The 70006-nt window shown below is 47.5% G+C and overlaps 4 protein-coding genes, 1 long non-coding RNA gene and 1 other non-coding gene across 10 annotated transcripts; 4 read left to right on the top strand and 2 right to left on the bottom strand.

Annotated features, from left to right (window-relative positions):
• The first annotated feature begins 2967 nt into the window (after window positions 1-2967).
• Window positions 2968-3074, top strand: LOC132236209 (U6 spliceosomal RNA). Its single transcript, XR_009453176.1, has one exon. It is a non-coding gene; the product is annotated as a U6 spliceosomal RNA (small nuclear RNA).
• Window positions 3075-6902: 3828 nt separating this feature from the next.
• On the bottom strand, window positions 6903-10160 carry LOC132234109 (uncharacterized). Its single transcript, XR_009452873.1, has 3 exons — window positions 10034-10160; window positions 8242-8411; window positions 6903-7792 (listed from the first exon to the last, which is right to left on the bottom strand). It is a non-coding gene; the product is annotated as an uncharacterized LOC132234109 (long non-coding RNA).
• A 4720-nt stretch (window positions 10161-14880) lies between these two features.
• CASP14 (caspase 14) lies at window positions 14881-20670 on the top strand. 3 transcript variants are annotated; one of them, XM_059695154.1, is made up of 7 exons: window positions 14881-15105; window positions 16664-16735; window positions 18070-18219; window positions 18315-18540; window positions 18699-18815; window positions 18991-19094; window positions 19598-20670. In XM_059695154.1, the coding sequence occupies exons 2-7, from the start codon at window positions 16709-16711 to the stop codon at window positions 19700-19702; spliced, it is 729 nt and encodes a 242-aa protein (XP_059551137.1). In that variant the 5' UTR covers window positions 14881-15105; window positions 16664-16708; the 3' UTR covers window positions 19703-20670. The 3 variants fall into 3 exon arrangements, with proteins under 3 accessions (XP_059551137.1, XP_059551136.1, XP_059551138.1); XM_059695153.1 differs by having other exon boundaries at window positions 14881-15109; XM_059695155.1 differs by lacking the exon at window positions 16664-16735 and having other exon boundaries at window positions 14881-15109.
• Window positions 20671-41147: 20477 nt separating this feature from the next.
• LOC132234107 (olfactory receptor 1I1) lies at window positions 41148-42088 on the top strand. The gene is given in 2 exon segments (XM_059695152.1): window positions 41148-41811; window positions 41814-42088. Coding segments are annotated over 2 exon segments (939 nt in total).
• A 9003-nt stretch (window positions 42089-51091) lies between these two features.
• On the top strand, window positions 51092-57654 carry SYDE1 (synapse defective Rho GTPase homolog 1). The gene is made up of 8 exons (XM_059696476.1): window positions 51092-51258; window positions 52704-53045; window positions 53161-53811; window positions 53978-54192; window positions 54826-54952; window positions 55162-55322; window positions 55830-56055; window positions 56307-57654. Exons 1-8 carry the CDS (start codon window positions 51171-51173, stop codon window positions 56702-56704), a joined length of 2208 nt encoding a protein of 735 aa, XP_059552459.1. The 5' UTR covers window positions 51092-51170; the 3' UTR covers window positions 56705-57654.
• Window positions 57655-57659: 5 nt separating this feature from the next.
• ILVBL (ilvB acetolactate synthase like) lies at window positions 57660-68564 on the bottom strand. 3 transcript variants are annotated; one of them, XM_059696479.1, is made up of 16 exons: window positions 68278-68564; window positions 67608-67752; window positions 65736-65937; window positions 65485-65612; window positions 65260-65398; window positions 65058-65169; window positions 61743-61842; window positions 61511-61608; window positions 61259-61395; window positions 60145-60279; window positions 59026-59140; window positions 58770-58939; window positions 58623-58693; window positions 58472-58543; window positions 58210-58315; window positions 57660-58102 (listed from the first exon to the last, which is right to left on the bottom strand). In XM_059696479.1, the coding sequence occupies exons 2-16, from the start codon at window positions 67734-67736 to the stop codon at window positions 57924-57926; spliced, it is 1893 nt and encodes a 630-aa protein (XP_059552462.1). In that variant the 5' UTR covers window positions 67737-67752; window positions 68278-68564; the 3' UTR covers window positions 57660-57923. The 3 variants fall into 3 exon arrangements, with proteins under 3 accessions (XP_059552462.1, XP_059552460.1, XP_059552463.1); XM_059696477.1 differs by having other exon boundaries at window positions 68248-68375; XM_059696480.1 differs by lacking the exon at window positions 68278-68564 and adding an exon at window positions 68084-68238.
• Window positions 68565-70006: the final 1442 nt, after the last annotated feature.

Below are 70006 nucleotides of genomic sequence, written 5' to 3'. Positions count from 1 at the left end.
AGACCTAAAGAAGAAAGCACCCCGAGACGTAGGAGAGTGGATGTCTAGAACAGGCTGGTCTGACACCCATGCGTGGCTTTTTTCACTTGGGAGGTGTATCTCTGCTGCAGAGGACTCCCTTGAGGAGTAAGGGTCCCAGCCCCACACCAGACCTCCAGCCCACGGTTTCAGAGACGGAAAGAGAAGTCCCCGTAACTTCGGGCTGGGAAAGTGGCTGAGTGACACAGAGGCAGTTGAAGCCCCAATCAGTTCCTCTTAAAGAGCCAGCACACGAACTTCCATGGACTCACTCCCTCTGAGCTCCAGAGCTGGGACAACAGCTTGAGGGGATCCAGGGGCATACGGAGAGGAACTGGACAGTCTACCGTTGGAACAAGAACTAAAGGGTGGCTTTCTCCCAGACAGGGGTGCGTGCAGGGGTCATTGTTCCCATGCTGAGACCTCACCTATTGCAGAGCTGACACAGCCATATCTGAGTTTCCATCAGTCTAGCTCACAATGTTGGCCCCACCCTGGGGATTCCCTGAGACCCTGCCCCATTCCATTTGCAGCCGCACCCAAGCTGTTTGCAGCAGCTTTTCTGTATGAATGGCTTGTCCCGGTTCAGGCTTCATACTCTCCTAAAATTTCTCAAATAAGCAGCACTTATCTATCAGTAAGTGACCCAAGACAGCTTGGCCTTGCCTGGGCACTTCTAAGCCCAACACAAGTAACAACCATCTGCAAATATCTCTGTAGTTCCTGCTGGGTGGCCCCAAACAGTGGCTGACTTTTCACATCCTGGGAGGCCCCAGAGTCAGTGCTCCCAGTGGACAGCTTCAGACCACAGCAGATTACAGCTCTACACATCCACAAGCAACACACTCAAGGGGCAGACTCAGTGAGCACCAAAGCCCCACAGAAGCAAGTCCTGATCTATAGAGGTGTCTCCTGCACAGTAGCTCTCCCACTATAGTTATAGCTGGTCCTCACAGCCAATTGGCCTGGAGGTCATTAGCCCTCAGTGACGCCAACAGCAATCAAGGCTCAACTACAACAAGACTGTGCACACAGCCCACACAGGGGTGCACCTAGAGTACCCAGCTCAGGTGACTAGGGTGTCTGAGCCACTGGGCCCTACAAGACACCTACTATACAAGGCCAATTCCAGGAGACATAGCAGCTCTAATGTGTAGAAACAAACATAGGGAAGCAGCCAAAATGCAGAGACAAAGAAACATGAAATGAAAGAACAGAAAAAATCTCCAGAAAAAGAACTAAATGAAATGGAAACAAGCAAACTACCAGATCAGCGGTCACCAACCTTTCGGACCTCACTGACCACCAGTGGTCATTGGACCACCAGTTGGAGACACTGTACTAAATATAGAGTTCAAAACAATAGTTAATTAGGTTGCTCAAGGATCTTAATGAGAGCTTCAAGGGACTTAGTGAGACTTTCAAGGATCTTAGTGAGAATTTCAAAGACGTGAAAAAGGACCAGTCAGAAATGAAGGATGAACTGACTGAAATAAAGAAGAATTTATAGGGCTCCCATAAGAGAGTAGAGGATTTTGATAATCAAATAAATGATTTGGAATATGAGAAAGCAAAAACACCCAATCAGAAGAGCAAAAAGAAAAAAAAAAGAATCCCAAATATGAAGATAGTGTAAGGAGCCTCTGGGACAACTTCAAGTGTAATAATATTCACATTATGGAGGTGGCAGAAGGAGAACAGAGAGAGCAAGATATTGAAAATGTATTTGAAGAATTAATGACAGAAAACTTCCCATACCTGGTGAAAGAAATAAACTTACAACTTCAGGAAGTTCAGAGTCCCAAAAAAGAGGAACCCAAAGAGGACCACTCCAAGACACATAATTAAAATGTCAAAGGTTAAAGACTAAGAGAGAATTTTTAAAAGAGTAATAGAAAAGCAGTTAGTAAGAAGAAGAAGAAGAAAAAAGGTCAAGTATATGAACAATAAAATGGCAATAAGTACATATCTATCAACAATTGAATCTAAAAATCAAAATAAATGAACAAGGAATCTAATGAGTAAAATAAAATGCTGAATAAAAGAGAACCAGTGGCATAGAAACATGGAACAGGCTGATAAGTCTCAGAGGGAAGGGGGAGGAGAGGCAAGAAGAGATTAACCAAAGAACTTACATGTATATTTACCTATGACAACAGACAATAGGGTGGTGAAGGCCTGGGGTAGAATGGGAACTGGATGGAGGGGGGCAATGGGAGTAAAAAGAGGGGCATTTTAATACTCTCAACAATAAAGATTTTAAGAAAATAAAATACAAATAAATGAAAGCATGTAGCATGCTCATAAATAGAAAGAATTAACATCATTAAAATGTCCATACTACCCGAAGAAGTGTATCAATTCAACGCAATCCCTATCAAGGTACCATTGGCGTTTTTCATAGAACTGGAAGAAATATTCCAAAAATGTATGTGGAGCCACAAAAGACCCTGAATAGCCAAAGCAATATTGAGAAAGAAGAACAAAGTTGGAGGTATCATTCTACATAATATAAAACTATACTACACAACCATAGTAATCAAAACAGCATAGTATTGGCATAAAAAACAGACATATAGATCAATGGAAAAAAGAGAGATCCCAGAAATAAACCCATGCCTATATGGTCAATTAATATGTGACTGAAGATGCAAAAAAGATACAGTGGGTTAAAGAAAATCTATTCAATAAATGGTGTAGGGAAAACTGGACAGATACATGCAAAAAAAATGAAAGTAGACTACTTTCTTGCACCATATACAAGAATAAACTTGAAATGGATTTAAGATTTAAATGTAAGACACAAAACCATAAAACTCCTTATAAATAGGCTGTAAACTCTTTGATATTAATTGTAGCAATATTTTTTCTGATATATCTCCTCAGGCAAGGGAAACAAAGGAAAAAAGCAAACAAATGGGACTGCATCAAACTAAAAAGGGTTTTTCAGTGCTCGCTTCGGCAGCACATATACTAAAATTGGAACAATACGGAGAAGATTAGCATGGCCCCTGTGCAAGGATGACATACAAATTTGTGAAATGTCCCATGTTAAAAATTTTAAAAAAGGTTTTTCACAGTAAAGAAAACCATGAACACAATGAAAAGACAACCCACCAAATGAGAGAACATATTCAGCAATGATACATCTGATAAGGGGTTAATATCAAAAATTTCTTTAAAAAAAAAAACCATAAAACTCAACACTAGAAAATAAATAAATAAATAAATAAATAAATAAATAAATAAATAAATAAATAAATAATTTTTTAAAGGATCCAATTTAAAAATGAACAGAGGATCTGAATAGACACTTCTCCAAAGAGGTCATACTCCAAGACTACTCTCTTTGCTTCTTGGACTTGTAAATCTATTTCTTTCACCAGGTATAGGAAATACTCTCTCACTATTTCTTCAAATAGTTTTCAGTATCTTGCTTGCTCTCTCTCTTTCTCCATCTGGCATCCCCCGTAGTGTGAATGTTGTTACACTTGAAGTTGTCCCAGAGGCTCCTTACACTATCTTCATATTTGGGATTCTTTTTTTTTTTCTTTTTGCTCTTCTGATTGGGTGGTTTTTTCTTCCTCATATTTGAAATCATTGATTTGATTCTCAGAATCTTCTAATCTACTGTGGAATTCCTGTAAATTCTTCTTTATTTCAGTTAGTGTATGCTTAATTTCTGATTGGCCCTTTTTCATGTCTTTGAAATTCTCACTAAGATTCTTGAAAGTCTTACTAGTCCCTTGAAGCTCTTATGAATTCCCTTGAAGCTCTCATTAAGTCCCTGAAGCTCTCATTAAGATCCTTGAGCAACATTATAACCATTGTTTTGAACCCTGTATCCAGTAATTTGCCTGCTTCCATTTCTTTCATTTGAGACATGTTTCTTTGTCTCTGCATTTTGGCTGCTTCCCTATGTTTGTTTCTACACATTAGGTAGAGCTGCTATGTCTCCTTGAATTGGCCTTGTGTAGTAGGTGTCTTGTAGGGGCCAGTGGCTCAGACACCCCAGTCACCTGAGCTGGGCACTCTAGGTGCACCCCTGTGTGGGCTGTGTGCAGTCTTGTTGTAGTTGAGCCTTGATTACTATTGGAGTCACTGGGAGGAATTGGCCTCCAGGCCAATTGGCTGTGAGGACCAGCTGCGACTACAGTGGGAGAGCTACTGTGCAGGAGACACCCCTATAGATCAGGACTTGCTTTAGTGGAGCTTTGGTGCTCACTGAGTCTGCCCCTTGAGTGTGTTGCTTGTGGGTGTGTAGAGTTGTAATCTGCTGTGGTCTGAAGCTGTCCACTGGGAGCACTGACTCTGGGGCCTCCCAGGATGTGAAAAGTCAGCCACTGTCTGGGGCCACCCAGCAGAAGTTACAGAATGATCTTCAGATGTCTGCTACTTGTATTGGGCTTGGAAGCCCCCAGGCGAGGCCCAACTGTGAAGTAAGGTAGACTGGTGCTAGTGCCCGGTCTTGGACCTCTTATTGATACATATGGGGCATGCTGATGTCAGCTGCTGCTTGTTTAAGGGATTTTAGGAAATCTGAAGCCTGAACCGGGACAAGCCATTCATATGGAAAAGCCACTGCAAACAGCTTTGATGCAGCTGCAAATTGGATGGGATGGGGTCTCAGGGAATCACCAGGCAAACAGTGTAAGCCAGGCTGATAGAAACTCAGATATGGCTGCCAGTCAGCTCTGTGGCAGAGGAGGTTTCAGCACAGGAATAATGACCTCTGCAAGCACCCCCATCTGGGAGAAAGCTGCCCCTGAGTTTCTGTCCCCATGCCAGACAATCCAGTTCCTCTCTGAATGTCCTAAGTTCCTTTCAAGCCTCTGCCCCAGCATTGGAGCCCAGAAGTATCGAGTCCAAGTAATTCATGTGCCAGCCCTTTAAGAGGAACTCCGTGGGTCTCCAGTAGCCTCTGTGTCACTCAGCCACAATTCCTGCTGGTTTTTACAGCCCAAAGGTACCAGGACTTCTCTTCCCAGCACTGAAACCCTGTGTTATGGGATCTGGCGTGGGTCTGGGACTCCTTGCTCCTCACAAAAGCATCTGCAGTCACAATATCTCTCCCAGTTTAAAAAAACACCAACGCGATGTCGGGCTAGACATTCTTCACCTCTGCCCCTCCTACCAGTCTCTCTGTGCTTTCTTCTTTACTTTTCTAGTTGTAGAACTTCCATTCTGCTAGATTTCAGGTGTTTCTGAATGATGGTTGTTCTGTATTTTACTTGTAATTTTGATGTGGTTGTGGGAGGCAGCGAGGACTGGTGTTTACTTACTCTGCCATCTTGGTTCCTTCTAGTCATTTTTCTATTCAAAACCTATATAATTTTATTAACCAATGTCGCTCCAGTAAATTCAGCAAAATTTTAAATAAGTAAATAAGATGAGGTATTCCTGTATCCCTGAAACTGACACAATTTTATATGTCAATTGTAGCTCGATTTTTGTGATGGTTTTAAAAAAAAAATAAAGCACAGGAGTAAATTTGAAAGCTTAAAACGTATTTTGTTTTGTTAACTTGCAAGAGAGTCTCACCTTCAGAGAACTGCTCTCAAAAATAAGATTTGATGCATATGAGCATGACCAATGGACACAGACAATAACAGGGTGGGGACACGTGCTGGGGGGCAGGAGCGGGCAGGGAGAGGTCAATGGGGGTCAGTGAGGGAAAAAGGAGACATATATAATATTTTCAACAATAAAGAATTTAAATAATAATAATAATAATAATAATAATAATAATAATAATATTTGACATATATTTAAAAGCTAAACCCACAAAAGTTTGGTTATTATGTTCAACATTCTAATTGGTGGAGGAAAAATAGTAGTTCCTCACTGTGGTCCTGTGTAGGTGCCAGTACTGCAAAATATCAGCAAAACAGGTACATTGTTTTCTTTTAAGAAGTCAGCTACTTATGGGCCTGTATTCATTATCTATTGCTATGAAAAAATTATCCAAAAAGTCAGTGGCTTGAAACAACATTTATTATCTCTCAGTCCTCTTACAAAGCTGAAGTCAAGATAGCAGGTGGGGCTGTGGTCTCATTGGAAAGCTTGACTGGGGGAGCTGCTCTTCCAGCCTCACTCACAAGTTTGTGGCAGGATTCAGCTCCTCACAGGCTATTGGCCAGAGACTGCCCTCCATTCCTTTCACATGGGCCTCCCCAACATGCAGCTCATGTCCTCAACATGTTAAAACCAAGGCAAGTTAGGAGGTGATCTTTGAGACGAGAGTCTACTATTCTCCCAGGTTGTCACCTGAATAAACCTCTTTCCTTTTGCACCAGGGGGAAAAAAAAGGCAAGTGAGAGAAACCAGGGAGAGATCACAGCAAAAGTCATAGGCTTTTTGTAATCTAATCTCAGAAGAGACCTCCTATCACTGTTGTCATATTCTATTCATTAGAAGTGAGTCACTTCATTCACCAGATAAATAGAAGGGACACTTCTAATGAACGACTCAGTGAAATATAACCTGAAACAATGAAACAGACATCAATACATCAGTGGAGTGAGAAAAACAAGTAACAGAAGGCTTAGTGAGGATAAATACAAGATGGAGAGGCTCAGCTTGAACAAAGGGGTCACATTAATTGAAAGAGTGGTCCTTATATGGTGAGAGCCAGATTCTGTATGGAGCAGCTGCTCTCAGAAGGAAAGAGTGATGAGCCCTAGCCAGTTTTATTCACTGGTTAGAGCTTGAGCCTGTGGACTGAAAGGTCATGGGTTCAATTTCAGTCAAGGGCACTTACCTTGGTTGCAGGCTCGATCCCCCACCCCGATCAGGATGCATGTGGGAGACAACCAATCAGTGTGCCCTCTCGCATCAATGTTTCTCTTTCTTTCTGTCTCTTCCCCTTCCTTCCATTTTCTCTAAAAAAAAAAAAAAAATCAATGGTAAAAATTATCCTCTGGTGAGGATTAGCAAAACAAAAAAAATAAAGAATGAAAGACTAATTAATTCCTGTCAAGGTATTAGCCTTTCAGCCTCCAGGGACTTACTCAGTTAGCAGTTCTATTTTCAGAAGCAGAGGATAAACGCATGATTTAATCTCACCATTTAATATCTAGTAAGTGGATGAAAGAAGGTGAAGGGATCAGCCAAAGAACCTATATTCATAACTCATAGACACAGACAACAGTGTGGTGATGACCAGAGGGAAGGGGGTGAGGGCTAGGTGGAGGTGGGCAAAGGGTGGGGAGGGGGAGAAATGCGGACATCTATAAACATCAACAACAAAAATAAAGTTAAAAACAAAATCTAGTAAGTATATGTATCAAACAAAAACAGAAGTAAATCACTAGGTCCAGTCCACATTCAAGGTGAGCAGGTCACACAAAGGGAGTGAGAAACCCAGGAGATGGGACCATAGAGAGCAATGTTAGAAGCTGCCTATCACAGGGCCCAATATTTAATCTATTTAGAGTTTAGTGTTAAGCAAAACTATTGAGCAGTTTAAGAAAAGACCAGATGCACTTCTTTTGTGTAGTTTTCTCAGGATGCAAGAGGTTTTCTAAGTGTCATGTGTGATATTCATGTTCAGGCATGATGAGAAATTGGATAAGCTAAGGGTGGATTTAAAATTTTACTTTTCTACTTCATTGCTTCTCTTTTAGAGAAATGTCCTTGACACCATCCTCCATGACTTCTGGCTTTGCTTCTGGAGGGTCTTCCTTGTTCACCCCTCTCCAAAAATACATCTTGAGTGGGCATAAGAGATGAAACCTTGGGGAAGGAGGGTGCAGAGTTCAAAGTTCACTTCCTCCTAGGATAGATTTAGAGCCAGAGATGTTTCAGGGTTTGAACAATCACAGGCAATTCTATTGTCATCCATTTCCAGTGGCAATTTTCCACCCAGGCACCTTTTCATGCACTGGCTGGGATTCCATCTCACTCATTTGTTCCCATCTCTTTGCTCACCCATTTCTGGACATGAAAACTTGTTTTTGACTTCTTTTGAAGAGTAAGCACAATTGCCATTTCTGCTAGTTCATGTCATTAATACATGATCATTAGTCTTTTATCTTCATCTCATGCCTCATTAACAGCACAACAGCCATCATTAATTGCTATTAAATCATGGCATCCCTCAGCATTTTGAACCAGGTCCCTCCCGGGAGACTTGGCTCAGTCCATTGATAGTATCAGTTCGTGGCCACCTCCATCCTCTCTTTCCTTCACCCTCCTCATGAAGAAGACATGCAGTGCACTCACCACACAGCTTCCAAAACATCAGCCGGCTGACTAGAGCCAATCTTCCTGTGTGGAGTGAAGAGGCAGGTGTCCTGAGTGTGGTAGGGCCTTGTCCTGGTCACCAACCAGCTGGTGAAGATTAATTTAGAGTCTGCAGCTGCTGTCCAGGTCCTGGATGTTGGCCATCTCAACTAGGAAGTGATGTTGAAGAGAAAAGAATTAATCCAAGAGGCATTTAGGAAGTGATTTAGAGTTCTTTCTAAATAACAGACACTTTCCTAAGTATTTTGAACTCCTGACAACAATCAAATAAGGTGAGAATTGCTATCTCTTCTTTACAGAACAAGAACACTGAGCCACTAAGGTTTTATAATTCAAGTCACTGAGGTAAAGCATCCAACCCAAATATTCTGATTCTGAAGCCTATGTCTTTGACCATTATGCTGTCATGCCTTCTGCTCAATTATCTGCTTGCCATACAGTGAAGGTCGCCCACTTATTTGCATCCCTTCCACCTGTACCCACTTACACACATACACACAATCATATACAAATACACTCACATCTACAGAAAATTGGTAGATGGAAGCAACTGAGACATACATGCCCCAGAGTGGACCAGACCAGAAAATGCCAGAAGAAAGAAAGAAAGAAAGAAAGAAAGAAAGAAAGAAAGAAAGAAAGAAAGAAAGAAAGAAAGAAAGAAAGAAAGAAAGAAAGAAAGAAAGAAAGAAAGAAAGAAAGAAAGGGGCTTGGCTACTCTCTCTGGCCCAAATGGAAACCCCATACCCATTAAACAGTCCATTCTTTCCTACAGTCCTTGCAACCATGACTCTGGATTCATTCTGTCTCTATAGATCGGTCTATTCTTATTCACAATAATCAAAAGGTGGAAGCAGCACAAATGCCTATCAATGGATGAGTGCATAAACAAAACGTGTCTAGCTGTACAATGGGATATTTTTTTAAAATATATTTTATTGATTTTTTACAGAGAGGAAGGAAGAGGGATAGAGAGTTAGAAACATCGATGAGAGAGAAACATCAATCAGCTGCCTCCTGCACACCCCCTACTGGGAATGTGCCTGCAACCAAGGTACATGCCCTTGACCGGAATCGAACCTGGAACCCTTCAGTCCCCAGGCTGACGCTCTATCCACTGAGCCAAACCGGTTAGGGCTACAATGGGATATTATTTAAGACTGAAGCTCTGACATATGCTGCACTGTGGATGGTTCTGGAAAGCATGCTCAGCTAAAGGAGCCAGACACAAAAAGCCACATAGTATGTGTTGTCACAGGATTTTTTAAAGCCTCAGATGACTGCGATGTCATATAAGCAAAGCTTTCGGACCACTCTACAATAAAAGATTCATGCCCAGGCCTTGTAGAGAAGGTTAGAGAGAGAATGCTACTGTTTCAGCCTGAGCAACTTGGGCGGCTCACTTATTCTGCTAACCCGTGGTCGGCAAACTGCGGCTCGCGAGCCACCTGCGGCCCTTTGGCCCCTTGAGTGTGGCTCTTCCTAAGCCTTAGGAGTACCCTAATTAAGTTAATAACAATGTACCTACCTATATAGTTTAAGTTTAAAACATTTGGCTCTCAAAAGAAATTTCAATCATTGTACTGTTGATATTTCCTTCTGTTTGCCGACCACTGAGCCGCTAAGCTCATGTGACATTCTCAGGCTGGAGTTGAGAGAATAGCTAAGCCCTTTTTTAATTTATTTTTCTTTGATCTGAGTCTTTGGTCAGAGGAAGGAAAATAAGAGGACTCGGGAGTCTGAGAGAGCTGCCACTTTTGAGCCAACTTACTTAACTTTTCTAACCCTGTTTTCTCTGCGCAATCTCACAGTCATCAGGACAAAAGTTCCCATCCTTCAAATGCTCAGAGTGGAGGCCTGAGAAACGAACGCTGCTTGCCTATGCTCCCCCCTCTATTGCAAGCTCGGTGGTTTGCAAAATGTTAATATGTTCCAAAAGGGAAGGAACTCTTGGTAAACACGGGCGTCTTCCCTGACTGTGGCTGATAAAACCCTGTCGAACAAGATACCAACTAAGTCTTGTCTTGTCCGGTGCCCTGGGTTATTTACCCTTCGAGAGAGCCTGGAATGACAAGAAGTTTCTACATCTTTAAGCAACACCACCTCCTTTCATCACAATGAGTTCTCACTGCTGCAGCTCCACAGGCAAAGAGTGCCTCGGAGGTGAGGATGTGAGGTTCAAAGGGAACCCTGGGCTGGTGACAAATGAAAATAGAGGCATTGAGCAAGGAAAGGGATCGATTGCGGCAAAGATGAGTTCATGCATGTGTCCAGGGGGTGAGCATGAACTCTTGGGTACATGCCATTCTCTGGTAGTGTGTGAGAGCAGGACATGCCAACCATGCCTGTAAACTCACAGAAAAGTGGTGCCCAGGAAGCAAGTTCGTGTTCAATGAAACATCCCCCCTCACTTTTCTGCAGAACAGTCAGAGAGGCTGAGCAGCTTGGGGACAGGGCCCCCTCACCCACATCTGCCTGAGAAATAAGTTTGTCTCAGGTTTTGGATGTCATTGCTGAATGTAATTGTGAACAGTGTCACCCATACCTGGGCATCAATCTCTTACTGATTGAAACCCTATATAGTATAAGGCAGTGCTTCGAACGCTTTGGTGAACATCACAGTCATCTGAAGCTTCTAAAAATCCTATGACAACACATACTATGTGGCCTTTTGTGTCTGGCTTCTTTAGCTGAGCATAATGCTTTCAAGATCCATCAATAGTGTAGCATAGGGCCTACCCAGTTTGGCTCACTAGATAGGGCCTCAGCCTGCAGAACAAAGAGTCCCAGGTTTGATTACTGTCAAGAGCACATACCTCGGTTGCAGGGTCCTCCTCGGCCCAGACCCTAGTCAGGGCCCATGCAGGAGGCAACCAATCGATGTGTTTCTCTCACATCGATGTTTCTCTTTGTCTTTCCCTTTCTCTTCCACTCTCTAAAATTAGTGGGAAAATATCCTTGGGTGAGGATTTTTAAAAAAAAATAGTGTAGCATATATCAGAGCTTCATACTTTTTTATATTTTGAACTAGGGACCCAGTGCACAAATTTGTGCACCTTGTAAGGAACTGTGGGCTGCAAGGCTGCGGTAGGCACAGGGGCAGGTCTCGGCCCATCCTCCGCACCCCCGCCCAGTCCCTCCCGCCTCGACCCCCAGCCCCCTGTCTGCCAGCAGCCCTGCTCCCACCGCTGCTCCCATGTGCTGATGGCGCTGGCCCCACTCGCACCCGCTGAAGGTGCAGAGCCTTGGTCTGGCACCCTTGCTCACCTGCTCCACCATCCCGCCACGGCCAACACCGCCATGTTCCGCACATGCCCCTGGTGGTCAGCTGACGTCATAGCGGCCGGTTGCTTGGATGTTCTGCCATTTGGTCTATTGCATATTAGCTTTTTATTATATAAGATAATATCCCATTATATGGATAGACCACATTTTGTTTATGCACTTACCCATTGGTGCACACCTGAGTGCTTCCACATTTGGTTATTGTGAATAAGAATAGGCCAACCTATAGACAGAATGAACCTAGAGTAATGGTTTCAAGGGTAAATATATGTTATGCATGGCCTCAGCCCCAACAAAATCAGGTCTCTAGTGATGGGAGCCAGGCATTAATTTTTTAAAACTCCCTCAGTGATTCCAATGTGCAGCCAAGTTGGAGAGCCAGTAGTATAAGGGAAAGAAGAAGCAGCCCTGGAAAGTAAGCACCTACACTTCCCAAGACTTAGTTTGAGTGCAATCTCCCCCAAGACCCACCCCAACCATCCTAGTCATTCTCCATCACCTCATCTTGTCTATTTCCATTGTAAACATGTGTCACCATCTGAATTATCTTATTTATTCAGTTTCTCTCTGTCCCTTCTCACAAAACCAGTGGTATTCTACCTTGCAACACATTCAATTCGCCTGGGTTCCTTTTTTAAAATACCACTGTCAGGACCCCACCTTGATAACTTAAATCAGAATCTTCTGGAGGAGGAACCAGGCATCTGTATTTTTAAGAACCACCCCCGCCAAGCAATTGCATCATGCAACCATGGAAGAGAAACACTGCCCTGATACCTGTTTTCATGAAGACCATGTGTCCACAGCTCCAAAAACATGGTCTCACCCAGAGCCTGTCCAGTGGTCTGATGATGCGAGGTCACCTCACAGTAATCGTTTTGTTTTATCCTCAGAACAGTTCTCAAAATGGGTTTTAACAGGTAAGGCAATTTTGGCTTAGAACAGTTCATGATCAGCCTGCAGCCAAGCCACAATGGGAACATAGTCCATTCTGCTTTCTGTGCTGAGCCAGGTCAAGGGTAACCCCTAGGCTCCCAGAGCCCCCTGTACCCTTACCTCAGCACTGGTCACCTTAACCTCTAAGGGCTATCTGGATCCCCCATGAGAGCTCCATGAAGATAGTTCACTATAAGAAAATAAAACTCAAATTTCATCAAGTAATAAAAGTAGGCATCTATTAAATTAGTAAAAATCTATATAATTTATCAATTTAATTAGTTGATTAATTAACTTACAGTTGTTCCCATCCATGGTGAATCATTCTTTTCTCCTTACCATTCTGGTTCATGCCCCACTAAGATTTCTTGGGCATCTATTCTTGAGCCCCCTTCCACACCCAAAACTTATGGTAGATGTTTCCATACGATAGTTGTAATGGCAGAGGTAGTATTATTCCCAGTTTATACTCGTAGGGTTAGGGAACACAAGTATCAATTCTGACAACACCAGGCATTTATGAGCCATACCAGGTGCCAAGTAACCAACAGCTATACATGTGTAAGTCGATGCAGAGATGCAGATTTGGGGAGAAACTGCCCCGTCTGGTGCCTGAGTTACCTTGAAACAAAAGGAAGACTTGAGGGCATGACAATGTCCCAGATTTTTCTGTTTGTTTGTTATTGTGGTAAAATAGACATAATATAAAAGTTACCATTTTTAAGTTTACAGTTCAGTGGCATGAAGTACGTTCACATTATTGTATAACCATCACCACTGTCCTCCTACAGAACTTTTTTATCTTGCAAAACTGAAACTCTGTCCCCATGGAACAGTAACTCCCCATCCCCATCCCCCAGTCCCTAGCACTCACCATTCTACCTTCTCTCTCTATGAATTTGACTTGTCTAGAGACCTCATATAAGTGGAATCAGGCAATATATGTCCTTACGTGTCTGGCTTCTTTCACTTAGCATAATGTCCTCAAGGTTTATCTGTTTTGTATTAAGTGTCAGAATGTCCTTTCTTTCTAAGGCTGAGTAATATTCATGGATGGTCCACATTTTTCTGTCCACTCATCTGTCAGTGGACACTTGGGTTGCTTCTACTTTTTGACCATCGTGAATAATGAGCTGCCATGAATATGAGTGCACAAAAATATTTTCAATATTTGCTTTCAATGTTGGGGGGTATAATATAAACCCAGAAATGGAATTGTTTTATCAAATAGTAATTCTGTGTTTAATTTTTTGAAGGATCATCTTGACTGTTTTTCACAGTAGCTGCAGCATTTTATGGGAATGTTCCGGTTTTGCTGAATATTTCACTTCTACATAGAAGCCCAAGAAAAATGAAAAGATACAGCCACACAAAGACTTATATGCTAATGTTTATAACAACATCACTCACAATAGCCAAAAGTTGGAAACAATCCAAATATCTATATAAGGATGGATAAATAAACAAAATAAGGTATATCTATACAGAATATTATTTACCCATAAAGGGATGACATACTGATAACAGGCTACAACATGGATGAACCTTAAAAATATGCTGAAAGAAGTAAAACACTTAAGACCACGATTATATGATTCTATTCATGTGAAATGTCTATAACAGGGAAATCTATAGAGACAGAATATAGATTAGTGGTTGCCAGGGGCTGAGAGATTTGGATGACGATTGGGGGACACTTTTAAAGGGCACAGGGTTTCTTTTTGTAGTAATGAAAAGGTTCTAAAATTGACCGTGGTGGTAGTTGCACAACTGTGATTATAGTAAACACACACACACACACACACACATTGAATTGTACACTTCAAATAAGTGAGTTGTAATATACGTGAATTTTTTTAAAGCTATTAAATAAAATGAAGTGAAATAAAATAAAGGCTGAAAAAGAATAGAGGAGGAAGGTCATGAGAAAGAGAAGAGAGAAGCTGAATCAGCTGTGAGGTATCAGTTGAGGCCATTGGACCTTCCTGGGTTTGAATGCCAACTGTGCTAATTACTGGTCTAGTGACCTTAGGCAGCCATTTTACCTCTATGAGTCTCAGTTATCGTTTCTGAAAAATGGGAGCAAACAATGCTGGTCTCTTCAGGTTGTTGAATACTCGATGAGTGAAGTTGGAATTATCTGCACTGTTGAATGTGGAAGAGATGAAAGTGGGCATGATGATGGAAATGATGGGTTGATAATAGCCAGATGAGCTGGACCAGGGTGGGGGTGGGGGAGGGAGCCGTTCTTGAGAGGGACGGGACTGATGTAAAAGCCCTAGCTGCTGTGGATGCTCTACCCCAGCCTCCTTAGCCAGGGGGTGTTGGCTGAGCTTTGCCATCACTCAATCTGTGGGCGTTTGTGACCATTTCTTCATCAAGGGTGTGTCCCTAGTGTCATGCTGTTTCTTGAGTGACAGAAAACTTAGGGGCAATAAAGACCCAGATAGCATGCTGCTCAATTCACAGACAGGCCCCTCCAGAGAAACCTGGGAAGATTCTGCACTATCAGCTCCCTCTCTGAGGTCAGCACGTGGACCTGACCCCTCTTTGGTGCCCAGTCTTGTTGGCAACTAAGAGAGTGGTGAGACAACCTGGCTTAAAGGAGCAGCTACTTCTAGAGTCAGTAAGTGATTTGGCAGATATTGCTCGCTCTCTCTCTCTTCCCCTCTCACTGAATGAATGCATATTCTGGCCAGTTCTTCACCTATTCATCCATCCATCATTTCTTTCATTTGTTTATTTGTTTATTATTTGTTTGCTCAACAAATTCCCCCCAGCACCTCCTCTGTGACTATTCCTGCACCAGTGACTCTGATGGAGATGGAGATAAAGAAGTCAGGCTTTCAAGTGCTAAAGGCTGAGCTGTCAGCTCAGCCACGAAAATAAAAATCAAAAGCACTGCTGTAATGCAAGTCTAAACAGGCAGAGCTATGGAGTCCGGAAAAGGCAGAGGCAACTTTCAGTGGCTTAACAGGGACCAATAAACCTACCTTGCTTGCTCTGACTGTAAAGCATCTAGTGCTCATTCAAGGTTCTTTCCGATGGGAAAACTGAGTCTCAGAGAGGAGAGTGAGATACTCAAGGTCACACAGCTGGGCAGGAGCCAAGGCAGAGCTTGATTTTGGTTTATCTGGCTCCAGAATCCATGCTCCTTCTGTTCTTCTACTTTCTCTCCCTTGTAGTATTTGGCTTCTCTTTCCTTACAGCACTGGTTCCATTGTGTGTGTGTGTGTGTGTGTGTGTGTGTGTGTGTGTGTGTGTGTAAGAGAGAAAGAGTGAGAAAGATTTAATGTTCATTTATGTCATAGACTAGAGCTACATGCGGGCAGGGGCATGTCTGTCTTATATAGTGTGTTCCGTGTAGTTCATAATAGATACCCAGGAAACATTTGCTGGATAGATGGATATATGGGTGATTGGGTGGATAAGTGAGTGGATGGACGAGTCAATCAACTGATCAAATAATAGATAAATGGGTGGATAAGCAGATAGATGAGTAGGTGGTGGAGAAAGACACAACAGACATGATACCTACCCAAACTGGCAGAGAAGGCCTTGACTAGTAATGACACATTCCAGGCTGAGGAAGAAGTGTAAGAAAGGGCAAGGAGATGGGGAAACACCAATAATATGACAAAAGTCATTCTATTCGGCCAGAAAACAGAACTGGAGTCAGATGAGAATGAAGATCTTAAGGTTCAGGCTCAAGGCAGAGGGAGGGAGTGTTTCAAAGTAGTATTCCCCACTTTGATGATTTTCTCATTTTAAACCCAACCCATCTCCTTGTTGATGCCTCTTCAACCAGTCGGCTCCTGGTTGACAAAAGGGAATACATAGGCCACTTGTCCTGCTCATCAGTCCAGTAATGGGTGCACTCTGTCACAGGCTTGTGAGTGTCCTGGGGGAGAGATAGGAAAATTTCCTGCTAAGTGGCATTATGGGTGGGCCTAGCAAGAGTTCTGAAATATCCAGGGGTGGAAAACACCACTGGAGTGTCCCAGTAGAGAGGACATACTTCATGGACTGTCATCTCCTGCTCAGATTTGACCATGAAACAAGTCCCCACCACTGGGGGTCCTATTCAGTCTCAGAAATCCAGATGTCCAAACTAGCCTGTGCCCTGATTCCATCTGCCTTCCTTTGAAGACCTTCAAACTCTCTTCTCTTGAACCCCCAGGATCAGTCAAGGGTGCTGAGAACCGGACTCAGAATCAGAGGAGACATGAGCAATCCTCGGCCTTTGGATGAGGTGTGATGGGTGCAGGTTTGGGGAGAAGGGGAGGTGAAGAGATTAATGTTTCAGAGACACTGGAGAGGATGAGAAATCATGACCTGAATTCAGAGCTAGAAGGTGCTTTGTAATCATTCAAATGGAGAAAAAGACTCAGAGATGGAATCCAAGTCGGAGATGGGGGGGCAGCCCTACTACATCTCTCTCAAAGTATCATGCTTCTCTTCTGCAACGAAATGTTGACCCAAAAATCCTTCTTCCTAAGATGGGATAAGATAGGATCTCAGGATTAGCTTCAGAAATGTGGAGACCTCTGCAAGTGAGAAAGTAATACTCAGAGCACACATGAAAAGGATGAAGGGACAAAGCCACCAAGTGTGACAACTGGGAGGAACCTTCAAAATCCTTCACGCACACACACTCATTGTATTTGGAAACTGAGGCTCAGATAGGAGGAGTGACTTTCCCAAGTTCATACAGGACTAAAACAGAGCTGGACGACTAGAAGCAAACTAGATTTTTGGTAGTGAGCACACAATATAGTACACAGATATGGAATTATAATGCTGTATACCTGAAATTGATATAACATTATTAACAAACTAGAGGCCTGATGCACAAAATTCGTGCAAGGGGCTCAGCCCTCGCAGCCGTGGCAGCTTGCCTCGGCCCTTGCAGCCCTGGCTACGTCCAGAAGGTCGTTTGGCTGTCTGGTCTAATTAGTATATTATTCTTTTATTATTATAGATGTTACTTAATAAATTTAATTTAAAAAAAAAAGAATGCCCAGTCAAATTAGAATCTCACATCAACAACAAATAATCTTATAAGTATATCCCATGCAATATTTGGGACACACAGTCACACTTCGGTTCTCAAACATCTCCCATCTTGAACAATTTGTTTCTTGAACAAGTTGTTCACAGGAAAAATGTGTCTTGGTTGTCAAACAAAACTTCAGTTCCTGACCAGACAACCTTTTCATGCTGATACCTGTATGATCAGTCATGCATAGCTCAGGCGACAAACAAAGGAGAGATTTCGGGATTTTTAGTCAGTTTACCACTGAACCTCGCGTTGTTAACACCGCAGGAAATTGTGCTATGAATATTTTCTAATGGTAAAAGATGATTCAGCTTTCAAACAAATTGCTCCTCAGCCTTCTGAAACGAATTAAGTTTGAGAACCAAGTTTCCACTTACTTACACTAAAAAATCTCATTTTTGTATTAATCTGAAATGTGAGTGTAACCGGGCACCTGGTATTTTACCCTAAGCCCTCTTTGGACCACCTCTCCTGCTTCTCCTTGACCTCTCTACCCCTTTGATGATTTCTGTCATCTCTTGACTCAGGAGGCCTATGACATGTCAGGGGCCCGCGTAGCCCTGACTCTGTGTGTCACCAAAGCCCGGGAAGGTTCGGAGGCGGACCTGGTCGCCCTGGAACGCATGTTCCAGCAGCTGGGATTTGAGAGTACCATAAAGAGAGACCCCACTGCTCAGGTATTGTGAAGCCAGTCCCAGCCAACGGAGGAAGGGCTGGACCGGAAGGCGGGCTCCAGGGATGCACCTGAGTCTGGCCATTCCTCTTGCTCTAGCAATTCCAGGAAGAACTGGAAAAATTCCAGCAGGCCATTGATGCCCGGAAAGACTTCGTCAGCTGTGCTTTCGTGGTGCTCATGGCACATGGGCTAGAAGGTCAGCTCGAAGGAGAAGACGAGCAGATGGTCGAGCTGGAGAACCTCTTCGAGGTTCTAAATAACAAGAATTGCCCCGCCCTGAGAGCCAAGCCTAAGGTGTACATCGTGCAGGCCTGTCGAGGAGGTGGGGACAGAGCCAAGAACACAGAGTTTGTGTTCCTGATCCAGTCCTATCCCAGATCTAGAGCCCCAGCTGTCCTGTGTTGCTAATTTATCCTATGACCTTCTCCTTTCCCCCATCTTTCTCTCTGACTTTGACTTTTCCTCTTCTTGGTGTTTCAGAACAAAAGGACCCTGGTGAAACAGTAGGTGGAGGCAACATTGAGATGATCACAAAAGACAGTCCTCAAACCATCCCAACGTATACGGACGCCCTCCACATATACTCCACAGTGGAGGGTATGAGCTCCCAACTGACTCAAGTGGCCTCTGCTGCCCCACTCTGCCCACTGCTCCTGGCCCCTGAGACATTCCTCCAGGATCCACCCTCTTCCAGGCCCTCTTGCACCACACAAACCCCCACCATCCCACCTCCATTGGAGTTTTCCTGAGCCCACTTCTCTGCAATCCCCAGGGTACCTTTCCTACAGACATGAGCAAGAAGGCTCCTGCTTCATCCAGACCCTGGTTGATGTGTTCACAGAGAGGAAAGGGCCCATCCTGGAGCTTCTGAGTGAGGTGAGTTGGGACAAGGTACCTGGAATCCCTACCCAGCCTGAGCAGGGAAAAAACAGAGTGGGCTGAGACTCTTCCAAACCTTTCTGCATTTTCCCTTCCCCTATTCCCAGCCCCAAATCCAACCCAGGTCCCAGCACAGAAACTAGGATGCCCATCTCCTAGCAATGACTTTCCTTAATGCAGGAAACTTCAAAGTCCACAGTATGTGAGATAATTTAGATAACATACAGATAAATTTCTGTAAATAAAATTTTCTGTTAAAAGTTTGGGCCAACTTTTTTTTTCTAATGGTTATATGATTTTGTGGTGGATTAGAAAGTAACACATGACAAGAATGTCCAGCCAATGATTCCAGAGAGCTGATGACATAGAGGAGACAATAAAGGTCACCCATCTGAAGACAGGAATGCCCATTTGCTTTCTTCTTTAATCTTCTCCCCATAAGCCTGTTACACCAACTCCCCCAAGGCCCAGCCCCAAGATGACCACACTTCTTGTTGCAGGTGACCCGGAGGATGGCAGAAGCAGAGGTGGTTCACGAAGGGGAAGCGAGGAAAATGAACCCTGAAGTACAAAGCACCCTTCGGAAACAGCTCTACCTGCAATAGATGTAGAAAGGACAGGGAGGGGCATCCTTTCGGGTGCTCTGTCTCCCCCTCAGATGTTTAAAAGGCAGCTCTCACTACTCCCCCAAAATCTTCTTTCCCCTCACACCCCCGCACCCTCAAGGTAAATGTCACTCAGTCCTTTCATCACACTCCTTATGCAGGTTCAACCTGTCCCTGTCCTTTTTAAAGCAATCCAACTAAAACTGAGCACAGGCATGGTTGTAACAAGAACATCACCTCCCTCAGGCTGGGCTATGTACCTCTATTAACGCAACCAAGGGAGTACTCACTTATCACACTTTCTGCTCCTATGCTTATCTGAAACTCATTCTAGCTTTTATGAATTATGCCCATACAAATGTAACTGGATGAAGCTCAAGATTTTTCACTAATAAACCAATGCTCACTCACCTCCTCCCTTCTCAATCAAACTTTTGCTGGCTTCTAAATCTCACCTGGAGTTGTAGCCTCTTCCTGAGCCCGTATCCATTCCAGAGATTCCCTCCCACTTCCTAAAAATTCAGTAAGGCAAGAATCGTTCTTTCTCTTGGCTAGCAAGCTGGTGCCTTGACACTGTTCTCCTAGTTTATGGGCTCTCTCTGGCTAATAGAGATGCCTCCTCCTTTTCTGGATCTCTCCCTCCTATTTAACACTGCCCCCCACACACACACACACCTCCCCACCTCCACCACTAGGCCCTGGACTCTGCCCTTCTCCAGAGACTCCATCCATTCTTATGATTACAACTTTCACCACTCTGAAGCAGAACAAATCGAAACTATGGCAAATTCCCTAGCGTCACCCTATTATTTTGTAGACAGTATGATAGAGGCTCAGAGAGGTTACATGGCTAGTCAAATGCCACACAGTAAGTCTGGCTTCCATCCTCACCCCCTTTCCACTGCCTGCTAAGTTTTGATCTATCAGAAAACTTGTCTACTTAGAGGAACCACCAAATAAAAGTTCTCCCTACCAGTGTGCGGGGCGGGGGGGGGGGGGGGGCGCCGGGGAGGTGGGAGGTTGGGGGTTAATGGGGGGGATGAGGACACATTTGTAATACCTTAACTAATAATAAAAAAAATCATCTAATAGGATATCAAAAACAACTGTCAATGCTTTGTTCATATAAAACATTTTGCATAACTTAATTATAATTTAAATGTATTCCTTCAAAAAAAAATGAAGCCAGATAATGTATTTCAATTACTTACCTATTAGTACTCACTTCTCATTCTCCCCTCTCCACAATCCCTTTTTTTCTGTCTCTGTGGATTTTCTAATTCTGATATTTTATATAAATAAAATTATACGTATATATAAAAAAAAAAGTTCTCCCTACCTTGGAGATTGGAGCTCCCTGGAAGACTTCTAGAAATCCTTGATAACCAGCATTTAAGGTTACATTCATGGAATTCCAGCACTGGGCTGGAAGCTGGCTCAGATGTACTGCCTTCCAATTCTGAGATGCATGTCTCTATGTCTCTAGCCTTGACCTTTCCCATGACATAACCTGTGGTCATACCCACCACCATTGAAAACCCATGGTTAAAGATGTCTTTTCTTCCTGGTCCATCCTCGTTCCCTGTCACCCTCAACCTCAGACCCCAGGTTCAGAAATCTGCCATTATCTATAACACTCTTCCTCTTGCAACCTTCCTATGCCACCAGCCACCATGCCCAGCCCAGCCTGACTCTGAAACACTTCTCAGATCTGTCTTCTCTTCCCTAACATGTAATTCTCCGGGCTCAAGTCCCACCCTCACGTGTTTACATCTTTGCATGTTTCCACCAGGTTCTTTTCTTGCCTTTCCACCTGACCATCTCACCCCTCCTTTGTGCTCCATACCATCTATAATTATTTATCTTCCCAGAACACCCAGGAAAACACAATGGCACCCCATCATTTGGAGACCAAGACCAAACTCCACATCCTGATATCTCACACCCATATAATTCCACTTCCAGCTAGCAATCAGCTAAATTCATCTCTCACTTCCCCCATCATGAATTCACCCTTCCAACAAGACTAATGTCCTTTTATTCATACCTTCCCAAGCTGGAGTGCCCTCTCCTTCCCTTCACCTACTTTCCACAACCTCCGACCCCTACGTATTCCAGAAAGTCATTCCTGATAGTCTTTCTAGTTAATTCTGCTCTCTTACTAGGACGAGACTATTACAATTTCTTGAGGGCAGGGAACAAATCTTTGATTGTTATAATGGATGCTCAATAAACAGTTGTCAAACTAAAACTATATGTTGGAATCTTTGCTATGAACTTAAACCATGAGGCTGATGTGAAAGGCATTATGGATTTGGCTTCTTTTTTCTGCTGGCCAGCTGTCTCCCTGGTGTGTCTATCGTGAACGGAGAATCAGGATCTCATCCTGTCTCTTTCATAAAAGCCGAAGTGTTAGGCATTTGTAAAGTTCCAGGCCACACTTCCATGCCAGTGACTATATTTTATAAGATGGTTCCATCTCCAGGATATTCCCAAAGAAGTATCCAGACACATAACTGTAGCTTTTCAAAAGGGACCTTGGAGATCAGCTAGTTACAGGATCACAACATTCAGCAAGTGTGCCACCTCTCACTATCCAGGTGCTCATTGCAGACATAACTAATCAATCACACTTTCTTTTCTACTCAACTAGGGTCTAGCCTCAAAGTCTTTCTCTTCTCAGCACCCCAGGAAGCATAGGCACATTATTCCTGATCAATTCAAGCTGTTCCTGAGGAAACAATTTGTCTAGAGTCACCAAGTACTTAAGCAATAAACCCAAGTTCCTCACCTATGGTGCCGTAATAGCCATGGCAGCAATTGGAGCTTTATCCATAGTAATAGCAGAGCAAGTGGCTGAAGCAGGGATGAGTACACAGGACCAAGTAGATCTGGGGTGATGCATATACTGAGTCCTGTAGACTCACCCATATGCAAACCTGTGCTCCAAACACTCAACCATCTTGGAGTCTCCAAATACAGGAGTCAGCAAATTATGACCCACTCACTCAACCCAGACTGCAGCCTATTTTTATAAATAAAGCTTTATTGTCGCACAGTCATGCTCATTCATTTACATATTGTCAATGGCTCATTACACTGTACAAGAAACAACATATGGTCTGCAAAGCTGACCCTTTACAGAAAAATGTGCTAACCTTGCCCTAATATCTTTCCAACAAATTCTCATTTTGCTTAAGTCAGCCAGAATGGCTCACCACCAAGAACCATAACTGATTCAACAGGTGACACAGTGGCTTAATTTTTCCCTGAGTAAGGGTTTCCCTCAATTACTTAGTAAGGATTTATAAATTTATCCTGAAAGTTTACTTTTAAGGATAAATGAGGGGCAGATCCAGAACCTGTACAATTGGTGCAGGAGTCCCTCCTTAAGAAAAATACAAAATACCAACACAGAGTCAGCACAGCACCACGAGCACATTGTCAGGCCTCTCGCAGGCTGGGGCGGGGCCAGGAATGTGAGGCCCTATATTCACTTCACGGCATCTGTTCTCCAAGTCACTCTCCAACTACAGCAGGAGTCATTCTACAATGAAAATCTGACCTGCTGCACACCTTAAAGTCTTGCACTGCTTTTTAGATAAGGGGGGCAAGTCTTAACTTGACCTCTAGGTTCTCATCTCTACCTCTTCATCCTTATAAATGAAAATGTCTTAGAAATAGAAAGTGTTGTTGGTTGCACGTCACAAGTGTCACTCATTTTATTGAATTGTACACTTAAAAATCACCAATATTCATGGTGTGGCTCCGTGGTTGAGCGTCAAACTATGAACCAGGGGGTCACGGTTCGATTCCCAATCCCAGGTTGAGGGCTGTGGGGCGTACAAGAGGCAGCCAATCAATGATTCTCTTTCATCATTGATGTTTTTATCTCTCTCACCCTCGCCCTTCCTCTCTGAAATCAATAAAAAATATATTTTAAAAAATTGTTAACATGGAAAATTTTATGTTAAAAAACTTTAAAAAAATTTTTTAATTTTAAAGTTAAAAAACTTTATCACAGTTTTTTAAAATTAATAATATCATACAAAAAAAACAATGAATTATTAACCAGGTGGAGGAAGTTAACATCATGTGGATTTCGTGCATTCTCTGATATGATGTGATTAAATAATATGATGTAATGTGATTCCTCTTTGGGGTGTTCTTTCCAAACAGGTATTTTTAAAGCTTATTGAGATGCCATACAATGTACCCATTTATGGTGGACAATTCATTGTGTTTTTTTTGACACGTGAGAAAGTTGTGGCAAATGGCCCAGAGATCGACAGCCGGGCCCCCGGAGGAATCGGGAAAGTAAAACCTTTATCAGGCAGCGCTGCTAGTCCGGGGGACTTTGATCCAAAGCCTGAACTGCCAGTGAGGGAGGGGGAGGGGGTTGATATATACAATCTTCTTGTGGCGGCCCCTCGGGGTGGGCTGTGCAGCTCCACCCAAGTCAGTTAGAATGGGGAAGTAAGATTACGGTTTGCCTAGCTGCTGAACTAGGCTGTAAGCCCCCAACGTTGCCCCCCAATTTTCCTTCTCAACGTTATTAATTTTTTTTAATCCATGATCTCAGTCTAATCATGAGAAAAACATCGGACAACCAGATTGGTTGACATCTAATTGTACCTGGCCAGCCCCCCACAAGACTGTCAAGGTCATGAAAATAGGAAAGCTTATGAGAGATTAACCCAAAGTGAAGGAGGCAGGGAGATGTGACGACCCAACCCAACGCGGCACCCGAGATTGGAGCGTGGAACAGAAAGAGGGCAATGATATTAAAACTGGTAAAGGCTAAAAAATTAGTTTTTAAAAAATAACTACCTGGGATGTTTTTGTTTTTAATATATTTTATTGATTTTTTTACAGAGAGGAAGGGAGAGGGATAGAGAGTTAGAAACATCAATCAGCTGCCTCCTGCACATCTCCCTACTGGGTATGTGCCCGCAACCAAGGTACTTGCCCTGGACGGGAATCGAACCTGGGACCTTTGAGTCCGCAGGCCGACGCTTTATCCACTGACCCAAACCGGTTAGGGCAACCTGGGATGTTTTCTTCCCAAGATTCCATAGCCCCATTCTAACAAAGAGGAAACATCAAACTAACCTAAGGAACACTGTAATAGGGGACCAGTACTCTTTAAAACTGTCAAGATCCTGAGAAACAAAGACAAAACAAAGAAATTGTCATAGATTAGAGGAGACAAAAAAAAAAAAAAATTTCTGCCCTAGCCAGTTTGGCTCAGTGTATAGAGCATCGGCCTGCGGACTGAAAGGTCCCGGGTTCGATTCCCGCCAAGGGCACATGCTCGGGTTGCAAGCTCGGTCCCCAGTAGGGGGCATGCGGGAGGCAGCCGATCAATGATTTCCTCTCATCGTTGATATTTCTATCTCTCTCTTCCTCTCCCTTGCTCTCTGAAATCAATAAAAATATATTTTTAAATGCAACATGGTATCCTGCACTGGATCCTGGAACAGAAAAGAGACATTTGTGGGTAAATTGATGAACTCTGAATTCGAGAGTTTACCTAAGTAGTTCTCTGTCAATGTGAGTTTTAATATACTAATATGTACCTGGTTAAGTAAAATGTTAACACTAAAGGAATAGAGCAGGAACTTTCTGTATTATTGTTACAACTTTTCTGTAAATCTAAAAGTATTACAAAATAAAGAGTTTATTTAAAACACAGAAATATAGTAACTGGGTAGTCTTTGTTTCCCTGACTTAACCCTGAGCACTACAGGTGTAATCACCATTGGCTTTAAAATAAAGGAAGTAGACCTATACAGTAGTATCTAATCTATGTAAGTGAGTGTCAGGTTTAATCCGTTGCTATTAGAATACAATGTAATTTCTCAGGTGTGATAAAAAGATTGGCAAATCAATGCTAATTCATTTTAGCATTTCAACATTTTTCCAATGTTATTGAAATATACTTGACACGCAGCATTGTGGAAGTTTAAGGTGTACAGCATAATAATTGACTTACTTATATTGTGAAATAATTACCACAATAAGTTTAGCTAACATCTATAATCTCATATACATACAAAAAAAAGAGGTATTTTTCTTGTATGAGAATTCTTAGGATCCACTCTCTTAGCAACTTTCAAATATCCCATACAGCACTGTTTACTATATCACTACGCTATTCATTACATCCTAGAACTCATTTATCGTATAACTGAAAGTGTGCACCTTTCCACCACCTCCCCCCAATTCTCCCACACCCAGCTCCACCCTTGGTCACCACAACGCTGATCTCATTGAGTTTGGGGCAGGGTGTTTTGCTTTTATTTTGTTTTGTGTGCTCTGTTTTAGATTCCACATATAAGTGAGATCATGTTAAATTTTGATATTAGACTTAACTTTAGAAGGGAGATTCTTCCCCTGGTGCTAACGTTACTGTGTCCAGACGAAGTATCACTCAGCCACTCTACACCATCCTGGATGGGTTTCACTCTTTAAGGCGACACACCTATTCCTTTGGGCAGGTTGAGGAGAGGGGAGGGTTGGGAGAGACTAGGGAACAGATATCGAGCATTTCCTGACCACACCCAGCATTTTCCTCTTCTGGAGAAGTGGGTGAAACCAGCATTGGTGGGAAGACGGAATCAATGAGCCACCCACTTAAACCACAGAGGATTAAAAGAATGTTTGCCCACTCAGAAGACACACCCCTGGTTGTTCACGTTGACTGTACATGAATCCAAACGGGGTTTCTATATTACAGTTTCCCAAACTTTGGCCTTCTGCATGCTGCCTTCATCCATATCTACATAGCACTGTATTATTATTTCATTGATATTTTTCTTAAAACCAATTTTATTTTTTATTGAAAAGGACACTAGGAACATGGCAATTACCCATACAATGCAATAGTATTTGCAATTAAGAAGGAATGAAAGCTAATATGAGCTGCAGCGTGGATGAACTTTGAAAACATTATGCTAAGTGGCGGGGGCAGGGGGGACACATTTTATATGAAATTGTTGTAGGATAATGAAAATCTAGGAAAATTCTGGGACAACTGGAATAGGGAAACTGAAAGAGGAAAGTTAAACAAAGCTTTGCAGGGGCTTTGCAGGCCACTTGTAGCAGGGCCTTGTCTTGAGAACAAAGGGTTAAAACCTCTCCTCACAAAAGAATGCAGGAGAGGAGAGGGAGGGAAGAGGGAGACCAGGAGTAACCTTAATGCAACTAGAAATACATAATTTAAACCACCCTGAAACCGACTAAAAGATAGCAGAGAAGAGGGAGGAGGGAGGAGAGGGGAGGAAGAGCGCAATCTTAGCTGGTCCCACTGTTTGCCAGTGGTTCTCAACCTTCTGGCCCTTTAAATACAGTTCCTCATGTTGTGGCCCAACCATAAAATTATTTTCGTTGCTACTTCATAACTGTCATGTTGCTACTGTTATGAATCGTCATGTAAATATCTGATATGCAGGATGGTCTTAGGCGACCCCTGTGAAAGGGTCGTTCGACCGCCAAAGGGGTCGCGACCCACAGGTTGAGAACCGCTGGACAGAGAAGCCCACAGTCTCAGGATTTCATTGCCAGGTGCTTCTCGTAAATTCCTGGAAACCATTACAGATAAAAGGAGAGAGACCTTCAGAGTTAATCTATACCAGAATATGTAGGAGAGGAATATTTTTAGACAGGAGGTTTTATAACACCAAGAACCCCCATCCAACTCTTCAGGTTAGCGGAGAGCCCACCTGCGCTTCATAAGCCAGATGATGGATGTGCTTGCCTTGGTCTTTTAATAAATGTGCACAATTTAATACGTTCACTTTAACACAAAGCAATGATCTGGAGTCACTTGTTTGCATTCATTCCTACAAGCATGACAGGAACCAAGGTGGGGACAGCCCTTTCCCTCTGACTCTGTGTTGTCCGCCAGAGGTGCCTGAGGCCAGTGTTCAGCAGAGGTCAATCCAGAGGTCAACTCTCCAGACCGGAAGCATATTAGTGGTTGGAGGGGTGAGCGGGAGGGAGAAATGGAGAGTGACTGCTTAATGGGTATGGGGTTTCCTTTTGGGGTGATGAACAAGTTCTAAAACTGAATATTGGTGACAGTTGCACAGCACTTTTAATATACCAAAGACCATTGAGTTGTATACTTTCAAAGGGTGAATTTTATGATGTGTGAATTATATATCAGTAAAACTGATATTTTAAAAATGAAACGGTTACCTATTATAATAGTATCACTTGCCATAAATAGGAAATAAGCATATAAATAAAAATATGCAATAAAAATGTTAAATGTCCATATATGAACCACCAAAGTTATCTCAATGTATCACCAATATGAGTTCCACATACTGCCTCTCAATACCATGACCCGTGTCCTGCTGTATGCCTCTGTGTGCACACATATAAACATTTCTCTGACAGCAGAATTGCTAAGTCAAAGATACAAGCATTTTTATTTTGATAGGTGTGTTCATTCATTCATTACACTGAAATAATGCATCAAACCTTGTCAAATGCCAAATACTGTCCTAGGTACTGGGAATGAAGCATAGTGATCCCTCCTTTGGAAAACTGCTGTTTGAACTACTCTGTGATTCTTAGACAGTCTCTTATTCTCTAGGTCAACTCTGTTATTTTTAGATAGTCTCTTATTCTGTAAAATAACTGTTTTAGTTTCAATAATAGAAAAGATAAACTTAATTTTTTTTTTATTGCTTAAAGTATTACAAAGGGTATTACATATGTATCCATTTTATCCCCCCGCCCTAGACAGTCCCCTAGCCTCCCCTATCCCCCAGTGTCCTATGTCCATTGGTTATGCTTATATGCATGCATACAAGTCCTTTAGTTGATCTCTTAGCCCCCTACCTCCTGCCCCCCAACCCTCCCCGGCCTTCCCGATGCAGTTTGACAATCCGTTTGAGGCAGCTCTGCCTCTGTATCTATTATTGTTCAAAAGTTTATAATGGTCTCTATTGTCCATGAATGAGTGAGATCATGTGGTATTTTTCCTTTATTGACTGGCTTATTTCACTTAGCATAATGCTCTCCAGTTCCATCCATGACCTTGCAAATGGTAAGAGTTCCTTCCTTTTTACAGCAGCATAGTATTCCATCGTGTAGATGTACCACAGTTTTCTAATCCATTCATCTACTGATGGGCACTTAGGCTGTTTCCAGATCTTAGCTATGGTGAATTGTGCTGCTATGAACATAGGGGTGCATATATCCTTTCTGATTGATGTTTCTGGTTTCTTGGGATATATTCCTAGAAGTGGGATCACAGGGTCAAATGGGAGTTCCATTTTCAGTTTTTTGAGGAAACTCCATACTGTCTTCCATAGTGTCTGCACCAGTCTGCATTCCCACCAGCAGTGCACAAGTGTTCCTTTTTCTCCACATCCTCTCCAGCACTTGTCGTTTGTTGATTTGTTGATGATAGTCAGTCTGACAGGTGTGAGATGGTACCTCATTGCTGTTTTGATTTGCATCTCTCGGATGATTAGCGACTTTGAGCATGTTTTCATATGTCTCTTGGCTTTCTGAATGTCCTCTTTTGAAAGGTGTCTATTTAGGTCCTTTGCCCATTTTTTGATTGGATTGTTTATCTTCCTTTTGTTAAGTTGTATGCGTTCCCTATAAATTTTGGAGATTAGGCCCTTATCAGATATGACATTGGCAAATATGTCTTCCCACACAGTGGGTTTTCTCGTTGTTTTGTTGATGGTTTCTTTTGCTGTGCAGAAGCTTTTTATTTTGATGTAGTCCCATTTGTTCATTTTTTCTTTAGTTTCAAGTGCCCTAGGAGCTGTATCAGTGAAGAAATTGCTTCGGCATATGTCTGAGATTTTGTTGCCTTTGGATTCTTCTAGAATTTTTATGGTTTCCTGTCGTACATTTAAGTCCTTTATCCATTTTGAGTTTATTTTTGTGTATGGTGTAAGTTGGTGGTCTAGTTTCATTTTCTTGCATATATCTGTCCAATTTTCCCAACACCATTTATTGAAGAGACTATCTTGGCTCCATTGTATGTTCTTGCCTCCTTTGTCAAATATTAATTGAGCATATTGGTTCGGGCTGATTTCTGGGCTCTCTATTCTATTCCATTGATCTATATGCCTATTCTTGTGCCAGTACCAGGCAGTTTTGAGAACAGTGGCTTTGTAATACAACTTGATATCTGGTATTGAGATCCCACCTACTTTGTTCTTTTTCAGGATTGCTGCAGCTATTTGGGGTCTTTTTTTATTCCAGATGAATTTTTGGAGAGTTCGTTCTAGATCTCTGAAGTATGCTGTTGGTATTTTAATGGGAAGTGCGTTGAATTTATAGATTGCTTTGGGTAGTATGGACATTTTGATGATGTTGATTCTACCAATCCATGAACACGGTATGTTCTTCCATCTGTTTATGTCTTCCTCTATATCTTTTTTCAACGTCCTGTAGTTTTCTGAGTAGAGGTCTTTTACCTCTTTAGTTAAGTTTATTCCTAGGTAGCTTAATTTTTTTGGTGCGATGGTAAACGGGATTGTTTTTATAATCTCTCTTTCTGAAAGTTCACTATTGGTGTATAGAAATGCCTCAGATTTCTTGGGGTTAATTTTGTATCCTGCTACATTGCCAAATTCATGTATTAAGTCTAGTAGCTTTTTGATGGAATCTCTAGGGTTTTGTATGTATAATATCATGTCGTCTGCAAATAAGGACAGTTTTACTTCCTCTTTTCCAATTTGGATGCCTTTTATTTCTTCTTCTTGCCGAATTGCAATGGCTAACACTTCCAGTACTATGTTGAACAGGAGTGGTGAGAGGAGGCATCCCTGTCTTGTTCCTGTTCTTAGGGGAAATGGTGTTAGTTTTTGTCCATTGAGTATGATGTTGGCTGTGGGCCTGTCATATATGGCTTTTATTATGTTGAGGTATGATCCTTCTACTCCCACCTTGCTGAGAGTTTTTATCAAAAATGGGTGTTGAATTTTGTCAAATGCTTTTTCTGCATCAATTGATATGACCATGTGGTTTTTTTCTTTCAATTTGTTTATGTGATGTATCACGTTTATTGATTTGCGGATATTGTACCATCCTTGCATCCCTGGGATAAATCCTACTTGGTCATGGTGTATGATCTTTCTGATGTACTGCTGGATCCGATTTGCTAAGATTTTGTTGAGGAAGAAAAGATAAACTTAATTTTTTAAAAAATATATTTTATTGATTTTTTACAGAGAGGAAGGGAGAGAGATAGAGAGTTAGAAACATAGATGAGAGAGAAACATCGATCAGCTGCCTCCTGCACATCTCCTACTGGGGATATGCCCGCAACCCAGGTACATGCCCTTGACCGGAATCGAACCTGGGACCTTTCAGTCTGCAGGCTGACGCTCTAGCCACTGAGCCAAACCGGTTTTGGCAGAAAAGATAAACTTAATTGTCTGACCTTGCAAGCTAGCCATCTAACATAAGGTACTGATACGCTGATATTGATGCCAGGTATCTGTATAGATATAACATGTACTCAAGGTTACAAGCTGTCTGCAAAAAATAACTTACACAAAGAACTAAAAGGATATAAAAAGGAAATGCTCCTTCCTGTGTTTGTTCAGAATTTGACAGAGGTAATCTGCTCTGAACCTGTGCGTAATAAAGATGACTCCTAACTTATTGGGTCATTAAGGTGTCTTGTCTAGCTCACTGATTTGCGATACAACAAGAATAGTGTGATTGACAAAGCCCCTCATCTCATGGACCCTACATTCTGGTGGGAAGACTGTCAATAAACTAATAAGTGACACAATAATATGATTTTTATCATATAACATTATTTTTAGTAGTGCTAAATACAATGGAGAAAAATTCGGCAGTGTAGCAGGCTACAAAATTAACCTACAGAAACCAATGGCATTTTTATGCACCATTGCAATGAAAAGAATAAGATACCCCCCTAACCGGTTTGGCTCAGTGGATAGAGCATCGGCCTGCCAACTGAAGGGTCCCAGATTCGATTCCGGTCAAGGGCATGTACCTTGGTTGCAGGCACATCCCCAGTCGGGGGTGTGCAGGAGGCAGCTGATCGATGTTTCTAACTCTCTATCCCTCTCCCTTCCTCTCTGTAAAAAATCAATAAAATATTTTTTAAAAAATGTAAGTGGTTAATTCAGCCTTATCTACAATTTTCAAAGCAACCAAGAGGTTAGGTAGCCCTGGTCAGTGTGCTCAGTGATTAGAGTGTTACCAGATTGATTCCAGGTCAAGGGCATGTACCTGGGTTGTAGGTTCAATCCCCAGCCCTGGTTGGGGAGTGTGCAGGAGGCAACCAATTGATGTGTCTCTCTCACATCAATGTCTCTGTGTGTGTGTGTTCCCCTCCCGCCCTTCCACTTTCTCTAACATGGAAAAAAAATATCCTTGGGTGAGGAATAACAAAACAAAAAAGGCTAAGTAAATCATGATTTCTGCACTCCATGGAATATTAAGCAGCCATTGAAGTGGCATTTATGAAGAATGTGTGGCAATAGAGGGGAGAGTGATCATAGAATACTGGGTAGAGGAAAGCTCAGAGGAAAATGATATCTTCCATGCATTTCCAACTAAGCACAAATAAATATGCATATGGGCCAAGAGTAAAAGAAAACTATACTGTGCAAGACTCTTCAAATGCAACATTATTTTTCACACATTCTGTTTTCTCTGCCTGGAATGTTCTGACACATACAGACACACACAGCTGTACACATTCGCATACAGGCATATACTCTCATATATATACCATTATACATATGTCCACACAATACACATACGCACACATAAGTACACACTTGTACACATTTATATGCATGCACACATATACATGCACACATAAGTACACATTCACATTTATATACTCCTGAGCACACTGCTTTGGACGGCACTGTGTCTTCCCAAAATTCATATGTTAAAGTCCTAACCCCGAGGGTCTCAGAATGTGACTGTATTTGGAGACGAGATATTTAAAAAGGTAATTATGGTAAAATAAGGCCCTGGGGTGGGCCCTAATCCAATATAACTGTCAATCTTATAAGAAGAAGAGATTAGAACACACAGAGAGAGACCTTGTGAGGACACAGGAGAAGACAGTATCTACAAGCCAAGGAGAGACATCGCCAAAGAAACCGAACATGTCAACACCACCGTCTCACACTGTCAGCCTCCAGAACTTGAGAAAATAGATTTCTGTTGTTTAAGCCACCCAGTCTGTTGTCACTTGTTTTGGCAGCCCTAGGACAGTAATATACATGTACCCATGCCCACAGAATACACATACACAAACACATGTACACTTATATACACACATGCACATGTGCCCACACAATACACACACACAAACATACTCACAAACACTCCCTTCTCCTTCAAGTGCTGGCTCTCACCACCCCTTCTGTGACGCGTCCCTGGCCCTTTCAGGTCATACAAGTTTTTCCTTCCTCCATTATCGAACTCTGTTCACTCATTTTTTTTCATCCCACAAATATCAGTTGAGCACTGACATTCCTCCAGGAGCTGCGAATACAGCAGCGACCAGACCCAAGGTCTTCTCCTCGTCACTCTTACTCAGTTATACCACTTATTTTACTGTAATGGATTGTTTTGGCTTCTATGCCTGTCTTCTCCCCTTGAGCAGATTCACTACAGGGCTGGGCTACCTGAGTGGGATGTGCTAAGAGTGTACTGGATACTCAGTCAGGACAAAGGATCAAGACTTGAGAGGTTGAAGGGTGCACAGAAACAGTCCTGAGAGAAGACAGCCATAATCGTCAGTCCTTTTCACAGATAAGGAAAGAGACTCGAGAGGCGACATCATGTGCGACATTCCTGCACCGCGCAGGTAACAAGGATTATCTAATGTGGTCTGTTTACAAAGACAGAGCTCTCCCTGCTGGGCCCACTGCAGTCGATGAGGAAGCCTAGAGATGCCCAATTACAGCAACAAATCCTTAACTGTCTGTGTCCGGGTGCTGCCATGGCCTAGCATCTCCTCTGAGGGAATCATCCACCTCTAGAAGCCTTGGAGGCACAGGGCGATGGGCCAGCTCTGCACGGTGAGGTGCGCCTGCCACCTGCAGGAGAGCCCAGGTCAGCCTTGCTCAGTGCGCCTCAATGTGGGTGAGTCACAACAACCCGCACTGAGGTGTGGCACCACCTAAAACTTGCTGCTTTGCCTCAAGTGAATCAATTCCTTGCTGACTATAGACCTGGCCCCAGTTCATCAGACTGGTCAGAATCGCCTTTCCCTTCCCTTTTCCCCCAGCTGGACTTCAGTCCCTCTTGGCTACTGACTAAGGGCTGTGACTCTGAGAAAGCGACACTGTCAGCTTCGCTCCGGGGGAACATCCCAGGGGCTGGAAACACATGCAAGCCCGCTGAGCTCTAGAAGCCAGCATTCGAAGGAGCTACCGTGACATAACCACAGGCACTTTTACCGAGTGTTTGCTGTGTGCAGCAGCTGCCCTATGGACCATACACACACTGTGCCATTTAAGCCTCACAACCTGCCTGAGAGGCGAGTAATAGTGCCACCCTCCTGTCCCAGGTGAGGAAAGGAAGGCTCCGTTGTATTCACTCACTTCCAAAGTCTGTCACAGCTGCAAAGTGGGAGAGCTAAGGCTTGTCTGGATTTAACCACTATACTCTTTTACCTCCCAACGTTCCCAGAGATCACAGCCATAGACAGAGGGAAATGTACATCACCATAGAAAGAGGTCCAATGAAATAGGCAAAATTCAGACTCTATCACCTGCCAGCCAACTGACTCTGAGCCAGCCTCTCTTGGAGAATGTTTATTGAGCACCTATGAGTAGGTTTTTAGATCTTTGGAGTATTTTATTTATGAAGCTCACTTAAATACTGGATATCAATTTTCAGGATTCTTTATTCCAAGAAAAAAAAACTCAACTCAAAATATCTTAACCAAATTGTACTGTAAAGCAGTAAAAAGAGATAAAATACTGCTAAATACAACAACTGGAATGAATCTCACAAATATAAAGCTAGGTCACAGGCATCAGAAAAAAGGACACATACTATATGCCTGGGTTTAAATAAAGTCCAAGAAAAAGCACAACTCATACATGCTGTTAGAAACCAGGGAAGTGGTTATCGGGGGGGAGAAGAGATAGAGTAAGGATGTGGGAGCCATAAATGGGCTTTGGGGTGCTGCAGAGAGAGAGAGAGAGAGGGGGGAGAATAAATATAGTTTTATATATAGTTTCTTATAAACATATAAGAATTTTTGTATATTCTATTATATAAATAGTTTCTTATGAAGTTAAACATACCCTTTACATATAACCCAGAATTCATACTCCTAAAGGTATGAAAATGTATGTCCCTGCACAAAAACTACACACGAATGTCCATAGCAGCTTTATTTTCAACTAGAGGCCCGGTGCATGAAATTCATGCATGGGTAGGGTCCCTAGGCCTGGCCAGCGATCAGGGCTGATCTGTAGGGCGACCGGTGGGGCGATCATGGGGGGGGACCCCCTCTGGCACCCACCTTGGCTGGCCTGGGGCCTGTGGGGTGGGGGCAGCTCCTGTGTTGAGCTGAGGGCAGCTCCTGGTCAGTGTGCATCATAGTGACCAGTCATTCTGCCGTTTGGTCAATTTGCATGTTAGGCTTTTATTATATAAGATAGCCAAAACTGAAAACAACCTTCAATGAATGGCTGGATAAACACATTACGGTTCATTCATACCATGGATACTACTCAGCCATAAAAATGAATGAACTGTTGATACATGCAACACTTCTCAGATGGGTCTCGAGAATATGATGCTGAGTGAAAAAAGACAAGTATTGTCAAAAACCTACATACTCTTTGATTCCATTAATATAACATTTTGAAAGTGACAACTATAGTGTGAAATAATATGTGTACAAAGTATTCATTTTAGCAAAGACTGGAAACATTCATCAATAGAAAATTGGTTGCACAAATTATGGCACCATCAATAGAAAATTAATTACGTGGATTATGGTACCATTTGTTCAATGAAAAATAAGGAGCTATAAAAATATTAAGGATAGCCCTAACCAGTTTGGCTCAGTGAATAGAGTGTCGGCCTGCGGATGCAAAGGTCTCAGGTTCGATTCCGGTCAAGGGCATGTACCTTGGTTGCAGGCACATACCCAGTGGGGCATGTGCAGGAGGTGGCTGATCAATGTCTCTCTCTCATCGATGTTTCTAACTCTCTATCCCTCTCCCTTTCTCTCTGTAAAAAATCAATAAAAATATATTTTAAAAAATATTAAGGATATTAAAATATCAGCAAGCTAAATTAAGGTGTAGAACAGTATTATGGTATGCTACTTTTATGTACAAAAGGGAGTGGAGAATAAATGTGTGTGTGTGTGTGTGTGTGTGTGTGTGTGTGTGTGTGTAGAGATTCTGGAAGGTTACATAAGAAACCATTAACGGGGATTAACCATTGAGGCTAATTCACCTCATATATAAAGAGCTCTTAGAAATTAATAAGAAAAAGATCAACAAATGGAAAGGGAAATGGGCAAAGATTGCTAAGAACTGGAGGGTTAGGGGTGCCTAAGTTGGGGGATGGCATTTCATTATTTCATGGCATGAATCCTTTCTTAACCAACGTCAATATTACACATTTTTAAAAGTGAAATTTTCAAGACTTCAAAAAGTAAAAATGAAGGAAATTTTACCTTCTGTGATAGCATGAATGGACCTGGATTTATTATGCTAAGTGATATAAGCCAGTGAGAGGAAGACAAATACCATATGATCTCACTTATATGTGAAATGTAATGAACAAAATAAACCAACAAAATAGAAACAGAGACATGGATACATGGGACAGGCTGACAGCCGTCAGAGGGGAGGTAGGAGGGTAGACAGTATAAAAGAAGGTAAAGGGATTAAAGACATATATACAAAACACATAGACACAGGCACAGTGTAGTAACAGCCAGAGGGAAAGGGAACGGGAGTAGGTGGCGGTGGGGGAATGGGGACAGAAAGAGACTTCACTTGGGGTGATGGGCACATGATGCACTGTGCAGGTGATGTTTTATTGAGTTGTACACTTGAAACATGTATGGTTTTGCAAACCAACATCACTCCAATAAATTCAATTTTAAAAAAACAAAAGACTTGTGGGGGGAGCTAATGGAGGAGAAGGTAAAAAATAGAAGGATTCTAGCAGATACAGAGGCTTCCTGGGGAAACAGAAATGAGAGTCATGATGTGGGCACCCCAACGGCAAAGAACAAGCCCATCAAAATTGGTGGGCAAAAGCAGAAGAGAGATTCCCTCATACCCATGCAAAGTGGGTTTGGCAGGGACTACAATAGGTTAATAAAGACTGAGCCCTTTTGTGTCACTGACAGGAAGGCAATTTTAACAAGAACATGGTTCAAAACCTCAGGGCCAAGCACAGCACCTGACCTATGGCAGGTGACCAAGAAACACTTGATAAATTCATCCACTCAACATACATTTATTGATTGTTTATCACTTTCCAGGAGATCTCATTGGTGAACCCAACAGTATAAATTCCCTTTCCTCGTGGATCTTCCATTGTGATGGAACGAATGAAAGAACATCTGGAATGCAGACATCTGAGTGCACTTGGACCTCCAGACCACCCTGCCTGGGACCTGCCATGGTCCCCGTCTGAGCTGGGAGGGAACACTAGGAGGGTGTCTTCGTGAGCGTGAACCCCTAGTGACTTGAATAGAAACAAAATAATTAGCATCTTCCTTCTTAACAAGGAGCCATGGGATTGGAGACCCCAAAAGACCCCAAACAGTAAATACCTTGCTGTGTCCCTGACCCCCTGCTCACCTGCCCCAGGCTGGGGGGTGGGACACATGCTTTTCCCTCGCAGACATCAGATTGGCCCCAGCCTTCACAGCGGAGTCGTCGCCCCCTGCCCTTTTTGCGGGCTTAGTGCTGACCTCGGGATCCTCTGGCAGCCAGTGGAGAAGGAGGCCTGCGAGACCGTCCCCTTGGTGACACCATACTGGTAAGTCAGTGAATGATGGAGAAGGGGAGTGAACTGGATGGGATTGGGGAAGAGCCATCCTTTTCCTTCCTGGATGGCCAGAGAGAAAGAGAGAAATGACTTGAGGTCAATACTATACCTGCTGAGTGGACAAAGGCACAGAGGGCAGGCCTCTGTAGAAGGTCCTGGGGGGGGAAAGGCATTTAGTGTCTGTGGTTGGCAGACACCTGCACAAATGGGAGAGACACTGCAAACCTGCTTTCTCCAATGTGGGGTTCTCCAAGAGTGGTCCCCATGCCAGCATCAGCAACCCCTGGGAACTTCCTAGAAGTGCTGATTCTCAAGCACCTCCCCAGGTACTCTGAGGCACTGGTCCAGCTACCTGTCTTAGCCAGCCCTCTAGGTGACACTGATGCACGCCCAAGTTTGAGAACCACTGCCCTAGTGCAACCCAGGACTTCATGTCACCAACCGAGGACTGCTCACATGGTATAGGCAGCCCAGAGAAACCTTAACAACACCTGACAAAATCCTCAAACCCAACTCCAAAAATTCTTAAGAAGTAACATAAGGCTTTGCTGGAGATCTCTTGAGGTTACCAAAGAGAAGATGGTGCTGCTAATCTTCCTGAAAGCCCCTATTTTGACACTTCTTTCTTTTATATATATACTAGTGGCCCGGTACCTGAAATTTGTGCACCAGGTGTCCCTCAGCCCGGCCTGCACCCTCTCCAATCTGGGACTCCTCAGGGTATGTCCAACTGCCAGTTTACAAAGATTGGACCTAAACCGGCAATCAGACATCCCTCTCAAATCCGGGACTGCTGGCTCCTAACCACTCACCTGCCTGCCTGCCTGACTGCCCCTAACCATTCTGCCTGCCGGCCTGCTCGCCCCCAACTGGCACCCCTGTTGGTCTGTTTGCCCCCAACTGCCCCCCACTGCCTGCCTGCCCACCCTGCCAGGGCTCTGCAATCAATGATGCACAGAGGGAGGCCCTGGCCACCCTGCTGGGGCTCTGGGATCAATGGCAGAGCAGAGGCAGGCGTTTCCCACCTGGCCTGGGCTCCGCCATTAATCCCTGGCCACAGGGAGGCCCTGCCCACCAGGCCTGGGCTCTGTGATGAATGCAGAGCAGAGGCAGGCGTTTCCCACCAGGCCTGGGTTCGCCATTGACCCCGCCCACAGGGAGGCCCTGCCCACCCTGCTGGAGCTCTGCCATCAATGGCAGAGCAAAGGCAGGCGTTTCCCACCAGGCCTGGGCTCCACCATTAATCCCTGCCCACACAGAGGCCCTGCCCGCCCTGTGATCAATCACTGCCCACGGGAGGCCCTACCTGCCCTGCCCACCCTGCCAGGGCTCTGTGATCAATGCTGCGCAGAGAGAGGCCCTGCCCACCCAGCTGGGGCTCTGCCATGGGCCCTCCCAGCCATGGCTTTGTCCGGAAGGAGGTCTGGAAGGCCGTCCAGAAGGCCTCCCTGTCTAATTAGCATATTGCCCTTTTATTAGTAGAGATGGCCTAGGATGAGCTCCAGATCCCTTCCTAAATGGGTGGGGAAATACAGCCAGGGTCGTCGCAATTTAAAATGGGTAAATGAGAATACGGTAAGAACATACCTACGTGTTTGCATTTCGTTCAATCATGCTCTCCCGTATTCAATGCTTTGGCAATTCATCGTAATTTTCATATTAGTTTATAGCAGAATGTTATTTTATTTCTCCCTTTTCCTGTCATCATATCAACTACAGGGATAAGCACGTGGCACACTTTGCTCTCTGTCAACTAGACATTTTCTCACACCTTTGTCATTTTTTATAAAAACGGCCTACCTTTTACAGTCTGGGCTGTGTCTCTGAGTTTTCATTTTGAACAAACTTTTTTATATTTTTTTTATTTATTTCAGAGAGGAAGGGAGAGGGAGAGGGAGACAGAAGCATCAATGATGAGAGAGAATCATTGATCAGCTGCCTCCTGCACTTTCCCTCCTGGGGATCGAGCCCGCAACCTGGGCACATGCCCCTGACCGGATTGAACCCGGGACCCTTCAGTCCACAAGCCAACGCTCTATCCACTGAGCAAAACCAGCTAGGGCTTGAACAAACCTTTTTAGCAGCTGTTTTACTGAGAGTGCAAAGCTGTTTCAGTCGATAGTGACAGTCTGTGTAGAACATGAGAAAATATAAAATTTCTTGTCTTGCAAAGCTACTGCTGATGGCAAATATATTTCCAAAGCATATATTTAAAGCCATTAGTTTTAAAACTCCATGTGTTGTTTTTTTTTTCTGTAAAAACTCTGGTTAGCCTGGCCTGGGTGGCTCAGTGGTTGAGCATCAACCTACAAACCAGGAGGTCACAGTTTGATTCCTGGTCAGGGCACATGACTGGGTTGCAGGCTCAATCCCCAGTGCAGGAGTCAGCCAATCAATGATTCTCATCATTGATCTTTCCATCTCTCTCTCCCTCTCCCTTCCTCTCTGAAATCAATAAAAATATATATTTTTTAAAAAGATCTCCATGTAACTAGCTTTCTGGGTCCATCCATGGTCTCCATTTTCCCTGAAAATACACTGATTGCTGTGCCAGCATACAGCATGCTCGGGCCAGAAAACTCCATGCTAACTCACTGAAGCCATTCTACTCTCATTAGTTGAGTTGCATCGCTTTAGGTAATTAATCCTCAACCCGGTTATGCTGGTTATAGTTGCTGTTGCAATTGTATCATTTAATTAGATGTTACCTAAATGAAAGAACTACAAGAAGAAGAAAGAAAGGGAGGGAAGGAGGGAGGGAGGGAGAGGAAGATGTGGTTTTATGAAACACAAGTTGAATGCTTTGGAAAGACTTGATAAAAAGGCATCATTAAAAACAATTGCTGCCTGGCCGGTGTGGGTCAGTGGTTGAGCACTGACCCATGAACCAAGAGGTTACAGGTTTGATTCCCTGTCATGGCACATGCCCAGGCTTCAGGCTCAAGCCCCAGTAGGGGGCATGCAGGAGGCAGCTGATAGATGTTTCTCTCTCAGCCATGTCTCTATTTCTCTATCCTTCTCCCTTCCTCTCTCTCTAAAATCAATAAACATTTGTTTAAATCTAAAAAAAAAATAAAACTGCCTTAGTTTAGGTTTGGTTCCACTTTATTTTGTTTTTACAAATCTTTGCTCTTCTGAAGAGACACAGGGATGTTTATGAAAAATATGCAAGTTGTCTTTAAACCACTCAGGTCTTTGAGATACAGACTATCTCAGGCATGGATGGTTTAATTTGGGGAAACAGAAATCCCCTGAAGGTAGCAGAACAAGGAGATTTGCTGTAAGGATTCCATGGGTTTTCACGGAATCCTACAGATCTCAGTGGAGAACCGGGACAAGGCCTGCATCTCTGACTCCCAACTTATGTTGCTTCCCTCTCCCACCCACCCACCCCCCCTTTTTTTTTTTCAGTAGACAAAGACAGCTCATGGAACCAGAAAATCAAACCGTCGTCTCAGAATTCCTTCTCCTGGGACTCTCAGAAAAGCCAGAGTATCGTGCCCTCCTGTTTGGGCTGTTCCTCTCCATGTACCTGGTCACTGTCTTTGGGAACCTGCTCATCATCCTGGCCGTAGTCTCAGACCCCCACTTCCACACGCCCATGTACTTCTTCCTCTCCAGCCTGTCCCTCGTCGATGCCTTCTTCCCATCTACCACTGTGCCCAAGATGCTGGCAAACCTCTGGTCCCAGAGCCAAGCCCTCCCTTTCGCCGGCTGCCTTGTCCAGATGTATGCCTTCCACCTGTTCGGGACCATGGAGAGCTTCCTCCTGGCAGCGATGGCCATTGACCGGTTTGTGGCCACTGTCTACCCTCTGCGCTACTTGGTCATCATGAGCCCCCGTGTCTGTGGGCTGCTGGTCGGTGGTCCGTGGCTGATCACCAACCTCCAGTCACTCGTGCACACCTGCCTCGTGGCTCAGCTGACCTTCTGCGCAGGCTCCGAAATCCCCCACTTCTTCTGTGACCTCATACCCCTGCTGAAGCTCTCCTGCTCCGACACCCACACCAATGAGCTGGTGATCTTTGCTTTCGGCATTCTCATGGGCATCAGCCCGCTCTCGTGCATTCTCCTCTCTTACACCTGCGTCTTCCAGCGGTCTTCAAGATCCCTTCTGCTCAGGGCAAATGGAAGGCCTTCTCCACTCATGGCTCCCACCTCACCGTGGTGTCACTGTTCTATGGCACCATCTTCGCCGGGTACTTGCATCCCGCATCTCTCACCTCCTCCCAGAAGGACAAGGCAGCTGCCCTGATGTGCGGGGTGGTCATCCCCATGCTGAACCCATTTATCTACAGTCTAAGGAACAAGGACATAAAGGCAGCCCTGAGGAAGTTCCTCAGCAGAACAACCTCCTCTCAGTCCTAGGGCAGAACCACAGGAGGGTGCTGGGGAGAATGAGATGCACTCAAGGTATTCAGATCTAGTGGGGGATAGAGACATGTAAATAAATCATTACAATATTACAAATGCATCACAAAGAGATGAATAAAAAGCTACAGGAACCCAAAGGGAGAGGTATGCATTTTCCCTGGTTTTATCTTCCCTGAAGATCAGGGAAGACTTTTAATTAGCCCTCTCTGGGGTATCAGCCTGATAGGATTGCTATATGGATAATACTAGTCAAACAAAAGATTGGCTACTCTCATTTTAATATTGATAAAGCCAGCTACCTAGCCTTGCTTGTTAGTGACTTGGGGAAGGACTTTGATAGTATCTGATTAGGTTATCTCTCTTGTAAGTGGTTTCAGCAGCCACCAGGTATCACTGAGGGCCTTGTGGCCATGACTTTGGGTGGGGATTGTTGTCATCAAAAGGCCTTCAATGCATGCCTTCCCAGCCCCACACTGGATCCAAGGAGACCATGACATGGGCTCAGGGGATTGTGATTCAATGGGCTGACACTGGACTTTAGAATCTGCCTTCTTGCCCTAGCTGGTTTGGCTCAATGGATAGAGCATCAGCTTATGGACTGAAGGGTCCCAGGTTCAATTTCAGTCAGGGGCACATGCCCAGGTTCGATCCCCAATAGGGGGCGTGTGCAGGAGACAGCCGATCAATGATTCTCTCTCATCATTGATGTTTTTATCTCTCTCTCCCTCTCCCTTCCTCTCTGAAATCAATAAAAATATTTTTTTAAAGAATTTGCCTTCTTCATAAACTCTCCAGGCAGCTGATGTGGGGAGTCCATGGGCCACAGTTTGAGGACACAGGCCCTGGGTGAGCTCCAGAATCCATGTGTTTCCTATGATGTCCTTTAACTGACTCCAAACCCTATATAATTCTACAGGCATGATCAGCAACAAGAAGATGGGGTGGCCTGGAATGCCGGAGAGTTCAGGTTATGAATTGTGTTCTCCAAAAAAAACTGTGTCAAAGTCTAACCTCCAGGACCTCAGATTTTGACCATAGGTTCTGATCCAGTATGACTACTGGTGTCCTATAAGAAGGGAGAATTTGGCCTGGCAGGCATGGCTCAGTGGTTGAGCATTGAGCTATAAACCGGGAGGTCATGGTTCGATTTCCAGTCAGAGTACAAGCCCGGGTTGTGGGCTCGATCCCCAATGCAGGAGGCAGCCATGCAATGATTCTCTCTCATCACTGATGTTTCTATCTCTCTCTCCCTCTTCCTTCCTCTCTGAAATTAATAAAAATAGATTTTTTAAAAGGAGGGATAATATTGACCCACACAGGGAGAACACCATGTGAAGATGAAGGGAGAGATCGAGTGATGTTTCTACAAGTCAAGAAATTACAACAATTGGAAGCAGACCCCAGAAGCCTGGGGAGGCATAGAGCAGATTCTCCCTCAGAGCCCCCAGAAGGATCCAAGCCTGCCAACTTTGATCTTAGATTTCTGGCCTCCAGACCGTGACAGAATAAATTTCTCTGTGTAAGTCACCCAGTTTATGGTACTTCGTTACTCGGTCCTGGCAAATGCATACAGTTAGTTTAGGAAGGGCTGGCATCATGCAAAAACCATGCCCAGATACACCCTCTCAAGTTCATGACCTACCAAGTGTTCTGGTTATGGGAGTCTGGGCTGCAACTGGACAAACAATAAGGGATTTAAACGCGTCAATTCACTTTCTGGATCTAGTGTTACGACAATAATGACACCAACAGCTGAGATGTGCTATGTACTTGGCATGGGGCTAAGCCTTTTATATGCATCATCTCATCAAATTTTCAACAGCAACACTTACAAGGTAGGTAATGTAACTCCTTATTGTACAGATGGCAAACCAAGGCTTAAAAAGGGAAGCTGCTAATAAGTGGTAGCCAAGGTTCATATAGAGAGGACCCACCTCAGAGTCCCAGGTCTTCATGACACACAATATTGTCTAGAATTCAGCGCCTAGACCAGGGGCTACAAACTCAGGCTCTGTGAGCCTGTTTTGGCACAGCCTTTGAGCTGAGAATGGTTGGGAAAATTTTAAAAAGAAGACTATCCTGTGACAGATCAAAATTATATAAAAGTCTAATGCTAGCACCCATAACACAGCTAAGCCCATTTGTTTATATATTATCTGTGATTGCTTGCAAGGTACAAGGCAGAGAGGAGTAGTCTTTTTTTCTTTTCTTGTTAAACCTCACCCACGGACAATTTTCCATTGATTTTTTTTTTAAGAGAGTGGAAGGGAGGAGGGGAGACAGAGAGAGGGAGAAGCATCTCTGTGAGAGACACACACATGTCCGGGGGCTAATGGAACCTGCAACGAAAGTACGTGTCCTTGACGGGAATGACGCTCTATCCACTGAGCCAAACTGGCCGGGGCCAGAGTTGAGTAGCTTTGACAGAGGCCCTATGGCATGCAAAGTCTAAAATATTTGCTTTCTGGCCCTTTACTGAGTTGTTGACCCATTTTCTACAGGAGAAGCCTGGTACTCGTGTAGGTCATGAATCAGAAGCATCAGCTGCCGGAGTCCATTCATTGTCCTCACTAGCTGAGTTTAGACAGAAACCCCCCAAAAGCTAGTAACCTTTGAAGTTCTAGCAAAGGTCAGAACTGTGCACCACCCAGTTAATTTAGGTAATAATATTTGAAGCATCCCCACCTTAGTTCCCTTAATTCCTTAGATACTTATGTAGATCCTTGTTGATTATTGTTAATCAGATACTCTGCCTACTCCCAGAAATCTACTGATGAGCTAATCAGATACTTTATCTATTCCTGGAAATTGTTTGCTGATCTGTGTGTCATTGAAACCTCCTTACCCTAAGGGCTACTCCAGATCAATTAAAGATTGGAGCAGCCTGAGCAGCGTGGAAGTCCTTCGGGACTTGCCCGCCTGGTCCCCCAATATTGCAAAATTATCTCGTGTCTTTTTCTCTCATTTGTTGTGCGGCTCCTCTTTCAGATACCGAACCCTACTCCACGCAGAACGTGGAGGGAGTATTACTTGACAATCAGCATCATGGGAGCTTGCTAGAAATTAAGACTCAGACGCTATCGCAGACCACTCGCTGAATCATAATTTTTTTAAATAGATTTTAGAGAGACGAAGGGAGAGAGAAAGACAGGGAAAGAGAAACGTCGATGTGAGAGAGAAACATCACATCGATCGGGTTGCACACCCCGCCAGGACCGGTGATCCAACCGCTTGGTGTATGGGACCATGCTCTGACCAACTGAGCCACACACCCACACGGGCCAGGGTGAATCATAATTTTAGCAACAACCTCCAGGGTTTTGTATGAACCTAAAAGTTTGAGGATCACAGGGATAGATGCGAGTGAAAGGGGGCTGTACAGATTTGGGACCCAAATAGGCCATCAGTTCAGAGATATGGGAAAACCGAATCTGGGGGGATGATTTTTTTTTCAGCCCCTGCCTTGGTCTGGGAGCCGACGGTGATGCCAAATGCTTAAGAATTACAGCTATGTGCCCTGGCCGGTTTAGTTCAGTGGATAGAAAGTTGGCCTGTGGCCTGAAGGGTACCAGGTTCATTCTGGCCGGAGGCACATGCCCAGGTTGTAGGCTCGATCCCCAGTACGGGGTGTACAGGAGGCAGCCAATCAATAATTCTCTCTCATCATTGATGTTTCTCTCCCTCTCCTTTCCTCTCTGAAATCAATAAAAATATTTTTTAAAAAAATTGCAGCTACAGTTTGAGGACGTGGCCACCAGGTGGCGATAGTATCATTTTACAAGGTGAATCTAAAGCTTTTTTCAGAAACATCCTAGGTATGAACTGACCCAGCACCACACACCTCAAGTGTAATCCGCCCTTGAGAGGGAACAGCATGTGCAAAGTTCCCATGGTGGGACGAAGCCTCACTTGCTCAGAGAAACAACCCACAGTGAGAGGGGACTGGGGTGTTCAGGGGGCTGTGGAGGGTGGCAGGGGTCAGCCCTCACCACCCGACTGGTCCACAGGGTAGAGGCGACCATGACAGAGTTAAGCAGGGATGTGTGGAGGGCCTGTGCTATAGAACCAACCCACTAGTGAGCCATGAATCTGAAGTCAGAAAACTTTTTCTGTAAAGGGCCAGAGAATAAATATCATCAGCTTCATGGGTCACAATGACTCAGCTCTGCTGCTTGGAGTGGAAGCCACCATAGGAAATACATCAAGGATCCATTGGGGAAAAAATGTATTGAAGTCATCAAAGGGATTCAGAAAGATTCACAACTAATATCTACCTTCTATGTGCTCTTCTCTCCCAAAATGTGGTGATAAAATATGACATGTAACTTTTTTTAAGAAAGTAAAAAATACTGCAGAAATAGATCTTCTGGTGCCACAGGCCCTTTGCATATACTGCTCCCACTTCCTCGCATCCTCCCAGAGTTAATGCCGTGCAATTCCCACTTCCTCTAGGAAGACTCTCCTCTCCCGCTCCTGCCCCAGCTACATCATGTGCCTGATATACTCACTATCCTCTCATTCTCCTCACCACATCAGTGATTTTAAATTCATTTGTGTGAGTCTTTATTTTTATTTTTTTCAGAGAGGAAGAGAGAGAGCGCGCACAACATCAGTGATGAGAGAGAATCATTGATCTGCTGCCTCCCGCATGCCCCCCACTGGGGATCAAGCCTCAAACCCAGGCATGTGCCCTGACCAGGAATCATGACCTCTGGTTCATAGGTTGACGCTCAACCACTGAGCCAGGCTGGCCAAGCCATTTGTGTGATTCTTTGGTGAAATGTCTATTTCACCCACTTGACTGAGACCTGGGGGCCGAGACCATGTTCTGTTTACCTTGCCCAGCTCCATACCCTCACGCTTAGTACAGTGGCCACTCAAAATATATTTGTTGAGTGAACGAAAGAATGAATAAGGAGGCAGCATAATAAAAAGACTGCAGGATGCCGGATGAGGTGACTGAGGTAGGCTGGGCTGGAACAGAGATGCCAAGGTTAAGTTGCCGCGGTATGTGATGTAAATTCCTCCTTCACTCCCCAGCTTTCAGTAAAGTTTGTCACCTTGGTGACATCAAGGAAAGAAGCAGGAACAGCAAACTCACAGTAGAACTATTTAATTCAGCAGTAACTGTGAGAAAATAATCATCTAGGGGTTCTCCAAAATCTCAGTGATGGGTTGGAAGGGGTTGAGCCCATTTACGTAAATCTGAAGGATCAGAGTGATGCTGGCCGTTGTTAGAATACAATAATACTTCTTTCTCTCCATACGGGATTTTGTCGGGTAATTCAAAGCAATTTTTGGAGATTCAAACACTACAGCTCAGAGACGGCAACGGACTATCACAAGGCCACACACTGGATTTGGGAGGGGGATTCCAGTCCAGTTTAGAGTGACCCCCAAAACCTGAACTCTCCTCTCTCCATCATGACAATGCTGGCCTCCCAGGTGGGTGACTTGGCTAAAGTCACACTGCAGCTTGGAACAGCTCAAGTCCTGCCCCACGGGGGGTTCTGGGGGGCAAAAGGTAGATCAGCTGGTGGAAGTGGCTACAACGCTGCTGCTGGCAACGCATGAAGGACTCAGTAAGACTTGCACCCAAGGTCCTGGAGGGGGAGCTCTTACTCCCAAGTGTATACATCACAGGGATTTGAGGAGTCACTACCCTTTCTGTGAACCTGCACAGTGGGAGAGCCCCAAGACCATCCTCACTAGAAGGACTCACAGAACTCAGCAAAGTTGTTATACTCATAGTTTATTACAGGGAAAGAATATGGATTAAAATCAGTAAAGATAAGAGGCACATGGGATGGGGTCCGGGAGAGACCAGGTACAAGCTTCGGTTGTCCTTCCTGTAGAGTTGTGAGGACAGTGCTTAATTCTCCCAGCAATGATATGTGTGATGCACTGCCAACCAGGGAAGCTTACCCGAGTCTTAGTGTCCAGGCTTCTCATTGGGGGTTGGCCACTGTATCCGGTCCCTAGAGCTGCCATAACAAAACACCCCAGACTGGGTGGCTTAAACAATAGAAATTTCTTTTCTCATTTTTGAAGGCTGAGAGTCTGCAGACCTCAAGGCGTCAGTCGGGTTGGTTCCTTCTGAGTCCTCTCTCCTTGACCTAATGAGGAAACGGGGACCTAGAGATAAAGATTCAAGTGCAAGTCGTTTACTTGGGAAGTGGTCCAGGAAATGGTGGAAGGGAGGTGGAGAAGTGAGACTGGGAAGGGAATGAAGTTGGTAGAGTACATTTATATGCAAGTTTCCACTGTGAGCAGCTGGAGCTCAATCCCATAGGGACTTCTGGGGGTCAGTGTGTAACATATGCCTCAGTCATCCGACGTGAGGAGTGAGGGAGCTGGCTTACTTATCCACCAAATCCCATTGTCTGCCACAGCGGTGCAAAGCTCTGCTCAAACCTGGCCACCCCCCTCTACCTGCATTTCTTCTTTCCAAAATTCCGCATATATATTGAGGGCTGAATTATCCATCAGTCACCATAAGCACAGCACATCAGGTCTACAGCCAGTGAGAACATTTGGGGAAAAGAAATCTCTCTCACACACACACACACACACACACACACACACACACACACAGGCTCCAAAATCCAAATAGCAACTACCAAAATCCAGATGAGTAATAGTACAAACATCACAAAGTGTTAAGTTTAGCATTTATAATGATTTCATTATATAGTTTGTAGATCATTTGTTCTCACTTATCAAGAATTCCTTATTGCTGAGGAAAAACCACAGCCAACTGTGAGTTATATGAGCTACATAGCCAAATAAATGCAACAGAAAAAGTACAGAAACCCTCCCAAAAGGTTTACCAAAATAAATAATAAATATTGATATGGCTGCTTTTTAATTATTTGATGTGATATGGATGAGGTCAAGGGATGCTCTCATCCCCACATTGACTTCCAGCTCCTCTGAGGTCCTAGGGTACCCCAAGAGAACCCTAGTCCTACACCCCCTGCCTTAGACTTGTAAATAGGTATTGTCCTTACCCCAACCACTCTCCCCACTATCAGCAGCTACCTCAAAGACATCTGGGCAGGGATCTGATGAGGTGCACCCCATCCCTCTTCAGCCTGATTCCTCCCAAACACACACATCCAAGGAAAATACACAGAGCTAAGAGATTTGTGAGACACTACCAACATACCAACATATACACAATGGGTCTCCCAGAAAGAGAGAGGAGAAAGGGGCAGAAAGAATAGTTGAAGAAATAATAGCCAAAAACTTCCCAACGTTGATGAAAGATATGAATCTACACATCCAAGAAGCTCAAAGATCACTAAGTAGAATAAACACATAGATCTACATTGAGACACCATAAGCAAACACACTTTCTCTGTCCAGGCCTTCTAGCCACCCATCTTGTCCCAAACTTCATCACCTGGCACCTGATCTCCTACCTGAACATTCAGCAGTGAAATACACAGATAAGCATCTGGTGGCGTTTCAGTCTAAACAAGGACGTAGATAAACTAGAACAAACTACTGGTGCTATTAAGTTTAAGCTGAAGCAAGTATTCGAAGAAATGAAATACAGTGATGTAATCATGACTGGGTGGTGGTAGGTTGTCAGGGAGGGCCTCCCAATGAGGTGCCATTGAAACTAAAGGATGTGAAAGAGACAGCTTGAGAAGAACCAAGATCTTGCCCGGCCAGCTTGGCTCAGCAGTTGAGCATCAACCTATGAACTAGGAGGTCATGGTTTGAGTCCCAGTCATGGCACATGCCCAGGTTGTGGGCTCGATCCCCAGTGGGGGGGCAAGTAGGAGGCAGCTGATCAATTATTCTCTCTCATCATTGATATTTCTCTCTCTCTCTCCCTTCTTCTCTGAAATCAATAAAAATGCATTTTTTAAAAAGAACCACCAAGGTTTCTGAGGCAGAGGAAACTGCATGTACAAAGGGCTTGAGGCAGGAATAGTTTGTGAAGGAGTCTCAGAGAGGAGACTGAAGTGAGTGCTGGGGACAACAAAGGAGATGAAGGCAGAAGTTTTGTTGGATCTGGATTTTATTCTAGGTGGGGTGAGCAGTCATAAGAAGACTGTTCAGCAGGGGTGTGCCATGATCAGATTTCAGCTTTTTAAGTCCACTCTGGGTGCTGTGTGGAGAATGGAATGTAGGAATGAGGGGTTAACTTTTCCAAAACCACCCCAATAATCTCTCTCACCCCACATCCTCTTGCACAAGGTCACCTTGACACATCACCTACTGAGAGAGATGGCATCTATGTCCCTTCCCCTTGAATTTGGTACCAGAAGTGGCACAGTGGGATACTCGAGGGTGTGTGGGCCAGGAAAGGTAATATAGTGACGGCCTTGTTCACTTTGGGGGCCCTGGATGGCTGTGTAACGAGCCTGCACACCTCCTGGGAGGAGAGGCCCCTGTAGGTGCCCCGGTCCACAGCTGGTATCAGTTGCAAGACCTGTGAGTGCGCATGCCTCCAGATGATTGCCTCAAAGTCTTTCCAGCTAAGGGGCAGAGGCAGTCCGTGTCCCAACTCCTGACCCTCCACGTCTGTGAGCATCATACAATGGCTGTTTAGGCCACTGAGTTTGGGGATTGTTTGTTAAACAGCAGTAGGAACTGGAACTCGGGAGGAGACAGAATTGGGTGGAGGAGGGAGGCACTGTGGCATCCAGGAGACCACGGAAGAGCTTGCAACAGGTTAGAGCAGTATATGGGGGGGAGTAGAAGGGACACGTGCAGGATGCGTTTTGGAGATAAAACCAAGAGAATTGGCGATCACCAAGGGAGAGGGGAAAGAGGGAGGACTGGGGCCCGGGCTGCGCCCGATAGAGATCGGAGTTGGACCAGGGAGGTAGCCCAGAGCCCCCCTTCCCTCCCCTCTCGCCGGGGCGACTACAACTCCCAGCATCGCCCGCTCAGGCCGCGGGAAGGGGAAAAAAAAAGTTTGGGCCAAGCATTCCCGGAATGCGCTTCCTGCTGGCGCTGGGCGGGAGGCGGGCGGGGCGCGACGGCCCGGGCGGGGCGGCGGGCGGGGGGCAGTGCGGCCGGACCCAGGGCTCGCACTCGGCCCGGCCGGGGCCCCAGCATGGCCGAGCCGCTGCTCAGGAAAACCTTCTCCCGCCTGCGGGGCCGGGAGAAACTTCCCCGGAAAAAGTCGGATGCGAAGGAGCGCGGTGAGCGGGACAGGGGACGCAGGAGGGGCGCCGAGCCCCGCCCGGCCTGGAGGGGGTCCCGGGGCCCAAGGAGAGGCTGCTGAGGGGACAGGGGAGCCCGGCGGAGCCGGCTGCGGGCTGGGGTGAGGGATCGGGACGGGCGGGGGTCCTGGGAGGAAGGGGCTGGGGGGAGAGGGGCGCGGACCGTTATGTGCGCCCAGCCCGGGATGCCAGCGCTGCGGGCTCCTTGGGAGGCCCGGGAGGGGGCCTCGCCCCTGACAGGAAATGGGCCGATACGGTGCGCCTGGGGAGTGGAGGCGCTGAGGAGCTGGGAGCTGGGACACTGAGCCCAGTCAGGACAAGGGGCGCTCTGAGCCCCGGAGACCCGAGATAGGAGCTGGGGAGCGCACTTCTGCAGGAGGGAGACCTGGCCGTCAGTCCTAGTAGCGCCCCTCACCCCTCCCACCTATTATTAACCAGTGACTGCAGCTGCCTCCACCTAAGCCGCCCCAGGCAGCTGTCCCCTTGATACAGATGGGGAAACTGAGGCAGGCCGCAGTTGGTAATTTGCCCAGGGTTAGTGAAGTGACTTAAACTGCTCTTTGGAATATGCTCATAATAGAGAGCCGGGTAGAAATTGGAGGTGAGGGGAGGAGGGAGTCTGCAGGCAAGCAAGATGGGACCTAAAAGAAATGGGAGCTGCCTCCAGCAGGAAGTCCGAGGAAGGAAGGAGTTAAAGGAGGGAGACCAGATGACTCCTGGATCGGACCTCCCCACCAGCCCTTCCCAAAGATTCCCAGAGTAGAGATGGGACTGGTGCCCACGCACAAACACACACAGGAAACAGCCTGGATGTCGGAGGGGAGAATGGAGCAAGGGGAGGCGCCAAGGCACTGACCCGGGGTTCTGGTCTGGGCTGAGAGAGATGGCCCACTCCCAGTGGGGTCAGAATTGGAAGACAGACTTGGGGGGGCGGGGGGGATATGCTGCGGGAAAGGAGAACCCTGTGTTCGAGGTCATGCCTGCTCCTGTCTTCCGAGCAAGCCAGCCACTGTGTGCTTGACCAGACATGGGGGCCTAGGAAGTGCGCCCCACGCCTAGCTCCCTGAAGTCCCCCTGGAAAGAGCATCAGATCCCCCCATGTCACAGGACACACTGGGGCTCCGAGATGGGAAGTGACTTGCCCTAAGCCACCCAGTGAGAAGTGACAGGGGCCAGGCTCCATGCCAGGGTTAATGAGGGGGTGGACAATCAGAGCCAGGAACACAGAGCCCCACCAGAGGACCCCTGAGGCCAGAGGCAGAGGGACGTTGGGGACCTCTGGGACTAAGACGGGGTGGACTCTAAACTGGCTAACCAATCCCATTCCAAACAAGCACCCCAGCCCCTGCTGGGGGAAGAGCCTGGGCTGGGGCTGTTCTTTGGGGGGATGAGGGCCTGCGCCTGACTGCCTTGCTCTCCAACAGGCCACCCAGCCCAACGCCTGGAGCCCAGCCCTCCAGAGCCAGAGCCCCAGGCCTTCGAAGGGTCCCAGGCTGGAGCAGAGGGGCCCCCCAGCCCGGAGGCATCTCGAAGTCCCTCACGAGGGGCCTACCTGCAGAGCCTGGAGCCCAGCAGCCGAAGATGGGTGCTGGGCGGGGCCAAGCCCCCAGAGGAGGCCTGTTTGGGGCCTGGGGCACCTGGCAGTGGGGAGCCTGCAGGCGAGATCTGGTACAACCCCATCCCTGAGGAGGACCCCAGGGCCCCCGCACCTGAGACCCCAGGGCCACAGCCAGGCTTAGCTGAGCCAGAGGGCGTGGCCCCACAAGGTGAGCACAAGCCTTACCCGCCCCCCACCCCCCACCCCCACCCTAGCTCCCCAAGATGACCACAGGCCTCAGCCCCATGCCAAGCCCAGGCTGCTGAACTCTGGTGTTCCCACAGGTGTGGCCCCTTCCAACTCCCCAACCAAAGCCTCTCGAACTAAGTCCCCTGGCCCCGCCAGACGCCTGTCCATGAAAATGAAGAAGCTGCCGGAGCTGCGGCGCCGCCTGAGCCTGCGGAGCACCCGGGCGGGCCGGGAGCGCGAGCGTGAGCGGGCCGCCCCCGCTGGCTCCGTCATCAGCCGTTACCACCTGGACAGCAGTGTAGGGACCCCTGGGCGGGCGGCAGTGGCCGGGGGCGCTCGGGGCCTGCGGGCTGGGTACCTCAGTGATGGTGACTCCCCGGAGCGCCCAGCAGGGCCCCTGTCGCCGACCGCCTTCCAGCCGTACGAGGTGGGCCCATCTGCCAGGGCGCCGCCGGCCGCACTCTGGGGCCGCCTCAGCCTGCACCTGTACGGGCTGGGGGGGCTGCGGCCCGCACCTGGGGCCACCCCGAGAGACCTCTGCTGCCTGCTCCAGGTGGATGGAGTGGCCAGAGCCCGAACCGGGCCGCTGCGCGGAGGGCCAGACTTCCTGCGGCTGGACCACACCTTCCACCTGGAACTCGAGGCTGCCCGGCTGCTGCGAGCGCTGGTGCTGGTGTGGGACCCTTGTGTGCGGAGGCACCGGCCCTGCGCCCAGGGCACTGTGCTGCTGCCCACGGTTTTCCGAGGTAGGATGCCTGGCTGCAGGGGGGAGATCGGTGGGGTACAGGGTTCAGCACTTCCCCCAGATTGCTCAGCGCACTAAGCCCAGGGTGGGGGTGTGGCTTGGAGTAGGAGGCCAGGGCACAGGAGCCTGTGAGGGCAGACCCCACTTAAGTCCCCTTGTGTCTTTAGGGTGCCAGGCCCAGCAGCTGGCTGTGCGCCTGGAGCCTCAGGGGCTGCTGTATGCCAAGCTGGCCCTGACGGAGCAGCGGGAAGCACCCCACACAGCTGAGCCCCGTGTCTTCGGGCTGCCCCTGCGGCTGCTGGTGGAGAGGGAGCAGCCCCCCGGCCAGGTGCCCCTTATCATTCAGAAGTGTGTGGGGCAGATCGAGCGCCGAGGGCTGCGGGTGAGCCCCTCATCCCACACCCCAACTAGCCCCCAGACCTCAGACCCATTCCCCAGGACCCCCAATATACTGAGCAAGGACTTCCTCCCGACCCTGCCTGGGATACTCCTGGCTCCAATCCCAGCCTAGACAAGGGCAGGAGGCCCCCCTAGACCATGGCACTCAGCCCCAAACCTATGGGTCACCCACCCAATTAGTGACACCGGATCCCAGCCCTTCTGGAGCTCAGAGTCTCCAGACGAAAAGACATGACTCCAATAATAACATGCAAATATAAAACTGTGGTTGGGATAAGACTGAAGAAGCTGGGAAAGCCCAGAGCAGGGAAGGCATCCTAGAGGTGGTGACAAGTGAACTGAAGAGGAGGAGTCAGAGGTTCCTGAGTCAAAGGATGTGGGTACCAGGACAAGTGATACAAGCAGAGGATTTACAGATCCAGGCTGTCCAGGCAGCCAGGCAGGGACCCCATGACAGGTGTCAGAGGAGCAGGAAGGCAGCCAATGAGGCTACAGCTAGCCCCCAACTTCTCAGCCTACTGCTACCCTGGCCTAGAACTCCAGACCCCACCCCACCGAGCCCTGATCAATCTGTAGCCCCAGCAAAAAGACAGCCCCGCTCTGCTCCCACACCTAGGTGGTGGGGCTATACCGACTATGCGGCTCAGCAGCTGTGAAGAAAGAGCTTCGGGACGCCTTTGAGCGGGACAGTGCAGCAGTCTGCCTCTCTGAGGACCTGTACCCCGATATCAATGTCATCACTGGTCAGCATGCCTCTTCCCTCCCCTGCCCGCTCCTCATTCCACCCTCACCTCATGGCAGTCCCTGTGGCCCCTCTGGGACCTCACCTCTTCTGTAATGGCCTTGTTTTCGCCTTCCTGCACCTGTCCTCCTCCTCTTTCCTCCTCTCAGCCTCAGCTGATCCCTCCAGAAGCCAGGCTTGCCCTGACCAGAGTGGGTCCTGTGTTCACAGGCATCCTCAAGGATTATCTTCGAGAGTTGCCCACCCCACTCATCACCCAGCCCCTCTATCAAGTGGTGCTGGAAGCCATGGCCCGAGGGCCCCCAAGCAGGGCTCCCCCCAGCACTGAGGGTACCCGTGGGCTCCTCAGCTGCCTGCCAGATGTCGAGAGGGTGAGTTGGGCATGGGTGGGGTAGGTAGGACAAGGAGTGGGCTGACAGTAGAATGTTTCACCCATGCCTGGGCCGTAATGGCCACGAGCGTGAGGCATCATTAAGTAGGTGCTATTGGGATCCCCTCTTCATAAAAGTGGAAAGCGGGGTCCAAAGCAGTTGAGTGAGTTACCCAAGGCTGCACAGCCAGGATATATCAAAAATGCACAAGGGAGTTCCTGGCTGTAGGATCCTGGACAAGTCCAGACCCTCTTTGTGCCTCAATACCCTCATCTATAAAATGGGATTAACATCAACCCTGCCACACACACAGAGACATGGGTTCAAGTCCAAGCTTTGTCATTCCAAAGCTGTGGCCTTTGGTCTCCCCTCCAGCAAAATGGACTCATAATACTAATACCTGATGGTTAAGTCTTAGCTGTCATCTCCCAGCTGTGAGACCTTGAACCTGTTTTCCCATTCCGAGCCGCCTTAGTCTCCCTCATGCGCTCCCAACCCTTTCCTCAGGCCACGCTGACGCTTCTCCTGGACCACCTGCGCCTCGTCTCTTCCTTCCACACCCACAACCGCATGACCGCGCAGAACCTGGCTGTGTGCTTCGGCCCCGTGCTGCTGCCCGCGCGCCAGGACCCCGGCAGGCCCCGCAGCCGCAGCTCTGGCCCGGGCCTTGCCAACACAGTGGATTTCAAGCGACACATCGAAGTTCTGCACTACCTGCTGCAGGCCTGGCCAGGTGAGTCCGCCCCCCCCCCAGGCAGCCAATCAGATTCTCAGGCTTCAAGTAAGCCACGCCTCCTCATCAGAGTAAACCAGTGCCTGGTTGCCTCAGCAACCAGTTCATATCTAGCCAAGCCAGGCTTGACGCTGCTTTTCAACATGTCAATCAGAGATATCGTGATCTGGCTGGTTACCTAAACAGCCAATCAGAGACCTGGCTGCCGCCTCTATGTCCTGTCATCACAAGCCCGCCCTCTCCCTCTGCAGATCCCCGCAGGTTCCCAGAGGCTACGGACCTCGACCCGTACTTGCAGCCCAAACAACAGCCGTCGCTGCACTTGCCGCTGGCGGCTCCTGAAGTAGTGACTCGGCCCCGCGGTCGGGGCGGCCCCGAGAGCCCTCCGAGTAACCGCTACGCCGGCGACTGGAGCGTTTGCGGGAGGGACTTTTTGCCCTGTGGGCGGGACTTCCTTTCCGGGCCCGACTACGACCACGTGACGGGCAGCGACAGCGAAGACGAGGAGGCAGGGGAGCCCACGGGCGCCGCAGACTTCGAGGATGACTTCGAAGCGCCCTTCAACCCGCACCTGAACCTCAAAGACTTTGATGCCCTCATCCTGGACCTAGAGAGAGAGCTTTCCAAGCAGATCAATGTGTGCCTCTGAGCCGGGCGGGGCGGGACCCCGGATACTAAGGGCCGGGCTCCTGGTTGCTGAGACAGTGCCCTAAAGATAGAAAGGGACCAGACCTGTCTTTCAGGCCTAGCTCTGGATTGCTGGGGAGTTGCCTAGCGACCAGCCAGCAGATGCTGAGATTTAATTTCTCATTTCCAGTGCTAAATTATTTGGGTACTGGTTGCAAAGGCCAGGGACTGGAGATTTGGGGACCAGCTGTTGTGGCCATCTTTTCTGAGGACCAAGAGCATCTCCCCCTTGCTGGGCTGGCCTCTCTTGCCTCCCCTTGGCCTAGGCAACACCAGTTAATGTGAGCATCACCCTGGGATGGTGAGACACCCCCCAGTCAATCCTCTTGCTGCTGCCAACCAAATCAGTATTAGCTTTGAGCATTGCACTCTGCTTCTCCCTCCCTTTGGGAGGGCCCAAGGACTGTGAGGAGGTTTGGGGTGGGGTCAAGAGCAGCCCCTACCTGGGCTCCAGCTGGATAGGGGCGGCCTGGGCTTATAGAAAAACAGATTTCCCCACTCTCTCCCAGGGAAAACCCCACAATTGCCTCAAACCAGCATATTGAGATCGTAGAGTTTGGCCCTTCCCCTCCCCAATTCTTCCTCAGCGTCCTTGAAGAAACTGAGCACTTATAAGACCTCCCTTTTGGAGGGGCCCCACCTGAAGTGTCAGGCTGGGGCACTTTGGTACGGAACATATTTATTGCCTCTGTGTGTGTGTGTCTGTGTGTGAGGATGAGAGTGCATGGACACGTCTGGAGCAGACGTGTGGGGCTCTTTCAGGGACCACAGAACGGGGGAAGGGTTCACAGTGCTGAGTACCCTGAAATCCCCAGTACTGGTGCCCAGTGGGAGAGTAGGGTCCCCGTCTGTCTACCCCCCTCTTCCCCTCACTTCCATCTTTGTGAACAATAAATCAATATGCACAGGTTCTGGGATGCGTACTTGGGCCCACGTGGACCAGGGGTGGTTTATTCCGTGTGTAGAAAAAGAGAAAGGGCACAATTGGGACCACAAAGAAAAAGGCCCCAGAGCTCTGCTGTGCTTCCAGGGAGCCTCCCTGAACCCTGACCCCTCCAGCCCCTCCCTGGCCTCAGGGAGGATTATAGGGTCACTGAGCCCCACGGGATAGCCCAGAGCAGGCAAGGAAGAGACTCCAGACCAGCTAAGTAGTCCAGGGGTAGGAAGGCACCCACAAGGCCCTACACAGCAATGGAGCCATCGCGGAAGTCTGTCCTCCCAATGAGGATATTGACGACGACTGGATGGCCATCTTGGCACTGCTGCTGGGCATCACGAAGCACCTTAACCACCTGATCCTCATTCTCCCGCGAGAGCAGCAAGCCCTGGGCCCCCAGACCCATGGCTGCTTTGTGATAATCTAAAAAGGGAGATCAAGTCAGATGGTGGCAGGGACCCAGCCCACCAGCCCAAGAGAGACACACCCAGCTGAGCCAGGGACAGCCTCCCCCATGCCAGGCCCCTCACCAGTGTAGGCCAGGCCACAGGCCACATTGCTGCCCAAAGAGGGCACCTGCTCCCGAGAAATCTGGGTCCAGCCAGCATCATTCCCTATCAAGGCCATCACTGGGATCTGCAGGGAGAGGATGAGGCCAAGCCACAGTATTCAGTCCCCACAGGCTTGGCCAGCCAGAGGACCTCCACCAGGCAGAAGCAGCCCCCTCCCCAGCCCAGCCCACCCTGATGACATCTCCCAGAACCTCAGGCTTCACCTGGGGCGGCCGGTTACCTTGTGTCTGACAAAGGTGTCAAATTCGATGAGGCTGTACCCAAAAGCTCCATCCCCAAACAGGCACCAGACCTGAGGTGGGACAGGACATAGTTGGGGTTGTTCATGGCCCAAAAAGCAGCAAGCCACCTGCCTCCAGGCTCTGACTCACCTCAGCATCTGGCCGGCACAGTTTGGCCCCAAGTGCAAATCCTGCTCCAACCCCCAGAGTCCCGAAGGCCCCTAGGAGAACCAAGAGCATGTGTGTGTGAATGGGACTGGACGGTACAAGCTGCCCCAGGCGTAGGCCCTTCCTTACCAGGATCGAGCCAGCACAGGGGGCCACGGGGCTGCACCAGGTGGGCGGCAGTGCCCACAAAGTCCCCGCCATCTACCACCAGAATCGAATTGTCAGGCAAAGTTTCTTCCACCAGCTGCAGCACCCGCACCGGGTTCAGGTGTTGGGATACAGGCATCATCGCCTTCTCCCTGCAATGGACCAGTGCAGGTCAGCAGGACCAGCAGCAGACCTTGCTGGGAACCTACCACCACCCTCCATGTCCACCAGCCCCCACCGAAAGGACTTCTCCTTCTGCTGGTCGGCTTGCCGAAGCTCCTCTGCCCAGTCTGAGGCCCATGTCTGGCCCTGAAGGCCCTCCACCAGCTTCAGCACAAAGGAGCCCACGTCTCCTGGGGAAGGAAAGGGCACAGCTGCAGAGAGGCGGCCTCCTTCTGCCCTTTCAGCACACGAGGCCCAAGCCAACAGGAAGCCAACAGGAGCCTGGGAACAGGAGGCAAGGAGGCAGACCAGGGGCGCTCCTTGAGCAAATCGGGAAAAACATCCTGGGAACCAGGTTAGGGCAGCCAGAGTGAGAGGGAGGGCAAGGCTGGAGAAACAAGGTTTAGGGAGGACAGAGTGGGTTAGAAACCCAGGCCAACCTGGTCGCCAGCCTCCCCATGACACCCCAGATTAGGTCCTATCAGTTCTTCCTCTAAAAGATATTGCTAAAAACACTTCCATCTGCCAAGTACCTCTCTACAACCCACGCACACAGAGTGCTTGTGAGCAAATATACGAGCTGGTGATGATGCACTTTTCATCATCTGCATTAGGAAATAATCACCTCGAGGCTCAGAGAAGTTGAGTTTCTCTTTCCCTGTTCATCCTCGATCTAGGCCTTGTCATTTCTGTCCTGACCCAGTTTAACAGACCCCTTGACACCGTCTGGCCCCTCCAACTCGCTGCCCCCCCAACTGCTACAGTGGGCCTTCCCAAACATGATGAATGAAACTGCCACTTCTCTGTTTGACACAGAGTTCCCTGTCACCAGCACTCAGGGAAGCCCATGTCCTTGCAATGATGGGCGAAGCAGGGCACAGAAAGGCCAGGGGAGAGGACTGATCCGGGGTTGCGGTTATGGCAGACTGACAGAGACCTCAGGGGCCAAGCAGTGAGCAGCTGGCAGCGGGAAAGGATCTGCAGCAGGGGACATGGTCACATGCACATTCCCAGGCCTTCCCTCTGGTGCACACCCACCCTGTGTTCATGCAGAAGCACTCATCAGTCTGAGAGCTGAATCTATGGCTCTGGCTGACTGGGTGCTCCCTCAGGCAAGGTCCAGAACCCAGAACCCAGCTCGAGCCAGCTGCAGCAGAGGGCCCAGGAGCACATGTGTGGGGTGTTAGGGGCTCACCCTGCACAGCTTCCTGGGGCTTCCAGAACATGTCTGAGTTGATCAACATCTCTTTCCGGTTACGGTTGACAATGATGATCTTGCTGCTTCGGCTGAGGACACGGCCATAGGACAGACGGAAGTCACACACAACTCCTAGGGTGGGAGACGGGAACAGTGGATGGAGGGCCAGTGTCCTGGGGGATGCCCCCTACCTAATTTAATCCACCATAGCAGACTGAATACAAAAGGGTGCCCGTTCTTCACCTCTCCATGGCCCCATGCCACCTGTGATGACTTTGTAGCTCCCCTGCCCTTAAACCTGGGCTGGCCTCGGGATGTGCTCTGGCCAGCAGCATGTGTCAGGAGGGCTGGCATGCGTTCCTGAGACCAGGCTTCAATAAGCCTTGCAGCTTTCACTCTCCTTTAAATAACCTGGCTCCCCCCACCCTACATGTTTCATCCTCCAAGTGAAGCAGCCCAAGCCAGCCTGCTGGATGATGAGGAACATGGAGGAGGAGGTAGAGAAGAGTGAGAACTCAGAATCCTAGCTGAGGCCATGCCAACCCAGTGATAGCCCCAGCCAATCCCCAAGTATGTGAGCCAGCCCAGCCTAGATGGGCACAGCTGCCCTCCTGCCTCCCCAACCAGACTCCTGAATGAGCCCTGCCAAAACCAGAAAACCTACCACCTTACCTGTTGGTGGGTCTTGAGAAATAATAATTGCATTTTAAGCCACTGAATTTTGGAATGGTTATTACACAGCAATAGCTAACGGATACAAGTATTATGTGTCCGGCAGACTTCAAAGCACTTTCTGTGAAAATGTATATGCCGTATGTGTACATGCTGTATAAAGGATAAATGCTGTATAACGTGTACAAATGCAAATGCTGTGCAGAAAGTTCCACAGAGCCCACTATCTGTGTGTCCTCCTTTGTGCAAAGCTGGGTCACAGCACACAACTACAACCTGGCACGAGTTCAGATGAATTTCAAAGTCAGAGTTGTTCAAAAACCTTGAAAGGGGCAGGGGTAGGGCCGGTGAGCACCAGATTAGGAGGGGCAGGATCAAAGGGTAAGGGGGGTCCTGGAGTGAGGGAAAGGGAAGAGAGGGGGTGGAGGCTGAAGCCCACCTGCCAGGAGAACAACGTCTGCCTTCTTCAGGGCGGCACCGCGGTTCTGCCGGATGTGCAGGGGGTGGTTTCGGCCCAGCAGCCCCCGTGCCATCCCGCCCAGGAAGCAGGGGACACCCAGAGTCTCCATGGCAGCCCTGCAGGTCCAGGTAAGCAGAAGTGAGTGTGGCCCCGGGCCTGCCAGTCCCCACAGGGCACCAGGGGACCAGGGACCAGGAATGTGATAGTAAAGGCAGGGCTGAGGCTTCTCACCGAAGCTTGCTGGCAGGTGTCGGGGGCAGTAGGGCCTGGCTCCCCAGCACCACAAGGGGCCTTTTGGCCCGGCTCAAGATCTCCACACAGCGCTGAACCTGGGGCAAGAGGTGGGGCTCAAAGAGCCGACCCTGAGTCACCATTAGCCCCCAAGATCAAAGTCCCAATACTGACTCAGGGACAGGCTGTCCTGCCAGGTGGGGTTCTCGGCCAGGAAAGAGGGGCAATTTACCTGCTGGGGGGATGCCTGGGGGATGTCCAGAGGTAGGGGCCCTTCGGGCCGAGGCTCCCAGGCTCCTGCAAAGAGATTGGCCAGGTAATTCTCTAAGTACCTGCGAAGAGGAAAGGAAAGAGTGGTTACCAGGATTCATTACTGAGGTTCCAGGAGCTGAAGGAGGGAAGTCGGACAGGCACAGGGGTGGTCGAGCAATGGCCCAGGGGCAAACCCCAGTGATCAAGTCTCCAGCAGCCAGTTTCCCCTTGGAAGCTTCTGATGACCACACCCACCTGACACAGACCCTCAGAAACAAGTGACACAGGCAGGAGTGCCAGGATCAGGGACAGCTTGCAGGCTCGGGCAGAGGTGGCTCTGCCGCTTCCTAGCTGTGTGGCTTTGGGCAAATGATATAACTTTTCTGAGCAAACTGCTCTGTAAAATGTAAAAGGAAGCCTCCCTCCCAAGGCTCAGTGAACTATCCATTCAGGATACAAAGCACCTGGCAAAACCCTCCATCAGTGGAGCCATTCACATCATCAGTACGCTTGCCTTTCTCTAGCTTCCGACATCCCCTTCTCTGTCTCCTTACTCATTGGGACACAGGGCCCTGGTTTTCCATGAAGCCCCGTGCAGGGCTCTGAAGATACACAGATAAATCCTGCTCAGCCCTGCCCTTAAGAACGCCCAATCCAGCCAAAACCAGATACATGGGTGTTGGCAGGAAGCAGTCGGAACGGGAAGCTTCTGTTTCTCTTTGGAGTCAAACTGCAGAGAATGAGAAGAGGCCAAGGAAGGAAGCATGGAGACCCCCAACATGGAAAGAAAAGGCAAAAGCTAGCCTTGCAGGGGGCTGAGGAGGGAAGCCTGGGAGGAGGGGCGGTGGAGGGGACTATGAGGCCAGGGAGCAAAGAGGCTGTCAGGGCCACAGAACAGAACTGCTTAAAACTTCTGCCTCCCAGATATGACTACTGACCATTTCCTATGTGTTAGAGCCCTGAGCCCCACTCTCTATTCCTGGTTCCCTAACCATGTTGAAGGAAGGATAGGAGACACCTTGCCTTTCACCTGACTTGACATGGGATTCAGCCCTGTTCTTATTTAAAACTAGAGGCCTGGTGCACGAAATTCATACACTGGGGGGGGAGGGGGCTCAGCCTGGCCTGCACCCTCTCGCAGTCAGGGAGCCCTCAGGGGATGTCCAACTGACAGCTTAGGCCCACTCCCCACCTAAGCCATCAGTCAGACATCCTTAGCGCTGGGGCGGAGGCAGGAGAGGCTCTCGCCACCGCTGCCACTGTGCTCACCAGCTATGAGCCTGGCTTCTGGCTAAGCAGCACTCCCACAGCACACTGACACCAGGGGGCAGCTCCTACATTGAGCGTCTGCCCCCTGGTGGTCAGTGCGCGTCATAGCAACTAGTTGTTCTGCCCCCATTGGGCCGAAACCAGCTCTCCCAACATCCCCGAAGGGGTCCCAGATTGCAAGAGGGCACAGGCTAGGCCGAGGAACCCCACCTGTGCACAATCAGAGCCAGGAGGGACGCGGGAGGTTGGCCAGCCGGACAGGAACCACGGGAGGGCTCCAGGGCGTGTCCAGTCTGTCTCGTTCAGTCCCGATTGGCTGGACCCCAGCAGCAAGCTAATCTACCAGTTGGAACGTCTGCCCCCTGGTGGTCAGTGCATGTCAGAGCGACTGGTCAACCAGTCAACTGTCTGCCCCCTGGTGGTCAGTGCACATCATAGCAAGCAATTGAGCAGCCTTAGCATTCATTAGCATATTGTGCTTTGATTGGTTGAACAGACGACCAGACAACTGGACACTTAGCATATTAGGCTTTTATTACATAGAATAATAATGGTTAATTCTTTAGACTTGAGCATTTGCACTATCAAAACTATCTCATTTTATTCTTCACAGACTTATAGTCTAGTGAAAAGCAGGCAACGTTCATTCATTTTACAGATGAGAAAGCTGAAGCCAAAAAAGGTTTAATCACATTATATGTAAGTCAAATTGTTATGCTTTACACCATCAACTGAGAGTGCTGTCTGTCAATTATATCTCAATAAAAATGGGGGGAAATGGTTTAACCATTTGCTCAAGTTATCAAAGCTAGTTAGCAGTAGTCCTGGAATGTGAACCCATGTCTCTGGACTTCCATTTCACTCATTAGAGATGGCCCATAGCTTTGTGGGTAAAGCGCTTGAAGGCTCCTCCAGGCTGAATCCTCATGTGCCATTAACAAGCTGGATGACTTCATGCAAGTCATTCAGTAAAATACCTTAATTCGAAGGGTTGTTATAAAAGACATGGAGTAAAACCGCTACTCCTTGAACTGCCCCTCAAGGTGCATTTCCCAAGCCCAGGGTTCAGGAACCTGTCTGTCTTGTTTACTGTCACCCATATTCACCCTGGTACATGGCACATAGCACACTTGCTAAATATATAAAGGAGGACTGGAAGGAGCAGGGGCAAGAATGGGCAAAGGTGGGAGGGAGGATTGATTCTTCCTCCTCCTGTGTGGTTTCAGCCAGGCCCACCTAGTGGTGACCATAAATGGATCCTTTCACATACCTCTGCTTGAGCTGTGCCCCTACCCCTTTCTATCTGCTCAACTGAAGGAAGTACCCCTCAAACTCCTTAGCTCTTTTAAAACCTTCAGGTTTACCCCAGGCCAGCCCCACTACCCTGCTCTCTCCAAGATCCTAGCCACTTGCCACTCAAAGCCCCAGAGTGAGCTGTGCCCATGTCACAGGCCTGCAGGGACCCACTCCAGTCCCTTTCTCCAGGTACTCATTAGTGATCCATCCATGTCTCTGCATCCCACAGCCACTACCCAGATCCAAGCCATCATCACCTCTCGTCCTGGGCACAACCATACCTCCTCCCTGGCTTCCTACCTTCCACCCAACCAGAGTCCATTCTCCAAACACCAGAGGAAACGTAATAAAAGCCTGAATCAGGGTATCCCACACCTCTGATTAAGGCCCTGCAATGCTTCTTAATGGACTTTGAATTAAACGTAAAACTGCAGGCACTCCCAGTGAGCCATGCTGGCTGCTCTAAACTCAGCCCCTGCCCCCTCTCCTCTTTGCTCACCTGCTGCAAACTCAGCCCCTGCCCTCACAGGCCACCTTGCTTTCCCAACCCACCAAGTTCATTCCTGCCTCAGGACCTTTGCTTATGCTATACCCTCCACCTAGAAGTCTCTTCCCATAGTTGGTTCCTCTCCATTAATGTGCAAATCAATAAATAGCTCAAAGAGGGATAAATGCTGGCAAAAGGTTGCAAGAGAAGGGAGGAGGTCATGGTGGGAGTGGGGCTACCCACCAATAAACTGCTCGACCCATGAGGCCCTTGGGTGGCTTGGCTGGCACCATCTCCTTCTGGACCATGAAGTAGGGATACAGCACATCGATGGGCAGCTCCACAAACACAGGGCCTGTGGAAGCAGGGAGGACACTGAGCTTGCTGGACTTCCCTAACCCCCAGGTCCTAGGACCTGACCACTACCCAGCCCTCTACCACCTACCCGGGGTGCCCGACTGGGCAGCAGCCATCGCAGTCCTCAGAGTGGGCATGATGTCCCGCACTCTGTGCACAGAAGCACAAAACTTGCAGAGTGGCCGGAACAAGGACATCTGATCAATGGCCTGGAGTGCGCCCCGGTTCTGGTGGAAACGGGTTTAAGGGAGTTATGGGGTAGGAGCCCTCCAAACCTCCCTGGAGCCCCTACCACCTCCTGAGGTCAGGGTACCTGCAGCAGGGTACTGGCGGCCCCACCCAGAAGCAGTACTGGGGACTGGGCTATCTGGGCATTCTTTACTGCTGTCACTGTGTTGGTGAGGCCAGGGCCTGCCGTCACTGCCACCACGCCCACCGTTCCTGGAATACAGACCCTGTCACCCTCTGCACCCAATGCCCATCCTACTGGCCACCCCCCAAAGAAAACCCTGCCCCTCAAAGATCCCCCATCCCAGCCCCTAGCGCTCTCTGCTCTGCCCTCACCAGTCAGGCGGGCCACAGCATCAGCAGCAAACACGGCTGTGACTTCATGGCGCGTGTCCACCACGCGGATGCCCAGCTTCTCACAGGCCACCAGCAGCGGGGAAATATGCCCACCAACTAGTGTGAAGAGGAACTTCACACCATGAGCCCTCAGCACAGCTGCCACGCTCTCCCCACCATGCCGGTTGCTCACCTTGTCCACCTAAGCCCATGAAGCAGAAGAGGAAGACTGTCAAGAACTAGGGCAAGGGCACCAGGGCAGGTGGGAAGAGGGGTGATCCCCCACACCCAGGAAGGAGGGAGGGAGCAGGGCCAGAGGGATGTGGGGAAGGCACATATCTTACCATCCTCATGTCATTACAGCTGACCCTTGAACAACACAGGGGTTAGAGGTGCCAACCCCCACAAAGTCAAAAATTCACTAATAACTTCTGACTCCCCCAGAACTTAACTACTAATAGCCTATTAACCATAAGTCTTATCGATAATATAAAGAGTTGATTAACACATATATTGTAGGTTATATGTAGATTATGCTGTATTCTTACAATAAAGTAAGCTAGGGGGAAAAAATGACATTATTAAGAAAGTCATAAGAAAGCCCAGCTGGCATGGCTCAGTGGTTGAGCATCAACCTATGAACCAGAAAATCACAGTTTCATTCCCAGTCAGGGCACAAGCCCAGGTTGTGGACTCGATCCCCTGTGTGGGGTGGGCAGGAGGCAGCCAATCAATTATTCTCTCTCATCATTGATGTTTCTATCCCTCTCTCCCTCTCCCTTCCTCTCTGAAAGCAATAAAAATATAGTTAGAAACAGAAGAGGAAGGAAAAGAAAGTCATAACAAAGAAAAAGCACATTTACTGTATTCTGTATTTATTGAAAAAAATCTGCACATGAGAGGACCCATGTTAGTCAAGAGTCAACTGTATATCCTTTTACAGCTAAGGGGACCAAGACTTGCCCAAGCAAGATTCAATCAACGTTGTTAAGCTCCCTGCTCTGTTACACTGTCCACCCAGAGATGTTGGGAGAATCAGGGAGAGAGGGGGAAGGTGGATCTACAACACCCAGGGAAGTGTGGCCGAAAGCACAAGGCAGCTGTGACTCCAGAACTGCCTGCCCTCCAATATCGGGGCCTGGCAGCCTGACTGTTGACTCCAGACTACCAGGTTCCCTCCCACTCCTGGGCCAGACCCAGTTGACAGGCTGCCAGCCACCAAATGCCTGGGAGTGGGAGCGGCCTCCCAGCCCAGCTTCCACACAACCCCAAAAACCAAGATCCCTTTGCCTTAAAGCTCCACAAGTCTTCAAGGCCAGTGGTGCTGCTTCTATCTAAAAGAGGAAGTTCTGGGAAGAGATCAAGGTTGCTCCAGGCTAGGAAAGACTGGGTAAGGAATCTGGGGAAGGGGTAAATTTCTGAGGCACCAAGTAGTTCAGAGCCAGGTCAAGCTTTTCTGCAAAGAGGTCATTTGAAGCAAGCAACCGCACAACCTCTCTGAGCCTCCGTTTTCTCGAAGGAAAATGCAGACAGAAACAAGGGCATCTATTCTGGGACATGTTGGGTGCATGAGATAATCACTCTGAAACACAGAGCTCAGCAGAGAGCAGCTGTCCCAGCCACATTCTCCTGGGCTTGCCTTCCTAGCAGGAGCAATGGCCCCACTGTGTTCAGGGAAAAGGGCTGGAGCCCCCTGGGGAAGGAGGTGGATGGGGTGTTGAGTGCCCTGGCAGCGGTAACTTCCCCATTACCTCTCACAAGGCAAAGTCCAGGGCGTGTATGGGGTAGGGCCCTGGAAAGACTCTCCTGATAGTCCCTCGCTAGGTCTTCCTTTGGCTGCCCCCAGCTCGCCTCCCCTCGGTGCCCCCGCACCTTGTGCATCAACCGATATAAGAGCCCCAGGCGGTGCGCGGCACCCAGCACGGCAGCCACGAGCGTCCCGCAGACCAGAAGCTGGAAGGAGGGGGAGAAGCCCCCCGCAGGGGCGGCGGCCGTGGACATCTCCTTCTGGTGACACCTAAAGGAGAAAGGGCGGTTCCAGGGCCAGAACGCAGAGACAGATCAATTACCCAGAGGAAGGCACGCCCCCTCTCCCGCACGAATCCCGGGCCACGCCCCTTCCCCGGAGTTTCAGCGTGGCCACGCCCCTGGCGCGGCGAAGCTCGGCCCGAAGCCACGCCCCCCAGGCCACGCCACGCCTCTCGGGATCCAGACCGAGCCCCTAGTCACGCTAGGCTCCCTCCTTTAAGTTGCCAACACCCCCAGACTAGGCGACTACAGGTCAATGCAACTACAATGCCTTCAAAATAGTTGTTGCCCGCTTACCTACTTCTCCATGGATCGCCTACCTTTTACGTCCAGGTGCCGAATCTCAGCGCCAGCGGAGAGCCCCACCCGTCTAGCCAGACCCCGCCCCCGAGCGAGCGCCAGAGCCCCAGCCTGACCCCAACCTCGAGGTTAGGTCACCTCGGGATGTTTCTCCAACTTCCCGGGCACTTCAACCTTCACCTACAAGAAATGACTCCACAGGAATTCCGCGCACCTTCTAGTCACGTGATCCAGGCGAACGGCCGCGTTCCTTTCACCCAAACTGATGGGCAGCGCCAAGTAGTATGGCCACTCGCGCGTGCGCAGAGCCGTAGCCACGCTTCTGGACACAGGCCCCGCCTTTTCTCGCTTCTCATTGGTTCGCAGTGCAAGCCTCACGCCCTTCTGTACAGGAGGCCACGCCCATCAACGTCTGCCATTTGCCAAGGCCCACTCAGGCCCACCTTCCGTGGTCTTCCATTGGCCCCACGCTGCAGGCACTTATTTCGGGCCTTCCGAGTCCAGCCCGCTTTCCATGCCAGCAGTGCGGTATACCTTCAGGTTGGACGGTCGTGGAAGGTCACGGGGCGGCTGCCCAAAGTCCGCCATCTAGGGCCTCTTCCCAAACAAGTCCCACCCCTCGTTCTAACACCAGGTCCCGCCTCCTAGCCAATCGTAACCCGGCAAAGGCAGATGCCCCGCCCCCCAACCGGTAGGCCCGCCTCCGCTGTTGGCCCCGCCCCGCCCTTGGAGTTTCTGGGCTCCAAGTGCTGTGAGTCCATGGTTCAAGCCCGTATTCCAGCCGTCTGGCCTCGGGAAAATTATCTCCCCATCAGTAAAGGGAGAAAACTCTACTACCGAGCAGCCTGCTCTGGTCCAAGACAAATCCTGCCATTTCCGCACTGGCTCCCGTCCCTTGACAACTTTTGGGATTTTCCTCTGAGGATTACACACCATCGTTAATTTCATCATCTAGTCACTAGATTCTAGGGAATCATTCCTAGGTTTTAATTTAACCTATTTTTGAAAAAAGAGAGAAAGAAAAAGAAAAAATATATATTTTAATACTTTTGGCCCCACATTCTCTACCTGTTGCTGTCCCTTTGCTCCTCTAAATTTTTAGCAAAATTCCTCCAATGAGTTACTTGCACTTGCTGTCCCCCTGAACCCTCCTACTTATCTTCTTGAAGAAAACTCTAAACAGGCTCTTCCCCATCACTCTGAGAGCTGTTCTGTATGATTCCAACAGTCTCCAAACAGGTCCCCTCTCCTTCCTGTCTCTCACCCACCAGCTCAACCCCGCTCTATAATTAACAGGATAAAATGCAAACTTCCTAGAAGGGTCTTCTAGGCCCAACTAAACTTCCTAAGCCAATAATGAAATAGTGATCATTATTTTTTGTCAAGCACTTATGTGCAAGGAGCTGTTCCATGCACTTTTGACATATTAACTCATTTAATCCTCACAACAGCCGGGCAAGGGAGGTGTATGATCATTATCCTATTTTACAGATGAGGAAACTGAAACACACAGAGGTTAAGGAACTTGCCCAAGGCCACACAGCTGGTAAGAGAAAGAGGCAGAATGTGAACTCAGGCAGTGCTGCCTGGGTTCCCATAGTGAGAGCATCTCAAGAATGGGTACACACACACACAAAAAGAATGGGTAGTGTTTCAACCATATGGTTCCCCAATGCTTGCAGGGTGTAGTGTTTGGGGCCCACCCAGGTCCCCTTGTGCTTACATCAGATTTTATTCTAAGTTACTTGGGAAGCCAGAGAGGATTTTGAATAGACTAAGTCACACAGAATGCACATGGTTGTTTATAGGGGCCTTATTAGTAATAGCCCAAAACTAGAAAAGTCAAAATGTCCTCCCATAGAGGAGTGGTTAAGCAAACTGTGGTCCATCCTCACCACTGAACACTATTCAGCAATAGTAGGTTCAGCCCTAGCCCAGTTTGC

The sequence above is a fragment of the Myotis daubentonii genome, chromosome 5, assembly GCF_963259705.1.
Source record: "Myotis daubentonii chromosome 5, mMyoDau2.1, whole genome shotgun sequence".
NCBI lineage: Eukaryota > Metazoa > Chordata > Mammalia > Chiroptera > Vespertilionidae > Myotis > Myotis daubentonii.
The sequence above is the reverse complement of the archived record's forward strand: the minus strand, read 5'-3'. Positions and strand labels throughout refer to the sequence as shown.

Coding starts and splice junctions, on each gene's coding strand:
- CASP14 (XM_059695154.1), top strand. CDS start 16,709: ATGAGCAATCCTCGGCCTTTGGATGAG. Junction 18,541..18,698: donor CGTGCAGGCCTGTCGAGGAG/GTGGGGACAGAG, acceptor TTGGTGTTTCAG/AACAAAAGGACCCTGGTGAA. Junction 19,095..19,597: donor TCCTGGAGCTTCTGAGTGAG/GTGAGTTGGGAC, acceptor TTCTTGTTGCAG/GTGACCCGGAGGATGGCAGA.
- SYDE1 (XM_059696476.1), top strand. CDS start 51,171: ATGGCCGAGCCGCTGCTCAGGAAAACCTTCTCCCGCCTGCGGGGCCGG. Junction 54,193..54,825: donor TCGAGCGCCGAGGGCTGCGG/GTGAGCCCCTCA, acceptor TCCCACACCTAG/GTGGTGGGGCTATACCGACT. Junction 56,056..56,306: donor CCTGCTGCAGGCCTGGCCAG/GTGAGTCCGCCC, acceptor CTCCCTCTGCAG/ATCCCCGCAGGTTCCCAGAG.
- ILVBL (XM_059696479.1), bottom strand. CDS start 67,736: ATGTCCACGGCCGCCGCCCCTGCGGGGGGCTTCTCCCCCTCCTTCCAG. Junction 61,396..61,510: donor ACACCTGCCAGCAAGCTTCG/GTGAGAAGCCTC, acceptor CTGGACCTGCAG/GGCTGCCATGGAGACTCTGG. Junction 58,544..58,622: donor TGTGCCGGCCAGATGCTGAG/GTGAGTCAGAGC, acceptor GTCCCACCTCAG/GTCTGGTGCCTGTTTGGGGA.